Below are 60,948 nucleotides of genomic sequence, written 5' to 3'. Positions count from 1 at the left end.
AGTGTAAAAAAATCAAAATATTGAGAAAATTCCTTTTAAAGTTGTCTAAATGAAGTTCTTAGCAATGCATATTACTAATCAAAAATTAAGTTTACATAACTTTACATAACTTTACATATATCCTAATGATATATGTGGTCCAGGGTCACATTTGAATAATTTTCCCACATTTCTGTAACTCTTCACGCTCTGTTTTTCATTACAAGAGAGCATTCCTTCGTTTTTGAATGTGTTCATCAACATGCCATGATGATAGCAAAGACGGCAGCTTCCTTAAAGAGCAGTGTTGTGGATTTATTTTTGGTGCTTTATGTCTAGTCCTTTGCTTTTGCAGAGGCCACACAGTGCTCCAATGGTCTGATAAGAAGCTGTTTCCTGTTCATAATATGAGACTCTGAGCTTTGAGCAACAGGAGGGATGGATTGAGTTAAAATACAGACTGACGTTCTGTCATAGAGCTGTTATGGGAGAGAGTGAGAAGGAGAGTGTGGTGTCGTCTGTTTGTCTCTGATTACTCATGTCCACATTTCTATCTCTGTCCTCTGGCTGTTGCTCCTCCCTCAGCAGGCCTTGAAAGCTCTGACCGTTACAGCGTGGATGGGGTCAGATAAGACTCTCCCGCTCACATCACGGCCCTGCCTGCTCCGAGGGGCCTGCTCCCTTCAGATTTCACCAGCTCTTGTTATGTTCCTCCTCTCCCGCTTTATTTCCATGCCTCCCCCCCTTTTTTTTTTCGTTTGCTCACTTCGTTTGTTTTTTTCTTTCTGTCGCCTCATCTTGCAGGCCATGCTGTTGATCATTGTTGTGTCTGAGTCAGTTTTGCTCTTGGCTGGTTACCAAAGTTGGTTCAAACCCAACCTGCCTTCATGTCTGGTATCTGTCAATCACTCGGTATCACTAGTTTGCCATTGCTGCACGTGACTCGACGCACGTTTCCTGCGTCCACAGTAAGACAGATCTACTCCCTTTAATCTTGTGAGGGAACTTTAGTATTGAGCCGTGTGTTGTAACCTCACTGAGTTAAAAATAAAAAACAACAGCAGATTTTAATGTGCAAATGTAGTGATTTATGGGTTAATGTTGTGATACTTTTTTTCTTCATATCGTTTCTTCATTCATTTATGCAGAAATACATAAATGCAATTCATACATACAAGGATTTAAAAATATTTAAATACTTTTAAAATTGTTTTAGGATGATTTATTATTGTTTCACTGTATAATTTATTTAAATTAAATCTAATGTTGTTTTGTAATTTTATTAATATTGTATTGTATTCAAATTGTGGGATGATTCCCCCGAAAAATAAGAATTCTTATTAGTATGTTTAAATATATATGTATATATAATTTATTATTAATGTATTAAATGAATATAGGCTATTTTGTGCTTTTTATGATGAGGGAAGGCTAGTTCACGTTGTAAAATGTTATGTGGTGCAACTCCCCAATTAATTAAATGTATAAATAAAATGTATTTAAAAAAATATATTTATTTATTTATTATATAAATTAGTAAGTTTTTATATACAAAAAAACCCAACATAAATATACATGTGTTCATTATTTTAATTTTAGATATATATATAATATATATAAAATTAATATTTTTTGCCTGACTGGCATGAATCCCCTGAAAATAATATTTATAAATTAGCAGGTTTTTATATATGACAAAATAAATAAATAATCAATAAATGTTTTTTATTTGTAACCAAAAAAAAATATATATATATATATATATATATATATATATATATATATATATATATGTATGTGTGTGTGTGTAAATTTTTTTAAATTAAATAAATAAGTACAAGTTTTATTTGTAATAATAATAATAATAATAATAATACAAGTATAATTTTATATATACAATTTATTTATTATATACATTTTATTTTTATTATGGTTTTTTTATATAATATATACATATATATATATATATATATATGTGTGTGTGTGTGTATGTATATTTAATATATTTATGATAAATGAATAATAATAATAATAATACAAGTATAATTTTCTAAATTAAATCTATTATATACATTTTATATTTTTTTACAGAATTTATATATATATATATATATATATATATATATGATAAATAAATATTTGTTTTTATTTGTAATTTTTATCTTATATATATGTATGCTAAATAAATAAATAAATAATTTTTTTTTAATTGTAATAATAATAATACAATTACATTTAAAATGTTATATATACATTTATTATATACATTTTTTGTTATATTTTTTATTTTATATAAGTAATTGTTTTTTATTTGTAATAATAATAATAATAATAAATTACATTTATAATTTTATATAGAAAATGTACTATATACTTTTTTATTATATTTATTTTATTATATTTGTAATAATAATAGTAAAATTACATTTATAATTATATATTATATACTTTTTTTATTATATTTGTAATCATTTTAATAATTTATTAAACTGTAATTAACTGTAATCAACTTTTAGTTTATATTTTTTGAGTCATTAAACTGAAATGTCTTGGAAATTATATTAATACAAATTCCAAACCACATCAAACCAACATAAATATTTCCTTTCTAAAAATGTTTTTATTACATAACTCCTATTCTTTTTGTAATTATATCACTCCTATTCCTATTTCATGTATTTATTATACATGATTTTACAGCGCTGTTTCTGTCAAAAGCATCTGAGTTATGAAATGCAGCATTGCACAAGACTAATCTAACATCAGGACACTCTTGCAATAAAAGCATTCATTTGGTTTCCATATATCTTTAGTTTCTTCATACTGTGGGCATAATCCTCTGAGTGGATTTAAATAATGATTGCCCTTTATCTGGCGTCCCACTCTAATCAGTGTGGTTCGGGCCTTGCTGTGTCATCGCTCTGCTCTTGGCGTGACGTGCCAGCTGTCTATCTCCGTCTTCTCCTCATCTCCAAACCCATAAAACTCACTGACAGGCCCTTTGTTTGAGACACGCCAGTTGCACTCTTAAATATGTGGACCGAGGTCTCGTAAGAAATAAACCGTTCATGTTTTTAGTGCATGACTGCATACGCAAGCAAAAAAAAAAGTATCACTTGTAAATATACTCTAAGGCTCAAACGCATGATTTCCATATACTGAGAAACTTAAAATCAATATTATTTTTTGCTTCTGCAACAAGATGAGAGACTCAACCAAACATGTTTTAAAGTAAACACGCTTCTCTGCACGATTTGATTTCTGTGTTTGTTTTATGTTTTATACTTTTACAGTCTTCAGAAACCTATTGTAGGAGCTTTTATTGCTTTTGGAAACAGATGTGTTTTAAATAACGCACAGAAAAGCAGTGTATAAAAGTTCGTTCGAAAAATAACAAAGCGGGTTTTTCCAAAGCGCCATGTTTTTTGTCATGTCTCCATGCTCTGCTTCACCAATCAGACAGTTTAATAGAAAGCTCAAGTCTTTATTTTCATGATAATTTTCATTTTCGATAGTCCTTTCTGTGATAAGGTCTCTGCTTTGGCTCACACCGTCGCCTGCTACTTTGCCTCAGGCAAGCGCAGTCAGAGTGTTTTGCATATCTGCTCATTTGTTAAGCAAATCTTTCTCCTTCAAACTTTTTTCTTTATCCCTCCCTGTTTTTTCCCTTTCGCTCTACCACTCTGTTTTTGTAATCTTGAAAGATGTTCTGACCTCTTGTAATTTTCTTGTTCATATGATGTATCTGTGCTTGTGTGGTATTGGTGTTATGTTGTGCGGATGCATTGGTTCAAAGCGGATGTTTTACCATTGTTTATATGTCTGGACTGAGGTGCACTATAGGTCAAATTTCTCTTTTTGCCTGCGGGCTTCAACAGCTTTTGGCAGCAGACCCACTTAAGGTTTTTTTATGATAATGGCCTGTCCAAAATATCTGAAAGCTCATCTCTGTATTGTTCCTCTATATTAATTCTAAATCAACTGTTTTGACAAATACAAAACAGCTGCCGAAGCTAAGTAAATTTAACATATGGTGTGTATGATTCGTTGGAATATATTAAACGATTTAAATTAAACTTTAGACATGCTTAATTTATTTCTCATGATATTGTAAACAAGGCGATATATTGTGATATTTCTTATTTTATGAATAGGACATCATTTTAGGAAAGCTGTAATTAAAAACATCACCATATGCAAACCATTCAATGTTACTGAATCACTTTTTGTGCAGTATGAGTAAAGGGGGAAAATAAAGTGCTTGCAAGATTCTTTAGTTATTAAATGTGTAAAATGTAAGCTTTTATAAACAGACCATATATATTTTTAGACCCTGCTTTACAATTTAAGTTTACAATTGTAACCATGTCAGATCATTTTGATCTAAACTTAAGAATTACATATGTTTAATATCAATAAAAAATAAAGTGCTTACAGGATTCCTAAAGAAAACATCAGAATTGTAAAACAATAAAATAAATACAGATATTGGACATTCTAAGGGGCCGTTCACATATCGCGTCTTTTGCGCGCTCGAATTCGTTATTTCAAATGCAGCCGCGCGGCAGCCGCACTCATAACGGAAGTGACGCGACGAGCTCGTTTTTTTTACATTTTTTTGAGAATCAATACAGTATCGCCAAACAAAATATCGCGATACACACTTGTATCGATATTTTCTTACACCCCTAAAATGTTTACTGTAGGAGCTTCTTCGAAACGGATAGTTCTGGTCCTGACTTCTGATTGGCCAATAACTGCTATGCACAACACAATATCGTTTCAACAGCGGTGTGTTAAAAGCATCACATTTTATCCGGGTAGTGAATGTAAGTTTGCTGTCTGTTATGGAAGCCCATCAGAATTGCAAGATACAGTGTTTTGTATATCACAATGTTGACATTTTTTTCTTAGTTATATATCTCGCATTTCTTTTTTTTTTTCAGAATTGCATTATCTAAACTTGCAATTGCAAACTGTAAAGTCAAAATTGCGAGATGTAAACTCGAATTTCAGATTTGTTTCTGGCAAATGCAAGTTTGTATCTCACAATTTTGACTTTTTTTTTCAAAATTATTAGATACAAACATAATTGCAAATGACAAAAGTTAGAATTGCGACGTAAACTCAGTTTTCACTTTTTTTCTCGCAAATGCGAGTATGTATCTCACAATTTTGACTTTTTGCAATTGCAAAAGTTTATATCTTGGCGATTCTATTTTTCTTTAAATTGTGTAATATAAATTTGCAGTTGCGAAAATTCTTGCAGTTCTGACTTTATTTGCAAATGCAAGTTTGTATCTCACAATTTATTTTGACACTTTTTCTCGCAATAGAAAGTTATATCTCATAATTGCGAGTTATGAAGTCAAAATTGCGAGATATAAACTCGCAACTCTGACAGTTTTTACAGTTTATCTTGCAATTCGGATGTGTTTTTCTCAGAACTTTTTTTCTCGCTAATGCGAGTTTGTACCTAACGATTTTGACTTTTTTCTCGCAAATGCAAGTTACATCTCGTAATTCTGACATTTTTCTCAGAATTGCATGATATAAACTCACAATTGTAAGTTGTAAACTCAGATTTGCAAGATATAAACTTGCCATTCTGACTTTTTTTCTCGCAAATGCGAGTTTGGATCACAATTTTTACTTTTTCATTAAAATTGCAAGTTTATATCTCACAATACTGATGTTTTTTTCACAGAATTGCATGATAGAAACTCACAGTTGGGAGTCATAAAGTCAGAATTGCAAGATATAAACTCGCAACTCTGACTTTTCTTCTCGCAGTTTTTCTTGCAATAACGATTTATAAAGTCCAGTTTCGCAGAGGAAAAAAGACTGATATGTTCTCAGAAGTATGAGTTATATTTCTAAATTGACTTAGTAACTTGCAGTTGCGATTTTATATCATGCAATTCTGAGAAAAAAGTCAAAATATTACACAATTCTGTTCATTTCTCAGAATTGCAAATGATGTGTCAATTCCAAGAAAAGAAAGTTGTAATTGTGAGATAAAAAGTTGCAATTACCTTTGTATTTTTTATTCAGTGGCAGAAATGGGCTTCCATAGTCTGTAACCTTAATCTTATTTGATCAAATCAAAAGACATTATATCGCAAAATAATATCAAGAAACCATGTCTTTCTAGCAAGTTGTCATCATGTGTAAAAACAAACATACTGTGAGACTGCTAACAGCCGGTTTAATTTAGTGAATCGTTCAAATGACTCACCAAAGAATCTTTTGCTGTCAGAGTGGTTACTGACTCATTTGATTGACTGACTTTACTGAACTGCTAAATGAGTGATATCCATCTTCAAATCATTTTTTTTTCAATGGCTCTGCTTCAAACTGTTTAACTATGTTAAGTCACTTATATAATATCACTGTAATTCATATGACAGTTTGGTTAACAATACACAATATTTCGTGTTTTACACAACATTAAAAATGAGTACATGTATTCAGTAAGGCTGCATTAAAGTGATCAAAAGTGGCAGTAAAGGCATTTATAATTTATAATGTTGCATTTATAAAGAATTCAGGGTAAAAAAATAAAAACTGTTTCTAACACTGATCATAAAAAAGCACAAAATCAAAATGAGTTATGACGGATCACTAAAGACTGGAGTAATGATGCTGAAAATTCAGCTTTTCCATCTCAGGAATAAATTACATTTTAAAGTATATTGAATGAGAAGTAAGTTATTTTAAATTGTAATAATATTTCACAATATTACTGAATTTATTGTATTTTTCAGCCTTGGTTACAGTCTCCCATGTTGAAATAATGAGTAGGTGTGTCTCCATATGCAGTTACGTAAGGCATAACTGGAGCAGTAGGTACTAAAACCAGTTTAAATTTTCATAATCAGAAATTACTGTTAGTGCACTGTTGCGTGAATGATGGACAAACAGTTTTCTGATTTACAAAATCATACAAAATCAACACGTGCGACAGAAAAAGAGGAAGTGGAACTCAGGTGAGCACTTGCCCCTTCATTTCCCCTTTCTCCCTTCAAGGCTACATGTCACCCCACCCTCTCCTCTTAGTCCTAAAATCCTGTTTGCTCATGCATTGTCTGTCATCCAAATCTGACAGCGATTGGCTCCCTGAGCAAGATTGTGATTTGCTGTTGGATTTACTGCCTAGTTCCAGGATGCGGCTGTAACTGTCCTCGGTGTGACTCAGACCCTGTAGCTGAGGTAACAAAAAGAATCATTTGCATGGGCACCACAGATTTGTTTACCAACTGTTACTAGAGATGCACTGTCTGTTTCCACCTCGATATGGACACTGATTTCTGTTCCTAACTTTTATGGCAGGTGAGCAGGTGTGCAGGGTGCAAATGGGGAACAGGTCGGCAGTGGAAGTGATGAGATTTCTGACCAACTTTCTTCATCTTTTTTCCCAGTAAGTTCCTCTTTGCAGAATAACCGCACTCGACAGTGTTTTGTGATTAGGCACGGCCCAGGCTTCGGCGTTCTGAGGGAACCACATGCGAGGTGTGTGATGTGTGGTTTGTGATACAGCACAGTGCAGACTGATTGGATTTTCCTAACTGTCTGTTTTGTTTGAGAGGGGCGGTGTGCGCAAAGCTGTGTCAGTAGGAATTTGTTTGGCAAAGCAGCTTGAACTCCGCTGATGGGAGTGACCTGAGAAGCAGACGTCAGTAAATCTCTGAGTTTTCTTAGGCAAAATGTTTGCACAACTAAGACTAAGGAGTCCCAGTTGGTCAAAGTTTAATATAAATAAAAATTTCTTTGTTTCACCACATTGCCTTTCCCCGCCAAACTCAGGCCCAGAAGGTCCGTTCATTGAGTCGTGTGAAGTTTACAAACCTGCCAGGCGGGAGATTTGCATGTAGAGTTCCAGGTACCTATTTGAATGAAGCTTTATCTCCAGTCACACCAGAGATTTCACACAGCCTCTGGCAGTGTGCAGAACCATCGGCAGGGCCAACGGAACTGTGTATCCGGATCCTCGACAGGGCGGAGACACAAGAAGACAAACACAGCAAAGCCTTGTTTGCTGACTCTTCTCATTTTTCACTGTACCAAGACTGATTTTTTACACATTTACAGTAATGCGCACACCTCCCCCTTCTCTTTATCTGGCAGCTAGATTTAAACTCCACTTTTATGAATTATTGATCAGGCACTCATTTCAAACAGGATTATTTATTCTGAGACGAGTTTCTATAAATAACACAAGACAAAAAAAATCGAAAAATCTAAAAAAACAATCTTTTCACTGCATTTAAAAAGCAAGTTTAGAAATAAAGAAATATGGCTGGACTCCTTCATGGGGCACTAGCTGACATGTGGTTATGATTTAATAGTTAAAACGGACATTTGCTGGACTTCTTATGTGTCAGATTACAGTTTCAGTGAATTACTAGATACAATAAAGAAAGTATTTTGAAGTCAATTAAAAGGTCTTAAAAGGAAAATCATTTACTCACCTCAAGTTGTTTCTTCTGATATTTTAAAAATCTCTGTGTCATTTGAGACCTCTTTGACTTTCATTGTATTTTATATTATTTGTTTTATATTATATAGCATTTTCTATTTTATGATGTGCTTATATATGTATGTCATATATATATATATATATATATATATATATATATATATATATATTTCTAGAAATATTTTACTTTTGAACAGTAAGATTTATGTTTTTAAAGAAGTCTCTTTTGCTCACCAAGTTTGCATTTATTTGATCCAAAGTACAGCAAAAACAGTAAAATTCGGAAATATTTTTACTATTTAAAATAACAAATAACTATTTGAATAAATTTTAAAATGTAATTTATTCCTGCGATCAAGTCAAAAAAAAAATTCAGCATCATTATTCCAGTTTTTGATGCACCATCCTTCGGAAATCATTCTAATATGCTGATTTCTTGTTCAAGAAATATTATTATAATTTTTTTTTTTCAGGATTTGATGAATGGAAAGATCCAAAGATCAGCATTTATCTGAAATAAAAAGCAACTTTTGTAACATTATACACTATACTATTCAAAAGCTTGGAGCCAGTATGATGTTTTTTGTTTTTTTTTTGGAAAAAAATGATTTTATTTACTTCTATTTAGCAAGGATTCTTTAAATTGATCAAAAATGATGATGAAGACATTTATAATTTTACTAAAGATTTCTATGCTTTAAATACTGTTCTTCCGAATTGTCTCTTCATCAAAGAAACCTGAAAAAATTCTGTTTTCAACATAATAATAATAATAATAATAATAATAATAATAATAATAATAAATGTTTTTTTGAACAGCAAATTAGAATATTAAAATTATTTCTGAAGGATCTTGTGACTGGAGTAATGATGCTAAAAATTCAGTTTTAAAATCACAACATTTTAAAATATATTTAAATAGAGAACAGTTATTTTAAATAGTAAAAATATTTCAAAATTGTGTTTTTGCTGTACTTTGGATCAAATAAGTGCAGGCTTGGTGAGCAGAAGAAAAATCTTACTGTTCAAAAACTTTTGACTGATTCTGCATAGCTTTAATTTAATTTAATTTTAGTACTTCAAATGACTTAATTTATGTATTTCTCTGTATTTTTTTAAAAGCTTTTCATCTAATATTTAATTATTTGATTCCAGATTTGTTTCAATTACCAAACATTATTTTTAATAATACGCTTAGTTTTAATTTAACAATAACAAAATTGTTTGGAACAACGTGAGGGTGAGTAAATGATGATAGAATATTATTTCTGGTTAAACACAAGTCTACTTAGAGAAACACATTCCTCTGAAGCAACAGTCTCTTTTCCAGTCTTCATTTCCAGTCTTCATTTCCTCCACGCTGTCTGATGCCAACCTCCGTTATTTAAGGCTGTGCTGGCTCTCGTGGTGTCTGCGAAGATCTACCTTCCTCTGGAAGCCTTTGGAACAGATCTCGCAGCCGAACGGCTTGAATCCGGTGTGTTTGCGGCTGTGTGTGATGAGGTTGGAGCTCTGGCTGAAGGCCTTGCCACACACCTGGCATTTGTGAGGTTTTTCACCTGTAAACAAACATAGCATTTCAAAAAAAAGGTCAATTGAAACCCATTTTAATCTTTATATAAACACTGGCGAATCTTTCTTGGATTTGCGTGCCACCCAGATTTGTTCTGTTTTCCAACACAGGAGTGGCTGTCTGCTACATGCAAAGTTAAATTTCCAAGAGGTACAGGAAAGCAGGAAGACCAGCTATGCAAATCAAGACAGTATTTGTTTAATCTTCTTTTCTTGATTTATCTGTAGCTGTGCCGCTCTTGGAAACACACCCTCGAAAGCCAACTTCAGCATCTGTAGTGTTCAGCAAATTCAGTTGTAATGATTTACATGGAAAGAGTGTATAAAGATAACATGTATTTCCAAATAACATGGGAAGAGTTTTGGGGAAACTGTTATTGAGGTGGCATTAACTGCATGTGTTCTTTATCACGGCCACAGATCTCTTTTCAACACTCAGTCACACACCGTGGCGTCTCACCTGTATGGATGTAGGTGTGTTTCTTCATATCGGATTTCTGATGGAATCTTTTCCCACAGTACTGGCAGGGGTACGGCCGTGTGTCCGAGTGGATCAGCAGGTGAGTGGATAACGTTGAGGAGCGTTTGAAGGTCTTTCCGCACATCTTGCACTCAAAACTTCGTTCCTTTAAACACAACGGCAAAATGTTTTTTTTTGATAGTCATTATCTAAATGGCAGCTATGATGATCGTGAATGCTAAAGCAGTATAGCTAACTGGATCAGTATGGTTTGTTCTTACCTGAGAGTGGACGTTCATGTGTTGCTCTAAGCTAACAGCGTGGCCAAAGCTCTTTCTGCAGATGCTGCATCCAAAGGGACGTGTGCCACTGTGAGAGCGCCTGACGTGAACCTCCAGCCCATGAGGGGTGGAAAACACCTGGAGAAGAGGACAGAAAACAGCGATGAATTTGAGATATTTATTTTTTTATTTATTGTTACTTATATATGTTTTGTTAATTTAGATTTTTTTTAATTACAGAATCTACTTTTATCATTATAGTTTATTAATAAATAAATTATATTTTTTATAAATAAAATAAAAATATATTTATATATAATATTTATATATAAATCTATATTTTTTTATATATATATATATATATATTACAGTAATGTATAATTTATTTGAACCTGAGACAATATTTATGTATCAGTATTTATTTATATATAAAATTATATTTTATTGTATTATATTTTTTTCTTATAAATTTAATTTTAAAAAATCACATTTTATCATTATAAATGATAACTCATAACACACACTAAATCATAACACACACACATAATTATATATATATATATATATAAAGAATTATATTTATATTCTTTTTATTTATAAAAAAAATTATAAACAAATAAATTATTATTTGGAAACAAAAAAAGCTATAACATTTATATTAATTGAATAATTAGGTTTTTTTAGTCCCTCATATATATTTTTCTTATAATTGTAATTTAGAAAAATCTAATTGTATAATTTTGATTATAAATATATATGTTATTTTATATATAATATTACAGTATATGTAAAATATATATTTTTTGTCACACACCTTGCATATATATTTAAATAAAATATAACATTTATATTAGATTTTTTTAAATTACAAAACTAATTAATTATTTAATTATTTATAAATAAATAAAAAAATATATATATATAGCTTTTTTTGTTTCTATATATATATATATATATATATATATTTACATTTATATGTGCGTGTGTGTATATATATATATAAGATTTATTAATTACAATTAATTTTTTTATTATATATAATATATTATATATATATATATATATTAATTTAATGTAATATATATTGTTAATTTAGATTTTTTAATTACAAAATCTAATTGTATTATTTATATTTTATTTATAAATAAATTAAAAATATAATTTTTTAAAAAGAATATTAAGAATCACACATGGAATGAAAATGATATATATGTGTGTGTGTATAATTTATTTGAAGCTGAGACAATATTTATGTTACTATTTATAGAAAAATATATTACATATTATATTTTGTATTGTATTGTGTATTATATTTTTTCTTAGAATTTTAATTTAAAAAAATCTAATTTTATAATTTTTATATATTATAAATAAATGCATTGTATGTATGTAAAGAATTGTATTCTTTTTAAAATCATGAACAAATAGATAATTTATTTGGAAACAAAAAAAAAACTATAAAATTGAATAATAATATAATCAAAATAATAATAATATAGGCTTAATCATTAAAAAAATACAAAATAAAAAATATGCATAAAAATAAATGTGTTTTTGATCTATAATTAAATATATTTAACCTTATCACAGGTAATGCAGTGGTAGGTGTTAGACGTGGGTGAGTAGTGTGTGCTGCAATCCAGCGGTTGTGACGGCTCAGAGCTCTGCTTCAGATGAGCTCCGTACAGGCTGCTGGCGTGCTGCAGGAGTGATGGAGAGAAGCCCATCTGCCTGAAGTCATATGTTGCAGGAACATGATCCCAGGTATAAGAGCTCTTGTAGTAGGGAGGGAACTCTGCCAGCTGAGGCTCTGTTAGAGGTAGAGCGGAAACATTAAGATTGCTATTGTTATTGTGTCTAAATCTGCCTTAGAGATATCACATCATACTTTACATAACAAGATGTTCAGATATTACTCTATTTTTACATAACAGACATGTTCAGATATTTATACCAGTGCTCAGACTCTCACCCGATATGTAAAACGGTCGTCTGGTTGTAACAGGCAGCTCAGGTAGAGATGGTATTGGGCAGTCGGGCTCTCGCTCACACTTGATGAAGTCATACGGGTCTCTGTGGGACGGCCGAGTGACCGAATCTACCTGGGGCCGCTCTGGGGAATCACATTCCTTTGGTTCCAAAGGGACCAGCGCTGGGACTAAAAAAAAAGAAAAAATACATCACAAAAATGCATGTTGTATGATGTTGCAGCACAACAATAATTAAAATTAAATTAATAATAATAATAAAAAAAAATTCTTTTAGACATAACATTCCAAAAAAGGCTTTCATGGAACAGAAATCAAAGAAGTTCTTAAAAGAACATTTTAAAAATCTATAAAGAACCTTTTGTGCAGTGCAAAGGTTCTATGGATGTTAAAGTTTCTTTCATTTAAGCTTCAAATGTAAGCTTGTGCTGTTTTCAAAAAGAAATCCCACTGTTTTATATTTTGTTTTCTAATGCAATGATGTGATGCAAACACATTAATATATTTTTAACACTCGGTTAACTATCCAAATAATTTTTTATGATCACTTTAAAAAGACTATTTATGCAGTTAAATGGAGGTGTTTAAATGAACAGCGTTGACAGCATTAAACAGACAGATCTGAGATTGTTCCTCACACTTAATTACATGATTACATTTTCTCCAAATGAAGCCTATAGAGAGCAGTTATGATCCAGTGACAGGACTGCTCTCTTGTTTGAATAGGGCTAGTTTGCATATTTGTAACATCCAGCCTAACTGCTCAACTGCTTACGGACTTCCATGGAATACAACCTATTGAGCTACCTTCGTAAACAGCACGAGGCTCAAAATGCTGTCTTAAGTAAGCAGCTGTCAAGGTTTTAGACACAGCCCTAGAATCAAATAACAGTCAGCCTGAGGCTGAGGCACCATCAGCAAACAGCAATCTGACAGGTGCTCAGCACATCCACTCACAACTCACTCCAGACAAATCATTTATTTACCCCACAGAGGAGAATTAGAGATTCATAATTATGTAAATCCACATAAAGCATACAAAGACCAAGAAGATTTTAATTATACATCATTACTGTGGATTGTTCATCTCATGAACACCATATGTCAGACAGGTGAATTTGGAGGTAAAGGAAAAATGCAATAGCTTAAACTATAATAAAAATAAAAACTATCGAGCATTTAAGTATAAATTCAGTAATGCTAAAATAATGGCACTTACTTGTTTTGGGTGTTGGGTCCGGGAGTTTCTGTTCAGTTTGCTCGGTGTCGATGGGTCGGTGCACATTGTGCGACTTTTTACTTTTCACCAAAAACGATCGTGGCATGATGATTCTGTAAAATTGAGATTTGTTTACTGATACTTTCATTTTCATATCTGTTATGGTCAACATGTCTGTGAGCTTTTACAAACTTATAGAATAACGAAACTTTAAAATGATTCAACTACGTAATTACAATAACAGTAGTCATTTCTATATCACATTAAAAACAACAACGAAACTCAAAGGGCTTGACATTAGAGTATTTTCCTTTCTATACTAAAAAATGAAATGACCAAATAAAATGAAAATCTTAGACAGTTATTGCATGCTGCAATATTTGGTGTTGCTGTTGTTTTGAAAATTTCAGTCAAACTTTGTTTCAAAACAAATTTTGTAACATATGTTATGCTAATTTAAATATAGGCCACCAAATAACTGTTCAGTATTAAATCTAAATAGAAAAGCAATGCTAATAATAAAACTTTTAAATAACTGGCTTTAATTGAAAATGCATTATATATAAAAACAGCTTACCTGAAAAACCCCCTAAAAAACTTGGTGTTTAAAGTCCTTTGATTGTTTGAGTGGCAAACTTGGTGTCGGAAAGTGCCGGGAAATCCGTTGTGATGTTTAGAAACTTAAGCACTGCATCGCTGTGAGTTGGTTGCGTTGAGTTTTTTCAGCTCCCCTCCCTGATTTTCAATCCGATAATTCTGCGGTGGAATCTGACTGAGCTTTCGACCAATTACAGACAGAGCAGGTGCGACATTTGCCTACTAAACGCAAACTTAAACATCCTGGTCTCGGCGCTCTTCTCCAGAATGATTTAACAACATATTTAACATATTTTGACAATTACTACGCCCTAGTTATTACCTATAAATGATAGATGCAATATTCGTTTGCATTTTTATGTATTTTTACATCTATTTATTATTATTATTATTATTAGCACACATCTCTACTGCTGAGACATTTAAACTGTTAACTGTTCAACCGAGCAATGCATTAAAAGTTAGAGATATTTTGCAAAACATTTTTGATATTTTTGTTCAAATGATCTGCTGTCACTTTAGTAGTTCATCATCACTGTTATGGTTGACCTGTTGATTTATCCGCTGTAGAACAGCTAGCGGGCTTAAAACATAAAACCAGTAAACCAGCAACAAACTTTGCTTGAACGTACCCCTCAAAATACACACCAAACCTGTAATGTTGGTATCTTCGAATGTTTGCCTACTTTTATTTGCACAGTTGTGTTTTGGTCGCAGCCTTAGGCGTTTTTTTATGAGATCTTTGATTATTAAAAACACAACTAAGCAATTAACGCATTGTTTGTAAAACGAAGCGCTGGAGGAGTTTTAGATATTTATTTACTGAGGGTCTGTAATCCAAGTGCGTTTTGCTCCATTCAGCATTTATTTAAAGATTACCTGAGGTCAGTTTTATTGCACTGTGCGCGTATTATGCAGTCGGGTAATGTATTTAATGTGCGCCCTCGTGTGGATTGGTGGTGAATTGCGGCGCATCTTTAGGTGACCGTTCAAAATATAATTACATTTTGTGCTGCATTCTTTCTTTTCTTCATCTTTTGTGAATGTAGGATACAGAACTTTTACTGAAAGCCCTAACTTGCGTCAAGTAGATTTAAGGTCATTAGTAAACATTCGCTATTTTGACAGGCTGGTTCACGCAAACCGCACATTCTGTGATAGTAGGTACTATATTTTCGCTGTCGTAAAGAAGTCAATATAGAGTCTTTTACCATGTTTTGCCGTCGAGCAGAGTGGCGCAGCGGAAGCGTGCTGGGCCCATAACCCAGAGGTCGATGGATCGAAACCATCCTCTGCTAGACTCTTTTCTTTCGCAATGTGTCATGATTTAAACTGACAGCTTGTAATCTCAAATTTAATATAGCCATTGCAACCGGGTCATTATTCTTAGCTAAGACTAAAACCGTGACAACACTGGTTTTGTGAACTAAAATAATTATAAAAGAGCTGAATAACTAAAAATATCATTTTATTTCAGCTTCTTGCTACAGAAACACGTTTAATTTTAATTTAGTTTAATAAAAAATAACAAAACTACAGTTCCAGACATCTCTTCTGCTCACCAAGCCTGCATTTATATGATCCAAAGTATGGCAAAAACTGTAATATTGTGAAATATTTTTACTATTTAATATAACTGCTTTCTATTTGAATATATTTTAAAATATAATTTATTCCTGTGATCAAAGCTAAATTTTGAGCTTCATTAGGGCAGTCTTCGGTGTCACATGATCCTTCAGAAATCATCCTCTAATAGATCCAAAGATCAGCATTTATCAGAAATAAAAAGCACATTATACGCTATACCATTCAAAAGCTTTAAGTCAGTATATATATATATATATATATATATATATATATATACACTACCGTTCAAAAGTTTGGGGTCAGTACATTTTTATTGTTTTTTTTTTTTTTTTTTTTTTTTTTTAAGAAATTAATACTTTTATTCACCAAGGATGTATTAAGTTAATAATTAAAAGTTTATTAAAAGTTAATAATAAAAAATTTACATTGTTATAAAAAATTTATATTTTGAATAAACACTGTACTTTTTAAACTTGTTATTCATGAAAGAATCCTGAAAAAAAAAATCACAGTTTCCAAAAAATATTTGGCAGCACAGCTGTTGATATTATCCAACATTGATCATTCTAATAATAAATCCGCATATTAGAATGATTTATGAAGGATCATGTGACACTTAAGACTGGAGTAACAGCTGATAAAAATTCAGCTTTTCATCACAGGAATAAATTCTATTTTAAAGTATGTTAAAATAAAAAAACATTATTTTATATTGTAAAAACATTTTGCAATATTACTGTTTTTTTTCTATATTTTTAATCAAATAAATGCAGCCTTGATGAGCATAAGAGACTTCTTTAAAGACTATTACAAGTCTTACTGACCCCAAACTTTTGAACGGTAGTGTGTATATATATATATATATATATATATGAAGAGTTCAGATGCAAAACCAGCTAAATCCATCTGACGTCTTTCTTTAAAAAATGCATTTTTATCAGGCTCAGATGTATAGGTTTCTATGTAAGGACTGGTACTTCTGATTGGGTTGAGGCTGGTATTTTAGCGAGTTTGAAGAAAAGTATTTGATGGACATAAAATATGTGTCGAGAGCATTCACTCATTGTCATTATCTCATCTTTTGACCGAGATGGCTTTTAGCTGGTTTTGCATTTGAACTCTTCATATATATATATTATTTTTTTGGAAAGAAATTATAGAAATTAACACTTTTATTTCACGAGGATGCTTTAAATTGTTCAGAAACAATGATAATGACATTTATAATGTTACAAAAGATAGTTATTTCAGGTAAATGCTGTTCTTCTGAACTTTCTGTCCATTTGAAACCTGAAAAATTTTACTCAGCTGTTTTCAACATTATAATAATAATACATTTTTTAAAATTAATTAATTAATTAATTTTATTTTATTGCAAAAAATTATAATGATTTCTGAATGATCATGTGACTGGAGTAATGATGCTAAAAATTCAGCTTTGAAATAACAGGAATAAATTGCATTTTAAAAATATTAAAATAGAACAAAGTTAGTTTAAATAGTAAAATATTTCAAAAATTTGACTGTTTTTGCTGTCCTTTATATCAAATAAATGCAGGCTTGGTGAGCAGAAGAGACTTCTTTTAAAAAAACATTAAAAATCTTACTGTTCATAAACTTTTGACTGGTAGCGTATATAGACATTCAATAAAAAAATAAAAACTACAATAACAAAACCACACCACAACATTACTAAAACTAAAATAACTAAGAATGAACTAAAATGTAATATAAAAAAACAATCCAAAATAAGAAAACTACTATTTCAATAGTACTAAAATAATACTGTACACAACTGAGACTTATAAACTTCCATCCAAAATATTTATCAATTTGGTCAATCAGATATGAGCAAAAATGCATGGAAAACACCAATATGAGTGTTGCAAACACTTAAGGATTAAAGCCAGTTATACCAGTTTTTACAATTGTGAGGTAAGAAATCGCTTGTGTATTTAAATAGAGGTCAATGACCATGATTAACCACTAGAGGGACATCTCCACTAAAAAACAGTCTCATCCATTCATTTAAACCACTGCGTGCATTTATTATAGGTCAGTTCCGCAGAAATTATTTTGCACTTCTTATATTCATGCTCTTTTTGATAAGCGGAGGCAGATATCAGCCTACATTACTGGAAGATGAGATAAATAATAAAAGATATGAGATAAATAATGTTAGGAAGTGATGAATAAGTCTGTGAATTATTGTTAGTGCAAGAGTTTTCATCTGTGTGAAACTTCCCATGTGATTACATGATGAAATACATGATGACATTATTGTAATTTTGAGCAAACTGCCGCTTTAACGAATTTTTAAAATCCGAAATGTATTTTTTACAAGTACTTTATAACATTAAATAGTTCATTATTTGGATTTTAATCCAGTTTAGTATCTTCTTTATCACGCGTACTTGCTTATTTACATTTATGCATGCATGAATGTGTATATGTACGTTTATGAAAAATGACTTTTTAAATGAAAATTGTTTATTAGCGTCCGTGGCTGCTCAGATTCAGCGTCTGCGCTCACCACCTGAGTCACGCGAAAACCGCATTACAGAGAGCTGCATCCCTCCACCCTTCAGAAAAACAACTCAGGGCCTAACTGCAGGATTCTCTAAAACTTTCATACGTGAGTATTTCTCCTGTCACAATTCACTTTATTTATAAAGTATGACTGCTAGTCATTTCTGAAAACATTCACGTCATAACCCAACGCTCTGCGTCCAGATACAGACGTGTTTTTGAGCGCTCTGGGATTATTTCTCTTGCACAGTTGCGGATGGTGACTGCGCAGGGAGGGGTTGTGAGGTGTTCAAGATGGCTGCGCCCTGTGGAGTGCAGTTGCTCTAACAGGTAAACAGGTTTATTAAACGATGTTTTTTGTGGTGATATTTTTACAGCATACGCAGTGACAGTCGGAATGTTAGATTTGCTCGCTTCTTGGTATTTTACGTGCATTATGGAATCTCTCCGGCGTTATTTCTGATTTGCACTAAGCTTGTCGATAATAAGGCTCTCTTGCCTGGGACTGTCACTGGCAGTGAAATAATAGTCCTCAGTGATTATTACAGTTTCGAATTGAATCTTAACAAATCTCCGCGTGCATATGCACGAGTTTAAGGGGGAAGTTGAAATGCACGGACGGATGTTTCATTTTGTTCGCGCATTTTTTGGAGACAGTCCCGCAGATTCTGGCCATTGTTCTCGCTCGCTGTTTACGCCAGTGGTCATTTCAACACAGAGCTGCTGTCAGTACATGCAGCCGAAACCACAACAGCTAAATGCACATGTGTGCAGTGTTATTTTGCAGCATGCAGAGGTTAAAAACAGACATATGTTGTGGGATTTGCTGGCTTTTGCACGCAAGTGCACGTCTTTTTAAACAGAAATTCTTCTGCAGGCAAATCATGCAGTGCAGTCTCTAGCATTGCCTTATTGCCTTATTTTTATTTTGACATTATTTGGACTATGAATATTTTCTTAAGAACGTACTATTATTGTATATTTACATATATGTGACCCTGGGCCACAAAATCAGCCAAAAGTGTAATTTTTATTTTTATTTTTTTAATTCAGATTTGTACTTTTTTTTTTTGAAAGCTTAATAAATAAGCTTTCCATTAATGTATGATGTATTGTTAGGATAGAACAATATTTGGTTGAGATCCAACTATTTGAAAATCTAAAATTTGAGAGTGCAAAAAAAATAAAATAAAAAAAAATAAATAAAAAGTTATGAAAATCACATTTAAAATGGTCCAAATAAAGTTCTTAGCAATGCATATTGCTACTCAAAAGTTTTGATATATTTGCAGTATATATTTTCCTGGAACATGGTCTTTATTGATATCCTAATGAATTTTGGCATAAAAGAAAAAAAACGTATTTTTGGCTATTGCTACCAATATACCTGTGCTACTTAAGACTTAAGGTTTTGTGGTCCAGGGTCACATATTTAAATGAAACTGTGCACATTCCTCTCCCTCTGTATGGATTTGACAAAATAAAGTGAAAGATTTGTGACTCAAAACTCAGTTAAGCTCTGAAAAGCAAGAGGAAGACATGACAACTTATACACAGCCTCTTTAGGGAATTTGTTTGCGTGTTCCTGAATGTTGGACATAAAGCTTCTTTGTGCTGTAATCTGGCCTGTTTTCTAGTTGGCAGGCACAGTCGCAGTTCGTGTTGAGGTCGTCCAGAACTTCGTCTTATTAGTGTTTCCCCCCCCCCCCCCCCGAATGTGATGCATCCTTTTAGTTTGTGGGCTACGATCATGAAGTTAATCAGCGAATTTCTTTGTATCTGTTGTGCGGAGAGATTTCCATTGAGAGGTCAGCTTGCCATCACCCTTCCCTAGATGGTTCTCGTCTTGCACAAAGTTATGCTTAGAGCAGTGCTTTGTGTTTTGTAACAGCTGTTTGTTTGGTTGAGAACTGGAATCCCCAGCAAAGAGACAACATCCTTTTAGCAGTTGTTCATGTTTCATGTCTGACTGTCAGCTTGAGGTGTTAGTGACTCGTGATACTGTCAAGATTAAGCTGGTTAGGATGTTACTAGCTGACGCACATGTTGCATTTACTGCATTTTGTGTTTCTTGGTCACATACATGTTTTATTTTGTTAGCCTTGCTGATTATTCACTCATTTTTGTAATCATTCAGTCATTAATGATTATTTGTATTTTTGTGAATTATTATATCTTGTGACCCTGGACCACAAAACCAGTCATAAGTAGCACGGGTATATTTGTAGCAATAGCCAAAAATACAAGGTATGGGTCAAAATGATCAATTTTTCTTTTATGCCAAAAATTATTAGGATATTAAGTAAAAATCATGTTCCATGAAGGTATTTTGTAAATTTCCTACTGTAAGTATATCAAAACTTAATTTTTGATTAGTAATATATATTGCTAAGGACAACTTTAAAGGCAATTTTCTCAATATTTAGATTTTAGATTTTCAAATAGTTGTATCTCGGCCAAATATTGTCCTTTCCTAACAATCATACATCATTGGAAAGCTTATTTAATCAGCTTTCAGATTATATATATTTTAATTAAAAAAAAAAAAAAATTTGACTGGTTTTGTGTTCCAGTGTCACATATAATTCTTGTAAAATGCTGATTTGCTTTTCAGCCAGGGTGCTTTAAGTTGATCAAAAGTGACAGTACAGACATTTGTAATGGTACGTAAGATTTCTATTTCAAATAAATACTTTTCTTATGAACTTTATATTAATCAAAGAATCCTGAAAACAAGTGTATGATGGTTTTCCACTGTTTTTTAACATTAGTAATACAAAGAAAAATTTCCTAAACACCAAATTTGATGGATAACGTTTACAATTTTACTGTTTTAGCCCTTAAAGTGCTACTTTATCAGTCCATTCATAGTGAAAATTCACTGCTTAAAGGGATAGTTCACTTAAAAATGAAATGACCCCATGATTTACTTACCCTCAAGCCATCGTCTTTCAGACGAATACAATTGGAGTTATTTTAAAAAATGTCCTGGCTCTTCCAAGCTTTATAATGTTAGTGAATGGGTGTTGAGATTTTGAAGACCAATAAAGTGCATCCATTCATCATAAAAAGTACTCCACACAGCTCCGGGGGTTAATAAAGGCCTTCTGAAGTGCATTGATGTGTTTGTGTAAGAATAACTGTTGTAGAGGTGTTCCAGCAGATGTAGGCAAACACAGTGATGAATGTAGAAGTGACGAACGTGGAAGCACAGAGGAGAGAGCAAAACAAAACACCAGTCATGAATTAGAAGTACAAAATGGGGATTTGTAAAGAAAAATGTCAGAGGATTTCGATATAAGCCAAGAGGGGACTGGTTTTTCTTTGCTGTAAACAAAACTTGGTTCTTGCGAGACTAGCAAACTCTCATCTGAGCTTATACTGCGCAAACACCACTCTCTTGTGAGCGTGCGCACAACAGTTATCGGAAGCTAGATATTTTAAATATGGATATTTTCTTACACAGATGCATTTATTTACTTCAGAAGGTCTTTATTAACCACTTTGAGCTGTGTGGAGTACATTTTATGATGGGTGGATGCACTTTATTGGACTTTAAAATCTCAACACCCATTCACTGCCATTATAAAGCTTGGAAGAGCCAGGACATTTCTTAAAATATCTCTGATTTGAAAGAAGAAAGTCATATACACTTTGGATGGCCTGAGGGTGAGTAAATCATTGGGTAATTTTCATTTCTGGGGTGACTATCTCTTTAACTTCACATGAAGTGTGCTTAACATGATACACTGTTCTTGTAGTGTTTTCTAATCAAGCCAGCTCAACTGGAAACATGTCACGTTTCTCTGGTCTCCTTATGAATTTTCTTTGACTTTATCTATGCATTGACCTGATGTTGTCAGGCTGGTGTGACAGCTGCTTTTGCACGACTTTTGTCATGTCTGTGCAAGAACAGGTCACAACATGTGAATCTTGTATGCTTCAGAGTGTGTTGGGTTTGTTGTTTACTTGCCTGTAACGGCCAACCCACATCACCACAGCTGATGTTAGTGATATGAAGTATGCTTTATCATAATTCTGTAGGAACTTCACTTTCCTGCACATCTTGTACTGTTTTACTCACTCTCAACTGGAAAATGTACTTAAAGCCAGAAACTGCAAGGTGTTGTCATGAATAGTTTATTGAGGCAGGTGTTTCTTGACAAGTGATGTAAGTCCTCAAATTTGTCTTGCAGTGGTGCCTGGAGACTGTATCGACGGGCGGCCCAGGGACCCCTCCAGGCTGGACAGGACACGGGACGGCGTGAGAGTGACGTCTGAGAGTCCTTCCCCTCTCCCTAGACTGTTTCAGAGACACCCGCCTCCGAACCCTCAACACCACCATGTCCAGGGAACAGCTCAATGTGGGGGACCTGCTTCCTCTGCTGGAGACCTCTGACCTCCGCCAGCTGGATGAGATCAAGGGCCTTATCAATGAACACCTCAACACAGGTCCAGTCAAATACTGTTGTGTTAAAGTTATAAACCTCTCGATGTTTGCTACAGGATCCGTTATAATTCCTGGCAGCGTTTTATTGCATGACTGACAGTCCAGTTCGACTTGTGTTTTGCAGATCGAGGGTCTGTGCTGCTGAACGGCTTGGTGGATTATTTCCTGGAGACCAACTCCGCCCAGGCAGTGCACATCCTGTCCTCAGTGAGGGAGCCACATGATAAGGTGACTGACGGCCCACTGATTTTTCTGTTTTGTTTCTAACAGTCTAAACTTGCTACACAGAAGAGCATGTTTTCAGTCTTTTTTCTGGATATTTTCAGTGTTTCACACTTGATCTAATTTCTTTGAGGTTTTCTGGCAAATTAAAAGTGTGACCTTTGTAATGTGTAACCTGTGTAACCTTTGAAAATTAATATTAGTATTGTAATTTACAATTGCACAGTAAATTTTGAAATATTTTTACTATTTAAAATAACTGTTTTCCATTTGAATATTTTTTAAAATGTAATTTATTCTTGTGATTTCAAAGCTGAATTTTTACCATCATTACTCCAGTCACATGATCCTTCAGTAATCATTCTAATATTCTAATTTGCTGTTCAAAAAACATTAATTATTATTATTATTATTATTATTGCTATTATTACTGTTGAGAACAGTTTATTAATAATAATAATAAATGTTTCTTGAACAGCAAATCAGCATATTAGAATGATTTCTGAAGGATCATGTGACACTGACGACTAGAGTAATGATGCTGAAAATTCAGCTTTTATGAAAGGAATAATTTACATTTTAAAATGTATTTAAATAGAAGGCAGTTATATCATAAATAGTAGTTTTTAATTCTAGAATTACTAATGGTTTCCAAATAGAACTATTCAAATAATCTGATGAAAACCCCTCTATTTTATTTATATCACAATACATATCTCAGTATAATTTTTTTTTCCCAAAATTTTGCAGTCCAAATTCGTTCCTACTGTTAATGCACATATTACACACTTCACTTTTAAAAAGTGACCACTGAAGCTCATACTGTAGGTGTGCATAGTATGTGACAGGACCACATTATTAGGATAAAAAACACCTGGGAATTATGATCAAATGCAAGAGCATATCAGAGCACATCAGAGTCTCTTTAAAAAGTATTTTATTTCATTAATATTTAATAACAGTAATAAACATCTAGAGCAGAGAATACATTATCAACCAATATGAGTCTTGTCTACAATATGACTTGTCTGTGTTGTCTATTTCTCAGCACCTTTTTGATAAAATGAATGAATGCATGGCTAAAGCCCCCTGTCGCCTGCCCACTCTCACTCTACTGGGTCACGTTGTCCGTAAACAGCCGTCTTGGATCCACAAGATCGCTCGCTATCCGCTGCTGCTATCTCTCCTTAAATGCCTCAAGGTAAGCTGATAACGTGAAAGATCTCACAGATATGCCGGTTGTTATTTTATCTTGTAACCTACAGCATACATATGATGCTTTGTGTGTTACAGACAGACACAGATGTTGTGGTTCTCATAACTGGAGTCCTGGTGCTCATCACACTATTACCCATGATCCCCCAAGCTGGCAAGCAGCATCTCTATGAATTTTTTGATATCTTTGGTCGCCTGGCTTCTTGGAACCTGAGAAACCCAGGTAAGAGTTACTACGCATTCAAATACTGTGTGACTCAGTTACGTGATATTTTTATCCCTGAGGCGTGTATTGAAAGCCACTGGATGGTTTTAGTCCCTGACAGAATCCAGAAATGATTTGATTCTTAATAAGATGCCTCATAATGTTTTTGGATGGTTAATTAGCTGTTTGATCAATCTCTGTTGACAGGACACGTCCCGGAGGTTTATCTCATCCACCTGCACGCGAGCGTCTACTCGCTCTTTCACCGGCTGTATGGGATGTATCCCTGCAATTTTGTGTCTTACTTGCGCTCCCATTACAGCATGAAGGAGAACATGGACACTTTTGAGGAGGTGGTCAAGGTGAGCAGTGTCTTCAACAAATTGGATAAGAAAAAAATTAATAGTCCAAAAATAAAACAATGTAGATATTACAAAATATGAGACAAAAAATGTAGAAATCACTTGTTTTTCTAAAGAAACACTGTCCAACAGCGACAACAGCAGGTAAAGTTACAGCAGAAGTCCACGTCTTTCTTGACCTTGATTAGCTGCTTCAGGTGTGTTTGATTAGGGTTGGAGCTAAACTCTGCAGGGACACCGGCCCTCTGGGTCTGGTGACCCCTGGTCTAAAGCATGCTTGAGTTGAGTGTGGGGTAATTGAGAATGAATCGGGAAAAGTCATGTGAGAGGAGGCAATGCCTCCATTTTGATATGATTGAATATGGCTGGTTATGATTATTGTTTATGTTGTATTTATGTCTGTGTTTCAGCCCATGCTTGAGCATGTCAGAATACATCCCGAATTAGTGACTGGAACCAAGGACCATGAACTAGATCCCAGCCGGTGAGTGAATACTGACATGTCATTTAAATAGATAAACCTTGACTATTACAGTCCTTCATTTGGTCTGTTTTCTCTCTACAGGTGGAAGAAATTTGAAATCCACGATATCGTTATTGAGTGTGCCAAAGTCTCTCTGGACCCGAAGGAAGCGTCCTGTGAAGAGGGCTATGCCAGCATGCCTGAGCATTTCTGTGCTCATCTACAACAACGTCCGGCTGATTGCACTGCCAGCCCCTACGGTGACTTCCACAGTAGCTATGGTAAGACTCTCATCCTGTCTGAATTACTTATTCAAACTTAGCATACAGCGAAATTGTACTTAAAGGAAAAGTTGACTTCCAGAATGAAAATTTCCTTATAAATTTACTAGGGCCGTGTTCGACGTGGAAGATTTTTTTTGTTGAATTAGTAGTGGTTCATTTTAAGCAGTAGTCGACTATTAGTTGCATGTTTGTTAATAAACCATATATTTAAAATCATAATGAGTCTTTAATTGCCTAATAAGCACTCAAGCACACGCAAAAAAGCTTGCTACAGCGCACTGGCATAAGTAATGATTATGAATGTGTCAGGGAAAAACAGCAAAGAGACTGCATTAACATTTTACTAGTTGATTGATAAACTAGCGCTTTCCTTAATTTCGGTTTAAGAGTTGAAGTCGGTGACACTGACTCGTCGTCTCCTCACTATGTTTCACGTGGAGTATATATGTTTTCTATTTAAGTTGGTTTATTTAAAAGTAGACATTTCACTCTCTATAGATATATTTTTCATGTCTGTAAGGCAAGTATACACAGAGTTTTTAAATTTCGCGCTCAAGTACACAGAGATCGAGACGGCAGAATTATTTTACAAAAGCGCAACGTTTTGTTGTTATTGTAAGTGCAAATAAAAAAACACAGAGTCTTTACAGATTCAAAAGATGTATTACTTTATCTGTATGACCAGAGTATTTTAAGAGCAAGCGACCACACTGGTGCCTTCTGTTCAGTTTTCACATTTCGCACAGACACTTGAATAGCTCACATTTTTCTAGGTTAACATGAGATCAAGCTGCCATGTAAAGTTGCTACTACATACATTTTTCAGATGAAAAGCCATATTTGAGGGCAATAAATGATTGATAGGTGAGTGTTTGGTTGTCCTGCCCAATGTACAGTATTACTACAGAGACCAGCCGTTAACAATCTGTCTCTCATGGACTGCATGACTTTGCCACTTCCTGTGGATTTTTTTTTCTGCGACTAAGCGACTAGTAAAATTTTGTTTGACCAAGCCTCTTCTCGTCGACTATTAGGGGGCAGCACTATAATTTACTCACACCCATGTCATCCAAGATGTCCATGTCCTTCTGTCTTCGTTTGCAAAGAAATTAAAGGTTTTTGAGGAAAACATTGTCTTTTTTTTCTCTATATAGTGGACTTCAATGGTGGCCAACAGGTTGAAGGTCCATATTGCAGTTTCAGTGCAGCTTCAAAAGGCCTCTACAGAATCTAAGCCGAGGAATACGGGTCTAGCGAAACGATCTGTCCTTTTCTAAAAAGAAAAAAAAATATATATGCTTTTTAACCACAAATGCTCTTCTTCCACAAGTTCTGTGATGCACATGCACGTCTTCACGCATTGTGTAGTCACATTGGAAAAGTCGTGTGCGGTTAGTTCTTCGTCTGTGTACTTTGGTTAAAAAAGGTAGTGTAGGATGAAAAACTTCATCTCATTTTCTGCTCCAACTTCAAAATCATCCAACATTTATTGTTTTATCTTTTTTGTAAAGGGTGTGACTTTCTTTACATGTTTGCTTTGTAAACACCGGGTTGGTATTTTCGCCGAAGTCACATGTGCGTGATTACGTAATGTGTGAGGTTGAGCTAGTGCAAGATCATTTGTGGTTATGACCAATAGTTTTTCTAGATAAGACCCTTATTCTTCAGCTAGAGCCCTTTGAATCTGCATTGAAACTGCAGTTTAGACCTTCAACCCGTTGGCTCCCGTAAAAGTTCACTATATGGAGAAAAATCTTGGAAAAATCTTCATTTTTTTTTTTCCACTGATGACAGAAAGACATGAACATTTTAGATGACAAAAGGAAATGTTCATTCTGGAAGTGAACTTCTCCTTTAGTGTTTTTCTGTCCTAGAGATGGTAAGGCTACTATATAAATAGATTTATTATTTTGCTGCTAGCAACTGGAAGGTCATGAGTTTAGTTGAATAAAACTGAATAAAAGCATCTGCCAAATGCATAAAATGAAAAAGGGAATGGAGCTAGGAAAGATAAAAACTAGCATGCTAATTCGGTCGCAGTCTATTTTCAGGCAAACTGTTTTTGTAGCAGTGGCAGGATGTTTTTTTTGCGGACATAATTTTTCTGTCCCTTTCCAGGAAGTTCTTCCTCAACTCATTTCTCCACCCCTCGTCAGCCCGTCGTCCCTCCCTTGGCCCTGTCCTCTTTCTCAGGGACTCAGCCCCCGTATCGCAGCCCCACTGGAACCCGTCGGCAGGTGAGAGTCCATCAAACTCCACAATCCAGTTTTTAGTTTGCAGTTTCTAATTTGTTGGATTTAGCAGCCTGGTTGCAATATTGGAGTGTAAGTTTGGTGTTGAACTACCTGTTTGAATCCAGTGAATCATATTAACAGATCCAGGTTGGCACAGTAGTCCGTGCAACAGCACCAGTGCGGGAATCAGCGTCTGCTTCCCTCCTCCCTCTTGTTGTTTGTCAGTTTGTCAGCTTGTCAGCTGTTGTCCATAAATCACCCATCCCTGAACCCCTCCCTTCCTGCTGCACACCAGAGCTCCCCCCTCCTTCTCCCACCATGAATCATCTCCTTGTTCTCCAGGCAGGCTGAGGAGCCGAGAGGAAAGGAGGGGAGAGGTGTTGAGTCATTCCGGTGGGTGTGCAGGGCTTTAAAAAGAAAAAAAACATGCCATCTCTTAGCTGACGCAGAAACGGTTGTCTTGGCAATGTGAATGACGCCGGAGCGCTTTCTCCTGGCCTGTTACCTCCCACGGTCAAGACCTTTATTCTGCTGAACGCTCAGCAGACTGAAAACAAACAGTGTTTGCGTTTTAATGAGGCTCACAGTCGTCGATAATAGATCAAATGTTCATATTTTCTCACAATTCAATATTATGTGCTCACAGTTTTGTGATTTAGTAAATACTTACTATTAGAGGTGCATTGATCTGGAAATTAGAGGTTGGTGCAGATAACAGTTATTGTATAACTGTGATAGCGATCTGATTGCCAAGGCTTCTCAGATAGAGTATGTCTCTAAAAGGGAATGTGCTTTTCACATTCCCCTATCAAGATCTAGTGCTTTTATAGAGTTAAACTTGAAGTTAGTACTAGATGATCATTTCAATCTTAAAATAAGTAGAAACATTTAAATATTGGTAGATGAAAAAATATGCAGCTTTGGGCGATATATTTAGCTTTACAGTTTTTCCTATCCCACATGCTGCTGCAAAATGTGCTACACTGCTGACAAATGTAACATTTGTGACCCTGGACCACAAAACCAATAATAAGGGTTTATACATCATCTGAAAGCTAAATAAATAAGCTTTCCATTGATGTTAGGATAGGACAATATTTGGATGAGATACAACTATTTGCAAATCTGGATTCTGAGGGTGCAAAAAAAAAAAAAAAAAAACAAATATTGAGAAATCACCTTTAAAGTTGTCTAAATGAAGTTCTTAGCAATGCATATTACTAAACAAAAATTAAGTTTTGATATATTTACAGTAGAAAATTTACAAAATATCTTCATTGAACGTGGTCTTTACTTAATATCCTAATGTTTTTTGGCATAAAAGAAAAATTGATCGTTTTTACCCATACAGTGTATTTTTAAATATTCCTACAAATATACCCGTGCTACTTAAGACTGCATAAAAAATGAAAGCATAAATCTATTAAGTGCCATCACTGTAGTCTGCATGAGCACTCAAGGGACTTATTTTGTGTGTGTGCTTGTGTTTATTTATAGAACTCCAGCTGTGAATTTAATGCCACATATGGCTTTAAGGATTCCCTCTGGAGCCCCTCCTCCCAGTGTGGCATGGCCACGCCCCCTTCCTCCCGCGGGATGTCACCGAATCCGGAACTCTCCCAGAGTGCCTCTCACCTACCGAGCCGCCTCTACAGCACACCTGGTGACTATACTGTCTATGCTTGTTCACAGACAATATTTACATTTAGCATGTTGGCACAGGTAGGTACATCTGGGCCTCTGTTTCCTAGTATGATTTTGGTTTTGTCATCTTCCCTGTAGCAGGTGGTAAAGGCACCCCGTCCTCTAGCACCCCTGCGGCCGCCTCACCTCCCCCCGGCCTCTCCGATGAGTTTCCCCCTCTGTCTCTGCCTCGCAGTACCGCCAGCCCGCCATGCAAGGTATTTGTATGGAGGATGACCTTTTGTGTGGATCTGTGGTATTCCCTTAAAGGGATAGTTCACCCAAAAATGAAAATTCTGTTAGATTTCGCTCCCCCCGGCACATGGTAAAGGGACCTACTTATAATATATTATTACCGCCCCTTAATCTGCACGTTTCCACCCGCAGCACCATTATTTTGTTTTCACAAGTGACAATGGTGTACCAGTTATAATGCCATGGCAAAAGTTTGAGCAAAACATGCTGACTACTCTGTCATTTTCTGCGCAGACGAAGGCAGAATCACTGTTTATAGTCCCAGCCTCAAAGGAGACAAGATAGCATTGAATTTATTGATTTATTTACTGTATATTATGCTGCTGCCACATAGATCTAATATAAACATGCAGTTTCTTTACCAGCTGTTTACCTTCACAGACATAACTGACTATTTGTGTAGCTCATGCGTTTTTAACATGGTGTGTATATAATAGTTTAAGTGCAATAAGACATTAAAGAGAACTTAGTTTAGTACTTGCATGCCATGTGACAGCTGCTTTCTGTGCGCATGCTTCAGATGTGTGCTGAAAACCGTATATCAAAAGTTTAAACTGATATGGCTTTAAAACACATGATTTCAGTGTGATAGATTTTATAATCAAAACCAAACAGATGTTTTTTTGGCAAAGTATCTGAGCTACCAGCTGTAAGGCACAGCCCTATTCTCATAAAGGGGGCGGGGAGCAGCATCTCATTTGCATTTAAAGAGCCATGCATGAAAACAACGTGTTTCTGCTTCCACTCAAAATGGGCATTTGCAAAATGATATAATAAATGATCTGTGATGTATTTTGAGCTGAAACTTCACAGACACATTTCTGGGGACACCTGAGACTTATTGTACATGTTGTAAAAAGGGGCATTATAGGTTTCCTTAAAAAAAAAATGTAAAATTGTAAAATGAAAGGCAGTGTGGTTTTGACATTTATTGTGCAAAAATAGTTAAAACATTCTTTATTGACAGAATTGTCATTTTTGAGTGAACTATCCCTTTAAGCCTTCTTTAACTTTCTCTTGTATACTTTTTTTTTTAAAAACAAGTTTGAGGTAATTTTGCTTGTAAACCATTTTATCTGTGATGTGCTCTTTAGGATGGTAGACCTTTAGACCTCACCAAACCCGTCTTGGTCAGACAGGAGCCCGTCAGACAGGAGCCAGACAGAGACCTAGAGAAAACTGGACCTGAAACGATCCATCACAGAGGTATGTTACAAGTAAGAATCACTTAAAACAGAAGAATTGTGTTTTGACATAACCAACACAACAGCCTGACATTAAACTAAAGGTTTAATTCTAAAAAAATGTTACACCAAGGTAACACCATGAGTGTAATAAGTACACAGAGCAATATCATTGGAATCACTTTCTCTTCTTTTTCCAGTTGATGAATAATACAAACATTAACAGCCAATCAGAACTTTCAAAAATTTGAGCATTTAAAGCAGCAAATCACACAATTGCAGCATGTTTACTCATAGTAAACACAATTATAAGTGCATTAAATTATTAAAGGAGTCCACTTCCAGAACAAAAATGTACAGATAATTCACTCACCCCCTTGTCATCCAAGATGTTCATGCCTTTCTTTCTTCAGTCGAAATTATGTTTGTTGAGGAAAACATTTCAGGATTTCTCTCCATATAGTGGACTTCTATGGTGCCCCCAAGTTTGAACTTCCAAAATGTAGTTTAAATGCAACTTCAAAGGGCTCTAAACAACCCCAGCCGAGGAAGAAGTCTTATTTAATTATTTTCTAAAAAAAAAAAAAAAAAAATTACAATTTATATACTTTTTAATGCTATACAATATACTGTAGGAGCCTATTTCTACCAAGGAATTAAAAAAATGTAAATGTGTTTTATTTTTCAATTCAGAGTTTTTCAGAATAGAAATGAAAGTTGAATTGAACAATTATAAAATTATATCTTGCAATTCTAATATATTTATCCCTCAAAATTCTGAGTTCACATCTTGCAAGTGTGTTTTTTTTAAATGTAATTGTGACTTTTGATCTTGTATATTTTTTTTCTTGCAATTATGAGTTCATATCTCACAATTCTGACTTTCCTTCTCAGAACTGCGAGTGTATATCTTGCAGTTGTGAGTTTATATCTCATCTACAGTTTTGACTTCTTTTTGCAATTCTGAATATATATCTTGCAATTCTAAAAAAAATTCTCAGAATTATGAGATAAAAAGTTAATTTTAAAATTATTATTATAAAGAATTACCTTTTTATTTTATTTTTTTTCCCCAAAAAAATGTATTTATATTAAGCTTCCATAATATAGTTATTTTTTGTTGTAAATGGGCCTCTAGATGTGTCTTTTTTTAAGAATTAGTCTTTTACCTTACCCAGATGGCAGAGGTGAGAACATGCCCATGACCCTGACCGAGCTCTCTGTGTACATGAAGGAGCAAGAACAACTGAGGATCGAGAAAGAGAGGGAGGACGGTAAGAACTACCACTTTTTTTTCACGTCCAGTGGCTGTTTGTGGCCTTTGCTGTATTTTGAGTCCACCCTTACCAGTTTCTTTCCATGTCAGACTAAATAAGCCATTAAAGCTCTGGAAATACCCTTATATAATTTTCTATCTTCCATCCTCTCAGCTGCCATCACAGAGGAGCTTTTGAAGTTAACTGAGGAAAAGCGGGATTTAGCTGGCCTTCGTGGCTTTGACTCTCCATTCTTCAGCACCACAGAGACCCTGACCGGAGCACGAGAGAAACCCCTGCCCTCTTCTATCCTGGGCAGCTCAATTAGAGACCCTCACAACGCCATCTCCACACCTGACAAGACCGAGATCATGCCCGGTGACAGAGGCAGAGTCAGCAGAGGCCCATCCCAGGAGCATCCCTGGTCCTTCCAGCCAGTGTTCATGCCCATCGAGCACCCAACGCACAGCCAACTCCATCGGAGCCCCTCCGCGCCGGAGGATGAGGCCCTTAAATATGGCTTGTGCTCTCCGAGCCCATGCAAACCACCACCTCTGCCATACGAGGCACTGTTTGACCTGGCCCTGCCTCGGGCAGCCTCTCTCTTTGTGGGGAGGAAGACCTCAGAGATTGTGCAGCGAGTAGCCTTGGAGAGAATCCAGAGAGGTGACGTGGGCAAGCAAGGAGAGGAGGCGGGTGTTGAGGGGGTTGTGTCTGCCTCTCCCCTGGAGGTGCTGGATCGCCTCGTGCAGCAAGGCGGTGACGCCCATGACAAAGTGTTAAAGAGGTAAGCCATTTGCTTTCACTGCTAACTCTTGTTATTGCTTTTGGTCATGTGGCTTGATGAATAAAGATCTAAGCTGATAATCAAAAGGTTGTAAGTTTAAACCCTGCAAGGCATTAAAATGAGTTGCGTCTGTTGTGTCCTTGAATAAGGCACTTAAAGGGATAGTTCACCCAAAAACTCTGTCATCCTTGGTTATATGTAATTAAAAGCCTAAATTAAAGGATTTGTTCACTCCTGAAGTAAAAATTCCTGATAGTTTACTCACCCACAAGTCATCCAAGATCATCTTTTATCAGTTAAAAAGAAATTGTTTTTTGAGGAAAACATTCCAGGATTTTTCTCCATATAGTGGACTTCAATGGAAAGTGAAAATCCGAATTGTAGTTTCAATGCAGCTTCAAAGTGCTCTACACGATCCCAGCCGAGGAATGAGAGTCTTAGCTAGCAAAACGATCTGCCATTTTCTAAAGAAAAAAAAAGTATATACACTTCACGCATGATGTAATCATGTTGGAGAGGTCACGCGTGGTTAGTTCTTCATCTGTGTAAAGTGACTCAGTCAAGAGCAGTGAGTTATTTTCTGTCCTTCTTTTGTTGCTTAACATCAGTGACTCAGAAAATAGCAACTAAATTAGGCTGCTGTCCCTTTAAACCAAATGCAAGGATACAGTGTACTTATACACGTCCAAAATTCTCCACACTGTTTATGTTCACTTATAACGTAATCAACTGTGTTTACGTGAATACTTGTCAAAACGGACAATTTAATATAATTTTGTGTGTATTTCTCCATTCATGCAACACAAAAGAGTATTCGTGTGCTGTGTGAGAGGCGCTACTTCGGTGTCTGCGCTCAGAAACCCAGACCAAATTGACTCTTCTTTTGCGTCGTCTCTTTTGTTCTTCTCTTACTCCCAGATATTGACAGTTTTTAATGTTTTATGATGCAGCAAGTGTATGTTAGCATATGTCCCGCCGGTTGAAGCAATAGGCTATGATACAGTTCAGATGTACGCGTCTAATGTAGCAAATTCGTTCTGAATAAATCTCTTCCCAATTCCTCCCTCCCTAACCTTTTTGTATCCACATTTTTATTCATTGACACACATGAGTAAATTTTCGTTATAATTTTTTTTTTAGTCATTCAAAACAAGTTTTATTTCATTATCATCTGGTTTTCATCTGTGAAAAAAAATGTGTTGACGAAAATTAACACAGGTAAGCTGTGGTTCAAAAAGTCGTGGATGCAGAGCTAGTGCAAGACAAGCATTTGTGGTTAAAAAGTATAGAAATGTTTATTTTTTTTTTTAGAAAATGACTGATCAGTTCGCTAGGTAAGACGCTTATTCCTTGGCTAGGATCATGTAGAGACCTTTGAAGCTGTACTATAACTGCAATTTGGACATTCAACCTGTCAATCCACTATATGGAGAAAAATCCTAAAATGTTTTCCTCAAAAGCCTTTCTTTTTGACTGAAGAAAGAACAACGTGAACACTTGGATGACATGAGGGTGAGTAAATTATCAGGAAGTTTTAATTTCGAAGTGAACAAATCCTTTAAATCTCCTCATCATATAAAGCGATCTTATCTCTTTACAACACCTGTATTAAACTGCTAGGATTGAAATGCCTTCATAACCTTTTTGAATCTTTTATATTTTGTTTACTTCAATGGAGGAACAGAAACCTCTTGGGTTTCATTAAATAAAAAAAAAAATATGCTTTTATATTATTATGCTTTTTCACTTTTTGAACTTTATTCAGTGTGTGGTATGTATGTTTGGGCATAAAAAAGATCTACAAAGTTACAAATCTCAAAGTCCACTCCACAGGGAGATACTTTGTTTTTTAAAAATCCCTTTCCAAGAACTACAACGAATGGCAGCGTGGCGGGTATAAACGTAAGCATTGACTAGAGTGGGCACGTCGGAGCCGTAACGCGCTGCAGACGTGTGTGGTAAGAGATTTATTCATCATACAGTGTAGATACCTTCACTTATAACACAACTGTTTTTTAAAATGCATAAACTTGCACTAGACTAGGCTAGGCTAATCAGTGTTCTTTGATAATGTTAGGCTGCTTTTAGCCTTATGCTGAAGTTGGTTTCGGGCAATGATACTGTAATACTGTAGTGTATTACATACTCACCCTCCATGTGTCCTAGGTGTATATAACTTTCAGATGAATGCAATCAGAGTTATATTAAAGATTATCCTGGTACTCCCAAGCTTTAGAACGGCATAGACGGGTGTTTCTCTTTATCAGTCCAAATAAAGTCCAATAAAGTGCATCCATCCATAATAAAGAGTGCCTCACTTTAATCTAGTTTGCGCTAACAGTTGTAAACAGAACTTGCTTCTTTGACAAGGGGCGTGGCAGTACTAAAACACCATCTAAGCTGTTCGCCAATCGCAACACAGTGGGAGAGCTAACCAATCACAACACAATTCGATTTTTGGAAGGCGGGCCTTCATTAAACCCGGAACTAATCGAGCCATTTGTGCCAGGCTGGGAGAAAAGTATTGTGAAAATGTAAATTATGTGAAAAATAACGTGTTTTTCGAACCACCAAGCATGAAAGCATGTTCTAGTGCACCCCCTAAGACCTAGAACCCCTATATATTTCAGAAGAGTAACCAAAGTCTTATGGGTTTGGAATGACATGAAGTGTAAATGATGACAGAATTGTCAATTTTGGTTGAACTATCACTTTAACTGCAGATTGCAAACCCTAATCAGACAATCAAGAATCAAGAAATACTTGGTTAGTAATGTGAGGAGAGGGAATTATGTTTCTGTTTATTTACTCAGTCATGTGCTCAGATGTCATAATTATATTTCTGACTCCACACAACAGGTGCATTAGCAAAATGTTTGTTAACAATCATCCAGATCCAGATCCACCACATAGCGAGATGTTATCAACCATCTAAAACATATTAATAGACTAACAACCACCTGAAAACACCTTAGCAATCATCCGGAACGGCCACATAGCTACATGCTAACGACTAACTGGAATATCTTAGCAATCAAGTAACAACTTGCTAACAAGCTCTAAGAGTCCCTTTCTCGTGATGAGAAAGTTTACACACAACAAGAATAACTTGTTTTCTTTAGAAAATGTAAACAATCTAGTTTACTTTACAGTGTCCACATTAGAAGACTTGCTGAAGGGCTGCTGGTGTTGCTCTGAGGCTGTTTCTTTTAAGAACTGGATCAGACTAGTTTCAGATTTGCCTACTAACTCTCTATCACATTGAAACAACTGTCTGCATTGTCCTGTGTTACATCCACTGCCACGCAAATCAGTCCACAGTGCAACAGCAGAGCCTGTGTTAACAGAACACAATCAGAGCTCTTTCTCGCTCCTCCTGCCCTGCACAGGCCTTACTAGAAGACACATAATTGAGTTGGGTGACTGGGCTCACACAAATTGAGGTGTTCTGGCTGTGGTCAGAGAGGGTTCTGTGTGGAAAAGCTTCTGCTGCCAGAAAAGCAGTGTGTCTGAAATTACTGTCACATTGGCACTGACCTTGTTGCTCCTGTGTTTTCTCCTTTCCTTTTTTTTTCCCAACATTTCCGCAATCGCTCTCAGATTGCCCCTGCCAAGCAAGTCAGCTGACTGGACACACTTTGGAGGTAAACAACATTGCATGAGCACGCATTCGCTACTTGTGGAAAAGTAGTTCTTTTAGAGTACAGAGAAACAATGCTGTGTTTTCAACAAGGGGATAAACATTTAAAGGATTATTAAAGGAATAGGGCACCAAAAAATGAGCATTCTGCCATCATTTTCCCACCTACATGAGTTTCTTTTTCCTGAAAAGTATGAAAGAAGATCCAACTATTTTGGACCCCATTGACAAAATTTTTAAAATACCTTCTTTTATGTTCCACAAAGAAAGCAAGACACGAGGTTGACTAAATGATGACAGAATGTTCATTTTTGTGTGAATTTTATGCAATTGTTTCCATCTCCTCAAGGCAGACACCCTTATGTTGGTGGTCATGATGTGATATTAACACACACCCCTATTATCTGACATGTTTGGATGCGCTTATGAATACGTTAATCATAGATGACAAATATACAGTTGAGGTCAAAAGTTTGCATACACCTTGCAGAATGAATCTGCAAAATGTTAATTTTTTTACCAAAATAAGAGGGATCATACAAAATGCATGTTACTTTTTGTTTAGTGCTGACCTGAAGAAGATATTTCACATAAAAGACTTTTACATATAGTCCACAAGAGAAAATAATAGTTGAATTTATAATATTGACCCTGTTCAAAAGTTTACATATGCTGGATTCTTAATACTGTGTTGTTACCTGAATGATCCACAGCTGTTTTTTTTGTTTTGTTTTGTTTTTTCCAACAATGACTGTATTATTTTGACATCCACACTGAGGACAACTGAGGGACTCATATGCAACTATTACAGAAGGTTCAAACACTCACTGATGCTCAAGAAGGAAAAATTATGCATTAAGAGCAAGGGGTGTAAACTTTTGAACAGAATAAAAATTCTGCGAGGTGTTTGTAAACTTTTGACCTCAACCTATAGCTCTTTATACAATACAGATTGTTTCTAAGTAGCTTCATATTAATTAACAGAATCAATTATTCATATGTTAGCAAATATAATAATATAATATACATAAAAAAAATTCTAATTCTACTATAAAGAAGCTCTAAGAAAAACATCGTCATTATTCAGCTCATGTTGATTCTGTGATAGTGTTAGTACCTGAAAACCTGTGTAAGGGACCTGCAAAAAGTTGAGTAAACATGGTAAAACATCTACTTTAAATGAAATATTTTAGATTTTATATTTTGCTTGAAAACGGCTACTTTTGAATGGCAAATGAAGATGCACTTTGCTGGCAGAGTGATTTAAAAAATGGAGGACAAAAAATCCAATACAATTAATTTAATGCTTAAAGTGGCCATTCACTCAAAAATTAAAGTTCTGTCATTAATTATTTACCCTCATTTTCCAAATGTTCCAAACCCATAAGACCTTCATTCATCTTCGGAACACAAATTAAGATGTTTTTGATTAATCCAAAAGCTTTCTGACCCTGCATGTACAGCAATCTACCACATTCAAGGCCCAAAAAGGTAGTAAGGTCATCAATAAAATAGTCCATGTGACGTCAGTGGTTCAACTTTAATTTTATGAAGCTAGGAGAATGCTTTTTGTGTGCAAAGAAAACAAAAATAACGACTTTATTCAACAATCAACAAAGTGTCCTGGGGCTCTCATGTACGCATGACAGAGACTGAAAGGAAAGAGAAGAAATTGTTGAATAAAGATGTCATTTTTCTTTTCTTTGCACACAAAAAGTATTCTCATAGCTTCATAAATTAAGGTTTAACCACTGATGTCACATGGACTATTTTAACAATGTCCTCACTACCTTTTATGGCCTTGAATGTGTCAGTTGCATTGCTGTCTATGCAGGGTCAGAAAGCTCTCAGATTTCATCAAAAATATCTTATTTTGTATTCCAAAGAAACGAAGGTCTTCCAGGTTTGGAACGACATTAGAGTGAGTAATTAATGACAGAATTTTCATTTTTGGGTAAACTATACCTTTAAGATTGAAAAAGCTCTTACTATTTGTATAATTTGTGAGTTATATATAAATATTTCTTTTATTTTCTAATGCACAGGTTCTGCTCCTCTGGACGAGCTGCACACACTGCGCAGTCAACTGCTTCTGCTACACAACCAGCTCCTGTACGAGCGCTACAAGCGAGAGCAGCACGCCGTGCGCAACCGACGCCTGCTTCGGCGCATTATTAATGCCACCGCACTTGAAGAACAGAATAATGCCATGGTAAAGTCATTTGTCATGATTCATGATCTGCGGGACAGCATTAAGTTTGAGTCTTTTGTTACTAGATATAAAATGGTGCACTGTCAAAAGTGTTGTTTTTGGGTTGGTGGTACCTAATATTCATCTTGACCACTAGAGGGAGGCAGAAACCAATGTAGTTGAATGTACGTATGCGTCTGTTTCTACAGAAGGACCAGCTGAACCTGCAGAGTGTGGATATCATGTCTTTGAGAGAGAGCCTGCAGGTAGAGCAGCAGAGATACCGGCAGCTCTGGGACGACCGAGAGACTGTAGTTACACGCCTGCACAGCCAGATACGCCAACTGCAACAGGCCAGAGATGACTACTACACCAAAAACCAGGAGTTACAGGTGCTAATCAGTTTCTTAGTTTTGTAATTTTTTAACTTGAAGATGTAATGTTTGTCATTTAATCATAGTAAATGAGATGGCCACAACATTGCAGTTTAGATTCAGTGTGATGATTTGTTATGCACCTGTGATCTTCCAATCAGAGTAAACTACAAGAATGCCAGAAGCGAATAGGTGAGATGGAGGCGGAGCTTCAGAAGGCAAACAACAAAGTGTGCCACACAGGACACCTACTGAACCAGCTCACTGCCAAGGTAAAAATAATCACCTTCTGTCTTATGAGCTCCAGAAAGAGCCAGTCCCATATCTTTTAGTCTATTTGGGTCTGTTTTCTGAAGTAAATGATCATTTGTAAGTTCTGAGTCCCTTTAAAGATTTTATGATTATTTGTGACCTTGGACCACAAAACCAGTCATAAGGGTCAAATTACAATAAGATTTCTAATGATGTGTGGTTTGTTAGGATAGGACAATATTTGACCGATGCATATTACTAATCAAAAGTTAAGTTTTGATGCATTTATGGTAGGATATTTACAAAAAATATCTTTTTGGAACATGATCTTTGCTTAATATCCTAATGATTTTTGGCATAAAAGAAATATTGATCATTTTGACCCATACAGTGTATTGTTGGATATTGCTACAAATAAATCTGTGCTACTTACAACTGGTTTTGTGGTCCAGGGATACATGATAATCCTTCCCTAATTTGTTCTTTCTTTAGTTGTCATCGAGTGAAAGTATCCAGCAGCAGTTGAGTTTCCTAAATAAGCAGCTACTTCTGTTAGGAGAAGCCCATAAACTGTGTGTTCAGGAGCTGCATCAGGCTGGACCAGATACTGGCAAGGTACAAATCAAAGGAACAAGAAGCCTAGTGTCTTTTTTTTTTTTTTTTTAAATCTTTGTCGTAATTACAAATTATGTCATATTCCTCTCTGTCTTTGTCCACTTCTCTCTTGTAGGAGGTGCAGATGCTGCAGACATCCTGGGGGAAGGAGACAGAGCGTCTAAAGCAGAATCTGTTACTTCAAAGCCAAAAGCTGGATGCTGCTCAACAGAGAGTGGCAGAGCTGGAGACTCAACTTGCTAAGAAAGAACACCTGATTGCAGAACAAAAGAAGTTTCTAGAAGATGTCAAGGCTCAGGCTAAGTATGATCTGTTTTTGGCATACAAACAGCTTGTATTTGCATTTATTGACTTCTTGAAGCACAAAGCTTCCTGTCAGTTTTCTGTATAATATGCTTTCTCGTTTAATTCCATTGTTTCACAAAGTCTCACAGTCTTTATTATCTCCCCGTTTCTCAGAGGGGAACTGCAGGCCTCTGAGAGCAGATATCAGGCACAGAGGCGGGTAACTCTGGCTCTGCAGACTGAGCTTCTGCAGCTCTACAGCAGGCTGGAAACAGAAGAGTCCTCGGCCACTGCTTCAGCCTTACCAGCAGAGGGCACCACTGAACCCCGCAGTTCCACAGAGCCCAGGTACATCTGATAACCATAGTGTCATTCAAATATAACATTTGAAACAAAGATACCCCAAGTTCGGCATGCTACTACTTCTGTGTTTGTATTGTTTCATGATATGCAGTTTGTGCTGCTGGGACTTTCTTTTTTCTTTCCTTTTGGTTTAATTTTCATATATATACTGTATATACTGTGTGTGTGTATATATATCATATATATATATATATATATATACATTACACAAACATACACTGTTGTTCAAAAATTTAGGATTAAGATTTTTAATGTTTTTTTAAGAAGTTTCTTATGCTCAAAGTTCCATTTATTTGATAAAAAATACAGAAAAATGGTAATATTATGAAATATTATTGCAGTTTAAAATAAGTTTTCTAATTTAATACATTTTAAAATTTAATTTATTTCTGTAATGCAAAGCTGAATTTTTATCAGCCATTACTGCAGTCTTTACTGTCACATGATCCTTCAGAAATCATTCTAATATGCTAATTTATTAATGCTAATTTATGTTTTTTTTGGTCAAAGAATCCTGAAAGAAGTATCAAGGGTTCCCAATAAAAAATATAAGCAGGACAACTGTTTCCAACACTGATAATAAATCAGCATATTAGAATGATTTCTGAAGGATCATTTGACACTGAAGACTGGCGTAATGCGGCTGAAAATTCAGCTTTATATCACAGGAATAAATTCTATTTTAAAGTATTTTAAAATAGAAAACTGTCATTTTAAATTGCAATAATATTTCACAATATTACTGTTATTTTCAATCATTTTTTAATCAGATAAATGCAGCCCTGATGAGCTGAAAAGACTTCTTTAAAAAAACATTACAAATTTTACTAATCTCAAGCTTTTGAACAGCACTGTATATGAAGTGTTTATTTACAAAAAATGTTTTGTTTTATTGTTAGTTAGCTGTACTTTTTAGTTATTTTTACTTTATTTAAAAAAACCCAACTGCAGTTTGACTGAGATTAACTGGAATGCACAAAGAAAATACATTATTTTAAAAAAAATTTAAAAACAGTGTTATCTGTTTTTGCAAGTGAATTCATCATATATATTTATAATAGAACACCAATTTATTCCTTTTTTGTGGCTTGTTATAAATGGGTCTGCTTGTGGGTTACAGAATTATTACTCTTTTAAGCATAAAGTTCTTATGCTTATGATTTTCTTATCTTGTTATTTCTATTGTCACAGTGTCATAGTGGTGGATGGCGCTGTAAAAACAGCCACCAAAGAAGACGGCAAGTCACCTCAGTCTCCGCGTGGCAATGGCAGCACTTTATCACCAGGGCAGCCGAAGACCAGCTCTTCCCCGGCCAACTCTGTAAACGGCAATCGAGACACTCCCCCACCTGTCCTAGTGGAACCACCCCCTCACCGTCCTCATTCCCCGCTAGGACCCCCAGGACCTCTGGTCCCATCTGACACCCCACTCACAGTAGGCTCCTACCCCAGCGCCAAAAGCTTTCTGGGTATGCGTGCGAGAGAGCTATTCCGCAACAAAAGCGAGAGCCAGTGCGATGAGGACGAAGCTCCGCCTCCACGTCTCACCGGCCTATCGCAAGGCCTGAAAACTGAGCTCTGCGTGGAGCCCACAGCAAAGAGTACATCCAGCTCCACCGCTGCGCAAAGCTTCACGCTCATCACATCTGCTAAAGAAACCCAACCAGATGCTCAAAGAGCCAAGAATCGAGACACATTCGGCTCGAGATGCCCAGAGCGGCCCAGGCAGCAACCGTTAAGGATCATGGACTATAACGAAAGTCATCAGGAGCACAGCTAAAGTTACGGAAAAATGGTGAAAGAGAGCGAGGTAGAAGATGGAGATGTGCGAATTTAGATTTATTAGAGCGTAAGGCAAGACTCTTTCAATTTTCAGTGTTATCTGTCCCATTTCCACAAGCCGACAACAGGATTTTGGAGCTAGTAAATCAGTAAAACCCTCACTAAGATGGAACAAGCGGAAAGTGTAGACTAAAACAACATGTATAGAAGTGGTCACAAATGTCTTTTAGTATCCCCACTGCGTTGTTCACCAGAAATGTTGTCGTTTATTTGGTATTTTTTACTAATTTATCCACTCCCTTTAACCAAGTAACTGTTACAGCATGTGGAAGCTTTGCATTTAGGCTGTTAGAAGCAATATAAGTTGATTCATTTGTAGTAATGGTACAATGCTTACACCCTCACAGCTCACCTGCACAGAGCTGAAGTGTGTGCTTGGATGCCAAGAGGCGGATGGTCATTTGGAAGGTTGTCTTGTGCCAAGCAGGAGTCATTGTTTCTTTAAAAACATCAGGTTTGACCTTTTAGACACGTCAAGTGCATTTTTACATGCTTAAATCATGTTTATCTCTGTTTCTGTGCGTGTGTGTAAAATGTAAGTCTGTGTGTGTTGAAAGTGATGGCCTGTATCTCAGACTCAATTCTGAGTAAATTGCACTGTTACTGATTACGGAAAAAGTCCGTTACAGTCTTGGACTAGACTAAATCTGGATCTGAGAAGCGATACAGCCACAACGAGAGGAAGGTTCGATATGTTTTTATATTTTTTTAATTATTTATTTTTGGTCCTCTTCTCCGTTTAAGATTTTTAAGTATTACCAGTGCTTTCAAAAGTTATGGAGCAACGTCAACAAACAGCGGCCATAGATTCGTGATTATTATCCACGAATAGTCAAACCGATGAAATCTAGATGATCTAGTGGCCATTTTTAAGCCTTATCTTAATAAGTCAGACAAGTAATTCACGTTGACGATACTAACCTTCAGTCTCAAGCTCAGTCATCATATCTAGTAGGTAACTGATAATAGTATGAATGATCTACCGTTTACCCTCTCACTTAAGCGCACTGCTGATGTTCAAGTATATTACTACTAAGTTTGCTTTCTGAGTGCCAAATACTCAATAAGACAATGACAGTATTCTGCTTAAATGTACTGGTTTTTGTTCTATTTTTCAAGCACATCTATATTACCACATATCAGTTTGAGGGGGTAAATGTAAGACTCGAGGTCTGTAAGTTGAGGACTGTAGTGATGAGAGCTATGATGCTATGATGCCAAGTAGACCGTGTGAAATATCTCTGAATTTCCACTAAATGAATTGCGGATGTGGTGGTCATACTCAAATTGTTCCCAAATCCTGTTGTCCCCTTGAAGTCTCTGCTGTTCCTTCTGCCTTGCTATCTAGAGCATGTACAACAATCCTCTTTTAATGCCAACAACAGGAACTATGACTTAACAAGATACAAGGTACAATCAGCGTGGAAGGAAAGGAACGTTTGAATTCGAGCTCCTTTGCAGGAGATGAAAGTTCTAGGGTTTGTTCGGGGAGGGAAGGCGGGGTCGGTCAGTAAAGGTTCTTAAAGCAGTTGCTTGTGTTAACTGTGAATGACAAAAATAAAATCGTCTTCAATGTTTTGCACTACAAATTTGGGGTCGTCTTGATTATTTACCTCCTTGATTTTGCTTTGATGTCAGGAATGGAAACGAAACAGGTTGAGGCCTACAAGCTACGCTGGCAAGAAAACATCACTTCCTTGGCTGCTGGATGTAGTTATTTAAAGCTAATTTAAATGGGTAATACCTGTTGACAAACTAAGCCTATGATTGAGACTTCCGGTTCATTAGCCGCTATCCACCTTATTTTTCAGTGTTTTTTGGTAATGTGTCGAAGTGCAGTAACCGGTAAAACAGTTTGCACTACAAACCAGTGTGTTCATAATTAAGATAATACATTAAAATAATATGGTAAGACACACCAATTTGCAATATCAAGCAGCAAAACGAGCTTTTTGTGCAGCTAAAAATAGCTGGAAGTAGTTGAGACCGGAAGCCAGACGCAAACAATTTACAAATGGCTGCACCCACTCTTAAGGGAAAAATAAGGTGGACAGAGTGTTTGTACTTAAGTCACCATTTGGTCATCCGGATGCGTGGCCATATTGGTGAAACACCACTAATTGCATGGTTAATGTCCTACTAAATACATTGTTCTGCTAATTTATGCTGTCTAAACCACGGAAAACCGTGTGGAAGCTGCTAAATCATATAGAGAAGAGCTTAGTAAGCAGGAAAGGGTGCAATAGTTTGACAAACTAAAGTTAATAGGTGGCAAAGATATTTACGAGCAGTATTAATTAAGATAATAGCCTAATATTTCGGAAGTGAATAGAACAAACACGAATGTTGTCAAGATTCATGCCCTGGAAATCCGGGTTCAGTCTGGCCAAGCACAAACGCCTTTTGTTCCTCAGTTTTTTGTACTCTTCTCCTTGATTTGTTATAACTTTTGGCAGTCTATAATATTCCACGTGTTTTTCCCGGTCCGACCGATTAGTACAGCCCAAAATTGACAATAATTGACCATTTTCAGCAGCAATAATCAGCAAAATGGCTTTCTTTACGTTCAGTGCCGCCAATATGACCGACTGATAACCCGTGGTAAAAATAACCCGAAGAACAACAACGTGCAGAAAACTGTTTGCACTATAAACCAGTGTGCTCATAATTAAGATAATACCTTAAAATATTATGGTAAGACACAACAATTTGCAATATCAAGCAGAAAAACGAGCTGTTTTGTACAGCTAAATATCTGGACGCCGATGACACCGGAAGCTACACCCATAAAATCGAAAAAAGTGGATAGCAATTTGAGTTTTTTAGATCTACATAAGAATCGCACTTAAAATGTATGAATTTTATCTAATTTCCGTTTTATTTAATTTTAAAGTTAAATTATAATTAAATGCATCATATTTAAATAGTATATATTATATATACAACTTAAGCAAAATGTATTTTTTTTCTCGCAGGATTTAGAAGACTTCATGGTGAGCCACTTTTGTGACACATATGGTGCTTTTGTGTGTGTGTCTTTAGATTTAACCACTTATTAACATTGTATGTTTATTTATTTATTTATTTATTTTATTTTTTTTTTTCAAATTTCTTAGCGTTTCACAGATAAAAGGTACCAACGAAACGACGCTAATTGAATTATTCATTTCTGAATGAATGAAAGTTAAAAGTACGAGTTAAGATCATCATTTTAACATTCTCTGTCCCACCTGAAGACATTTGAATTATTATTATTATTATTATTATTATTATTATTATTATTGAAAAAAAATAGCGATTCGACATTCTTTTTTAATAGCCTATAAAAGATATATCTTTTATAGGCTATTAAAAAAGAATCACATGATTGACCACTAGAGGGCACTGTTGCTCTTGATTATCAACCATCAATCAACAGGTGCAGTCGAATCGCTATTGACTTTCGCGTGCGTTATGGCTCCAACATGTCTCCAGATTAGCATGAGCGTTCATTTGAGGTCAAACGATAGATTGGATTCAAGTTTTTGCTCTTCCCAGTGAAAAACCTACAATTCTGTACGATTCAGTAGATGTCCTAATTGACGGGAAAAAAACAGTTTACACTAGATTGCTGGTCTCCCCTTTTGGTCATTTTTTTTATTGTTAAAGTGCTTTGTTTACATTACAGCACTAGCTGATACTAATCAATCTTTGCTTTTTAGACTAGCACATGAGGTTCGTTTTTTTTTTTTTTTTTTTTTTTTTTTTTTTCTGTCGCTAGCTTTTTTTATTTTAATTATTTATCTACAACATAAGTAATTTTCATGTACTAAGCTGGATGTCAAAACGTTGTACAGGCTATCGGTAAAGTCTGTGAACGGAACGGAGCTCAAACCGCTTATATTTTATGTAGATAGTGACCTAAACATATGGCACATATGGTGCAATTATTCCCTGTCTGCGCGTCTTGTTGAGATTCAGTGGCAGAGCGAAACACGACGAGAGCTGCTACAACTGAGAAAGTAAGATTAGTTTATCAAACGTGTGCATATGTAGGACTATTTCATGACTGAGTCAAAAAAAAAAATCTTATGTTTAATTTAGCAGTACTCTGAGGGGTCAGGGAAACTGATGCAGAATAATTGGACGCAGAGGGAATCCATACCAATTTGTGATTTCAGAATCTACTTGAGAAATTAGATGTCAGTGCAAATATGAAATTGCCCTCAATGTTTTCAAAGATTGTATGAAATTTTAAGTATAAATCTTAAGTATTCACAGCAAAGGGATTTCTCTCTTCTCTCTTTGCCAACTTGAAATGCAACCCAGTGAAATTGTCAGGACACAGGAGGAGGCAAGCCGTGGAGTTAAAGCAGTGCCATGCAGTCATGATTGGGCTATAAAGAGTCTTATTTTTATTTCATTATTTCTCCGTTTTCTCTTGAAAGTGCTGTAGATTCCTGGTATCAAGGGCTCGTCTTTATTTTTTCATGCATTTGAAAATTATAATTAAAGGATAACTGTATCCAACTGTGAAAATGTGTGAAATACTTTCAGTATTGTAGTATCTAGGTCTTGGGTGTAATTAGAAGCCCAGTTAAGGCAAAACTAATTACAATTAACACGATTAGTTATTATTTTTGCAGCATGGCAACGTGTTTTTCCCTTACATCTTTCCAAGAACTTAAGTGTCTCAGTGTGATATTAAAAAAAAAAAAACTTAATATATTATTTTAATGCTGTAGCATGCTCATTTTCCAGCATCCTAAAATGCCGGTTATATTTAAGTGTTTGTGTTTATTCCACACGGACACACGCTGAAGCAGAAATGCAAAACAAGATCATTTTGGTAAGCATATTTCATACTGACACTCCTAAAAACGACTTCATTTGTCCTCATTAATAGCTTAAAAGTCCATGAATAAATAATCGTTAAAGAGGATACTTTTTGCTTTATGTTTAGCTAAACGCAAAGTGCACAGAAATTGAATGAATATGAGCGTTTATCCCTGAGCCCACCCCTGCAATCACATTTAGACAGCTGACACACACACACCTCTACATCCGGTTTCACAGGAGGGGGGGAAAAAGCTTGCGTAGTTGGACCTTTGAGATAGGAGTAAATTCAATTAACCGAGGGTGGTTTGTGTTTTCCTCACTTCTGAATCTGTTAGCCAAGTAGACTCAAACTTTAAAAGGGAGAAGAAAGGAAAAGAGAGCAAAAGGGGAGAGAGAGAGAGAGAACAAGGGATGCGCGCGAAATCCCAGTGGTTTAATTATTTTAATTATCATCCTCTTTCGGCTTTTCTAAAAAAAGGGGCCATTAAAGGATGCCCATTTGGGTTAATCTGATTAAAAAAAGCAAGATGGAGGGAGAGATAAAAGGCTGCGGATGTCAGAACTAATCAGGAGAGTTAAAACTGCTATTTATGATCTGGGACTGGTGTGGAAAATCTTTTCAAAATACCTTTCTCCTGTTTCAAACGCACCAGCAATTCGCCAGACTTTTTTTGCAGATATATTTAAATATGGACAGCATTCTAGCATACCTTTTATATTTTAATTACGTTGTACAATATGTGCGATTTTTGTTAAGGCGCTGTTTGTCCAATTTTCACGGCGACAATCATTTAAATCCGCGACTGGAAATTTAGCGCGGGGGCGAAAGATTTCCTGGTGCAGATTTTGCAGCTGGTTCAAATTGGTCACGTGGGTTCGCCTTATATAGAAATCTGCTTGGTTTGAGCGGGACTCCTGTGGGAGTTGTGCTTTTACACATCCCAACGGTTTTCTGGTCAGTTGCTAATTTAGCGGTAATTTTCCCATAGTTAGGCGGTATATTGTAGCAGTGTTGCCAAGTCCGCGGTTTTCCCGCAGAATTGGGCTACTTTAACACCGTGTCTACACCGGATGCGAGCGGCATGGTGCGGCCCAATACGACAAATGCCTGACAGTAAACTGATGTTATTTATGACACAAAGTTCAGATGATTTTTAATGGTCGCTTTGTCGTGTCAAGTGTAGACAGTCTTTATCTGTTGCGGAGCGGCACGACACGACAACTGTCGCATAGACACGTGACACTGTTGCTGCGGATTGTTTTTCACGTCTGCGGGTTGAAGCCACGCCAATGACATGATATTTAGACCCTGGAATGCAATTTTATTTTTTTTTTTACCATTTTTATGTTTGTTCTGAAAACCTGGCAATCTTGTTTCACACATCTCAACACTTTCTGGCTGGAATACTCCATTACGATTGGTCGGTTGTGTTATTTAGCGGTAATAGGCGGTATATTGCAGCAGTGTTGCCAGTGGATTTGTGCTACTTAAATATTGTTGTCGCTGGTGGTTTTTTAATGTCAGTAATGTGATATTTATCCCTTGGAATGAGAATTTTGCATTTTATCCCCAGAACACGATTTTTACAGGAGGACCATCTCCGAAACTTGATTGGGCTTGTGTTGGGCTAGTTTTGAGTAGCAATTGGGTGGGTTTTGTTGTGAAACCCTGGCAACCTTGTTTCACACATCCCAACTGCTTTCTGGAATACTCGATTATGATTGGTCAGTCGCTGTAATAGACCTTTATTGCAGCAGTGTTGGAACTCCTGGAATGCGGTTTTTGCCGGAATGTGATTTTTTTTATTCTATTTTATTAGTAGTTTTTTTTTTTTTTTTTACCAGGGGACCACCTTTTAAACCCGCTTGGGCTAGTTTTGATTAGCAATTGGGTGGGTTTTGTTGTGAAAACCTGGCAACCCTGTATCGTAGGCTCCTCTAGGTAACTAAAACTGACTACTTTCTTGTACATCAATGACCCAGTATAGTAGTGAATTACCTCAGGCAACTAGAATTAATATTGCTACATACTATAATATTGTAGCAGTGTTCTGTTTTTTTTTTTGCGGGACTTAGCGGAAGCTTTAAGGTAATATCCAGGTAAGAATATTAAAGTAAGTAATATTAATTACAGGTAAGTAATTTCAACTCAAATTATCATTTGATGTCTGGATGTTTATTTATTTGATGAGAAGCTGCATAGTAAGGATGATCTCTCACACACAGCAACATTTTTGAAGGATAGATATGTCATGGCTTGATCTGACTGCCCAGCCATCTTAATTGAATCCTTCAATTCACCATTAAAGCATCGTTGTTCAAACACCTGCTGTGATGGAAACATCACTCCCACTTTGACTAACTACTCTGTGATGGACACCTAATGTCTTTTCATCGAAAGTTACAGAGAACCTGACACACCACGCTTGAGTGCAGAAGCCCGGCTAAAACCTGCACAGGTGTTGAACCACAGCATGAAAAGGAGCAGAGAAAGATCCACTTTCTGAATAAATCAAGCAGAAGCAATATCCTGCATGTGTAGAGAGATGGACGGGAGCCCATGTAATATTAAAAGCGCCGTGTCTGGCAACGCAAGCGGTGCCACTCCTTTCATTGCTCCTGCTCCCTCCACTACCCGGCCACTGGCTCTTCTCTCAAGGTGACACTTCAAAGCACCAACGCAGACGTGGAAGGCCTGGCTGCCAGCATGGAGCCAACCCAACCCTCCTCCACCCCCTTCCTCAAACAGGCGCTTGCTACCCCCGCTGGGCCAGGTCAACGCCAAGAATCCACACCGCTTGCCACTCGGGAACCCTTGTCAAAATCTGCTTCGTATCCTTAATTAATAACACTACTTTCCTATTGCAAACACGAGGGGGGAGAGAGTGCCCGTCTGGAGTCCACTGGCACTGTTAAAACTAGTCTCTCAATTCTGACAAAGAGATATGCTGGAAATGAAGACGGTGTTATCTGTTACACCAATATCTTTTAGAATTTATTGCATTTGTGGCCCTGTAATTCCAGTGTTTTTCCTCACCTTTATGTTTTTGTTTGTACTCAGTACGCCCCTCATTGAGACTCCCCAAGGGGTCATTTGTGAAGGTTCATGAGGGTACATTCAACATTGACTCTCTGAGAGATGAAAAATGCAGCATAGGAAGGTAGGAAGACATCAAGACACGTCCAAATCCAGTGTTCTTATAACATGCCTTCAGCTGCAATAGTATCATGCTCCATAATATATATTCCAGAGTCCTATGCGTACGGTTAGGTGGTTGGTGGAAGGAATGAAAATCTAGACTCCAAGATTTTGAGCATAGCCTGTTTTTGGTCTGCTGAAAAGTCTTTAAAAATGTTAAAATGGCTGTGTATTTCACTTGTAAGTGATCTTTTATACTAGTTGAGCTTCTATGATAATCAAATTCCATCATATGTATATATTTCACCCCAAAATTGGAAAATTCTGTCTTCACTTAAGTCCCAATTATACAAAAAACAATAACTATGTAGCGTCCACACCAATACATGATAAAGTTCTGTTTAGACAACAATCAAATTCTGATTGGGTGTCAGTGTTTTTATCACCCTTCAGCTGTAAAAAGAAGTTATTAAAGTTATTCCAATTATTTGTCGGATTTGATTTGATTGATTATTAAAATTTCAGTTGTCATCCTCAGACTAAATCAATATTGGCACCATACTTGACTCACATTGTATAGGATTTTCATTGTATTTGAATTTTCTCTGCAGGTTTTGTGCATTATAGGCGTTATATGTAAACAAACTCCTCTTATAGATTTAAACAGATCAACACCAAAGCTGGTCAGTGTAATCTAAAGCCATTTGTGATGTTAAATTGTGAAGATCTTGAGTTTTTGTTGAAGGTTGTAATCATAGCGCCACCTGCTGGCAACAGGAAATGACTTGTTTCACACTAACTTAAGCATGCAATGTCCAATCTGCACCATGCTTCACATGTTTGGTAAGGGTCCTGGCCTGAAGACATCTAAAGGGTAATATTCAGGTATAATCATAGCGCCACCTTTTGGCAACAGGATATGTCATGCCTGCTGACAACAGGACATGACTTGTTTCACACTAATGCAAACATACCATGTTCAATCTGCACCAAACTTCATATGTTTTATAAAAGTGCTTGCCTGAAGATCTTCATCTCAATATCCAGTTATAGTCATAGCGCCACCACCTGGTAGCAGGAAGTTTGGCGCATATAAATGACTTTGACATTCTTTGTATATTTACCACTTTAAATGCATATTGCCCACCGTTCGCAGTTTTTCTAAAGCCACTATGTGGTGGTGAGCCCAAGAGCGAGGGCCCTTTTAACGCTACTTGCCGCTTTATTATTTTTGTTTTCTTTGTGCACAAAAAGTATTTTCGTAGCTTCATAAAATTACCAATAAACCACTGATATCACATGGACTATTTTATCAATGTCCTTACTATCTTTCTAGGCCTTGAACGTGTCAGTTGTGTTGCTGTCTATGCAGAGTCAGAAAGCTTTTGGATTTTGGAAATATCTTTTTGTTTTGTGTTTTAAAGGGGATTATGTGTTTGGAACGACATGAGGGTGAGTAATTAATGACAGAATTTTCCTTTTTGGGTGAACTATTCATTTAATTGTGTTCTGTGGAAGACAGAAACTCATGCAGGTTTGGAAAGAAATAAAAGTAAGACTAAATGATGGCATAATTTTCATTTTCAAATGAACTATTTCTTTAAAAGGAACACATTTTAGTGTTTTGTGTTCATGAAGACGTACTTGATCCCTACTGATGTGACTGCATAAGACAAAAAAACCTCACTGGTTTAAAGGGTAAGAGCAGATCTCAAACGAAGAGATTGCTATGTTTGGATTGTTAGTTTGATCACAATCACCCACCACACACAAACACACACACACTCAACCAGACAGTCACACAGCAGCATCAGCTGGGTCCAACCATAATCACCTCTCAAATCTGAAGGGAGAGTTTTACGAACACTGCCATGATCGATATTTGCCAATCCATCCTCCACTATCAGCCCAAATAAAAGGCACGGGCGTCAGACGGGGCTGCCGAAACAGGTCGCAGGGAGGTCCTCTGTGCCTGTTTGATGTTTGTGCAGCGCTCATCAGTGTGTTGAGGCTGGTTCACCTCTGCTGTTGTGGAATCAGCAGGTCATCGCTGTCTCAACCCCGCGCGGTGCACCGCTGATTGCCTAGCAGTTGCTGCGAGATTGCTTTTCCACGGTTAGGGGATGCGCGTCCTGGCAGTGAGCTGGGCTCTGTTTTAATAGGGCCTCAACTCCAAACTCAAAGGTCGCTGTACTCCTTGCTGCTCGCACAGGATTGTTTATGGACTTAGTTCACTGCAGTTTTCTGCCCATTAGCAGTGCAATGTGTAGCATGCCTGTTGCTGTAGTCTCATGGAAGATGTGTTGCTCGGCTGTTTTCTCACAGTTACATGATAAAGTTTTAATATCAAACCATATCTAAACAAGTGTCTCTGCAAACTGTGATCAATGATCAATGCAAAGTTTTTTTTTTTAAAAAAAGCATAATTCTCTATTACAGTCAGGCTTTTACAATGAAAGTAAACCAGGCTTATTTTTTTCAGACTGATAAATGGGTTGCAATTATTTTCTATGGTAATTAAGTCACAAATGCTGTCAATAAAGATGAACTAATATTGTACTTGGATCATTCCTTGGATTTTCACCTCTCGTAGTGATTACTAAGATAAGTTAATTTCTTAGCAGGTGTATCTGTCAAACAGAACCAGTGGCTTAAGGGTTCTTAAAGGGCAGAAAATATTTAGCAGAGCTAACGCGCAGAGGGAACATTAGTGACCTACTTCCATCAGCTGCCAATGAGGCCAGTCCTCTACAGTCCCTGATGAGCTTTTGCTTTTGTTAAACTGAATGCCTGTGTTTGCCAGTGCAGACTAATATAGGAGGTTATAGTCTCACGTGTCTGTATTTAAAGGGTGTAGTGCAGAGCTGCCATTGGTTGAACAGAAAACGGTGGTTTCTGATCTATTTTTTTCTCAAGACAAATTAAGCTTTTAGTCCAAAGTAATGCATATATGCACTACTTTTTTAGGTCATGCCTTTTTGCAGTACAGATAAAATGATCATGAAGTCATCTAAAAAATTATGTATGGATAATCAAGTACACCTAAGTTGTTTTAGTTCAGTGAGTGTTCAACTTGAAATAAATGGCAACTATTGCTCAATGCCATGAGAATAGACTTTATTTCATTTAGTCAAATGTCTAGCCATGCAAGACTGGGCCTGCACAATCATAAATCAATATTAGATTCACATTATATACTTTTTGCATGAATCCAGCATCTGAGATTTTGCCTGCATTTTTAGCAGACAAAGAGATCCCATCTTTGTGGAGACGGCTAGGACGTGAGGTGGGTTGATTGATTCATGGCCTGCCGTTGATCAGAGGGAAGCCATAGATTTATTAGTAGGCTTGACGACAAAGGGAGGAAGAGAGTCTGCATATGTTAATCCGCTGGCTGAACGATGATCAAAGCTGAAACATGCTGGGCCCAACTGAACGCCCCAGGGCAAACTATGCTCTCCAGCAGTCTACTCAAAAGTGCAGGAGAGGAGTAAACAGATTAGAAAAATCAATACGCCGTGTTTGGGGTTTGGCTAGATGTATGGCTCAAGGGGAGCTGCCCTTTAAATGCATACTAGAAAATTGTATCAGGAAAGTCAAGTTCAAGCACTGATAACCAGTCTAAGACTGTCAATAATTGCAAAATAGGTATAGAACGCTGTTTGTTGACTTTGCGTTGGATGGCACAGCAGGTTTCATTACAGTGTTATTTAGTGTTGCTTTTTTTGAAGGAAATTAATCCTTATATTCAGCACCGACACATCAAATGGATCATAAGTGACAGTAAAGACATTTATAATGTTACAAAAGTTTTCTATTTTAAACAAATGCTGTTCTTTGAACTTTCAATTCATCAAAGTACACTCTAAAAAAATGCTGGGTTATTTGGCAACCCAGCGCTGGGTAAATATTGGGCAAAACACATGCTGGGTTATTTTAACCCAGCTTGTTGGGTTCTATACATTAACCTATTTACTGGGTTGTTGACAGTGCTGGGTCAGTCAACGTATTATAGGTTTTTTCATTTTAAATAATAAAAATGCACTATAAAATCTGTTTTATATAGACAAGAACAGTATACAGTATACAATATTTTTTATTCAATGTCAAGTCAGCCTTTTACAGTCATAAAATACTATAAGATTCAGTAGCTAAACGTTTTAGGACGTGACAGGACCAAGAGCAGCCAGTGGGAATCTGTGGGAAGAAAACTGCTATCAGTAAGCTGTTCCAGTTCATTAAATTACTTATATTCATGACATATTTTATATTCATGTTAATAAAATTTTGCCTCATGCTATCTCGTCTATCAGACATTTAAGTTTCAGTCCATCAATGGGTATATGTCGAACGCCACCTGACCAAACCCGGAAAACAGGTCTCATTGCTTCCGCTTGTCAGAGACCAATAGCCATATTAAGTAATGACGATATCCATGGACTTAAAGGTAATCAATTAAACTAGCTAGCTGTTTTATTTGGTTTTTATATATAAATATTAGTGAAAAGAATAAAAATAAAAAGCTTTTATATATCAATCTACATATGTGATGGACACATATGTCTACTTTATGTCTACTTTAAAGGCATCTTGTAGTGGAGTGACGTACAGTGACGCGATTCCAAGATGGCAACGGCCAACTCCCGCCCATTAAGAGCTTCAAAAATGCTCTTCAGAAACCTATAGGGTGACCTCATGGACAATACGTCTGTATTTTTTACAGTCTATGGTTAATGCTAGCGTTCTAAGCAGACGTTAGCTGTGACATACATGTAAACAAAAAGAAAAAAGGTAAGACTACAGACGTTTTCCTGTTTATACAGTAATAGTTTGACAGGAATACAGTGCAATACAAACCTTAATTTCATTTAGGAAGTGTCATGACAGTCAAGTTTTCTCTCGGAACAGAACACAAAATGACCGTTGACGAATGTAACCAGTTTTAATCAGTTTGGCACAGACTGCCCAACACTGGGTTACACTGACCAAGCACTGGGTAGGTATGTGAGGGGGTTCATCATTTTATTAAATTACAAAACAGTTATTTTATATTTTAATAATATTTAAAGACTCCAAACTATTGTATGGTAGCGTGTCGCACTCAAAATCCATGTTTGCTTCACATGATGCCACTGATGGAAGCAGGTTGGACATCAGTACTGAGCGTCAGGAGCTCTCTTGTAGTAGCTGTGCTCATGACTGCGCAGTAAAATCGTCTCCAGTTTCATTCTTGGCGTGTGAAGCGTATCTTTGATAGCAACTGGTCTGGATTTCAAAGCACAAGTGAACGATGTGTCTACTCGCACTGTCAGACCCTGAATCCATTATATGTTCTTCAGCACCAGTACGCTTCAACCCAGTTGTGTGCGCACACCTGTATTCTCCATGGCCCTCGCTCTCCGGAGTTATGGCTCCCAGAGGATCAGCTGTCACTTTCAGCTTCTACCTGCTCACCGCACTTAAACTCCCTCTTTGTCGTGCTCACAGGGACTTCTTACAGCTCTGTTGTCTGAGACCATTCGTGCCATAAATGTGTAATTAATTACTCTCAATTAAGGGTGTTCTGCAGATTATCAAAGGTGGTTAGCGTCTCTCTTAAGTGTCACTTCCTTTGAAAAAAAAAAAATTAGCTGCAGCTGAATAATGAAAATGTTGATTTTCTTTTCTCTTTTTTGAAAAATTCTGTCAATTGTTTTGAAAGGATATATGAAATGACTCTTCCCCCCTTAGCTTGGCGTCTTTTAACTTCCTGCTTTTTAAGATGAGTGACTTGCAGTTATTATTTTTGTTTAATCTGCTAATAGATGTTTATCCCCTCAGGCTAATGTCTGAAAGTAGCTATCAGTTTTACTTATTTATTATGCACTTAATCTACATAAACGGCATGGAACTCCACCAGGACGTTCATGTGTGCTCTTTCTGTTTCTTTTCCAGCTGTGGGTTTGAAGCAAAGCAGGTCCATATTTTAAGAAAGCGGTTTTGCAAGCACCTGTCATGAACTCAGCATCGCGTGATTGGCAGCTAAAAGGATGTGATGCGTTCCTGCAGGATGATTGGCAGATCGCTTCAGAGCTACTGAGTGGAGACGATGTTTAATTAGAGGGCTATTAGTATGCTGTTGAATCACAGTGTGGAAGATATTTCTGAAGATCCTCTCTACAATTTCGTGAGACTACAGGTTTGTACTGCTTTATCTGTCATCATCTTTTCTTTAAAGGGATAGTTTAACTGAAAAAATGATGAAAATTCTGCCATATCTTACTCACCCTCATGTTGTTCTCAACCTGTATGATTTTCTTTCTTCTGCAAATCACAAAAAGAGAGATTTTTTTTGTCCACACAATGAAAGTCAGTGGGGTCCAGTGTTGTTTTGAATCCCATTGACTTTCATTTTATGGACAAAATCATCTTGTTTTTATGGAAGCCCGTTTCTGCCACTGAATAAAAAATAAAAAAAAAGGTATTAGCGACTTATCTCACAATTCAGACTTTTTTTTCTCAGAATTGCATGACACAAACTCGAAAAAAGAAAAAAGACTGATATGTTCACAGAACTGCGAGTTTATATCACGCAATTCTGACTTTTTTAAAGTCTTAAAGTCAGAATTGAATGATATGAACTCGCAATTGCCAGTTATTAAGTCAGAATTGTGATATAAACTCGCAATTCTGTAAACATATCAGTCTTTTTTTTCTCCTCAGAACTGGACTTGCAATTGTGAATTTGAATCTCATAATTCGGAGAAAAAAATGAGAATTGTGAGATACAAACTCGCAACTGCAAGAAATAAAGTCAGAATTGCAAGCTACAAAGTCGCAATTGTGCAAAAAAAACTATATTTCTCGCAATTGTGAGTTTATATTCTGCAATTCTGACTTCATATCTAGGAATTACGACTTTATAACTCGCAATTGTGCACAGTTCTGAAAAAAAAAGTCAGAATTGCGAGTTTATATGACAATTCTGAGAAAAAAGTCAGACTTGTGAGATGTAAACTTGAAATTGTGAGAAAAAAGTCATAATTGTGTGATTAAAAAGTCGCAGTTACCTTTTTTATTTTTTATTCAGTGGCAGAAACGGGCTACCACATCTTTTGCATTCTACATAAGTTAAAAAAAAGTAATTCAAGTTGGGAATGACAAGGGTGAGTGAATGATGACAGAATATATATTTTGTGTGAACTATCCCTTTTAATGACACACGAAACTTAAAAAATATTTTATTTATAGCAGTTTTTATATCCCAGTATCCAATGACACAGGTGTTACACAAGTAACCCTAACCATAAAATCACAGTTTTTCATAAGATTTTAGTTATCCATCTTATATTGAATAACCGAGGAGTTTCACTTGCATTACTCAGTGTTAAAAGGGTAGAAATTGATGAGAAATATCAACAGAAATGAGTAATTCCAGCTGATAAAAAATGAATGGGGTTGCTGGGATTGCCATTACTGTGGTGGAGTTATCCCTCATTACCGGCCTGTGATAAAAGTGCTATTGCATTTGTACGCCTGTACCACTGGTACCCACAATGCTTTGATGTAGTGAAGGCCTGTTACCCCTCAGTGATACTCCTGACTCCATTTATTTATTTATATGTTTCTGGGAAAGAAGAGGCGTAGAGACATTTCAGCTGCCAAGCTCAACTTCAGCTTCAAGCAGTAAACTGGAAGGGCCCATCACAGCTGAAAATAGCTAAAACCACGCTTATGCTGAGCGTTAGTATTCAAATCTCTTCTAAACATCCTGACTGAATAGTCAACAGCGTAATATGTTATCTGTTGCTTGGCTATTGAGGTTATAATAAGAATATTTTACCCGCTACAAAGCCCCGGTGGTATCCTTTCTCCTTTTCCCGATGTTGCCTGGCTTTTCTACCCCATCTATCTCTCTCCCTCTTTTCCCCTTCATGTCAGAACAAATGCTTATTTATACTGCCAGGGAAAACAGCTGTTTGGAGGCACCAGTCGACTGGGTGACAAAAACAGTCTGAATGTGTAATGAGAAGAACACGGCAGCTTGTCTCCACGCTCTGCGGGACGCCTCACTCTGCAAAACAAATAAAGGCAACAAAACGAACGGAAACGATGTTGGAAAGTGCTGTGGCAAAGTTTAATGTGCTCTCTAATTACATTTAGCCACAGCAGCAGATAGAGTACATGGACGCAGAGCGAAAGGGTTGGGGGTGAATCAGCGGTTGTTCGGCTGTCGCCACATTCGGCGGTGGAGGTCAGCGAAAGGTATTTGTTTCCAATCGAGGCCCATTGCAGCAGAAGATATCCGACAACAGCATGAGGAATCAGTGTAGTCGAGCGTATGCTGCGCTTGATTGTTCTACGCAGGCTTTGCCGTATTCGCTGGTAATTGGGAGTGCAACCGGTCCGCTGCTGTAATTAGTGCGAGCGCTGCCTGATTACACTGCGCGGATCACATTAGGACCACTCTGATTTCAGAGGATCTGTCAGTTAGTTTCCTTTTTCTAATGTCATCCTTGTTTAATTTGCTTTTTTAAAACTTTGAACACTTTCAAAAAAGAAAGCATTTTATGTATTGTTAAAGAATTAGTTCACTCCAGAATTAAACTTTCTTGACAATTTCCTAATAACTCACCCCATGTCATCCAAGATGTTCATGTCTTTCTTTAGTCAAAAAGAAATTAAGGTTTTTGAGAAAAACAGTCCAGGATTTTTCCCCATATAGTGGACTTTAATGGGGATCGGTGGGTTGAAGGTGCAAATTGCAGCTTTAAAGGGCTCTACACGATCCCAGCCAAGAAATAAGGGTACTTTGTAACTACAAATGCTCCTCTTGCGATGCTTGTCTACGACTCCTCTCATTACGTAATCACAGTGGAAAGGTCAGAGCTTGTAAAGTATAAAGTATATGTAGTAAAAGTATATATACCGTTATTCCTCAGCTGGAATTGTGTAGAGCCTAATGAAGCGGTATTGAATCTGTGATTTGGACCTTCAATGCGTTAAATCCACATTAAATTTCACTGTATGGAGAAAAATCTATTTATTGACAACAGGCTCTACCATAGCACCAGGCATCGAAGTGTGGTCACATTACCGAAATTTTGGTGAAATTTCATGGACAAAAATAGGTCACTTAAGTCGCTGTAAAACCTAGAAGCTTTCTGTTGGTCAGGACAGCAAATTCATTTGACCAACATGAACACAAGCGGAAACTATACTGTCCTGTATATACTCTGTATCTTGCTGATTCCTGTTGAAATTACTTCAGTTCATCCATGAAATTGCTCTGAGCAATGGTAAATATGATTGCACATTTATAGGCAAAGCTTATTCAAATTATATAGTTAGTAGAGAAGAGTGGGGTAAGATGAGCCAGTGGGTAAGTTGACTCAACCCCTGTATCTTGGCAGCTGTACGCTTTAACCGTCATGTGAAAATATATTTTGAAACATTTCTGCCAGATTGTGAAAACAAAAAACATAGGAGGAGTGGAAGGTGCCCATTTACTTGTCAAAGTAAGATTTTAGCATAACAGATAACAGACATAATTTCTGTTACATCAAAGGAAATGTGTCAGGTCTAAAATGTTTAGAACGCATATAGATGATTTAACAATGTATAAAATCATGCAAACAATTTATGTAAATATTAGCCTGAATTAGTAAGCTAGCTAGTTTTTTCCTAAATGGCAGCTATAGGACAAATTGAGTCAGCGTTTTAACTAACAGTACCCCACCATAAGGCACTGAATTTAACAAAGTTAACTTTGTTTCAAAAATATTGAAATTTACACATTTTGTTGGTTTTATGTTGAGTTAGCTTTAAAAGAAATCTGACTGTTTGACAAAAGGAAAATTGATAATTGAAATGGTTTTTAAAAGAGGTAAATTATCTTTAAAGTCACATGGGTTTCAATCAAATTCCGTTAGAAGTTTAGTTTACACCCAGATGTTGCATCTTACCCACTGACTTGGATGAACAGCTGCAAGAACACTTTTGTTTTATATAAGAATCCATAATTTCAGAACCATTTGTCATTCCAATAATTTAAAATGATAGGAAACATCTTGAAATTATGTTAGAGACTTTCATTGTACTTCTACCTTTTTCCCTCATCTTGAGGACCGTATAAGTAAAAAATGTCTCATCTTACCCC

At 36.1% G+C, this 60,948-nt stretch overlaps 2 protein-coding genes and 1 non-coding gene across 5 annotated transcripts; 2 read left to right on the top strand and 1 right to left on the bottom strand.

Annotated features, from left to right (window-relative positions):
* Positions 1-8,595: 8,595 nt before the first annotated feature.
* Positions 8,596-14,814, bottom strand: gfi1b (growth factor independent 1B transcription repressor). The gene is made up of 7 exons (XM_051093432.1): positions 14,556-14,814; positions 13,979-14,091; positions 12,744-12,929; positions 12,352-12,581; positions 10,772-10,909; positions 10,491-10,656; positions 8,596-10,017 (listed from the first exon to the last, which is right to left on the bottom strand). Exons 2-7 carry the CDS (start codon positions 14,082-14,084, stop codon positions 9,839-9,841), a joined length of 1,005 nt encoding a protein of 334 aa, XP_050949389.1. The 5' UTR covers positions 14,085-14,091; positions 14,556-14,814; the 3' UTR covers positions 8,596-9,838.
* A 987-nt stretch (positions 14,815-15,801) lies between these two features.
* Positions 15,802-15,873, top strand: trnam-cau (transfer RNA methionine (anticodon CAU)). Its single transcript has one exon. It is a non-coding gene; the product is annotated as a tRNA-Met (tRNA).
* Positions 15,874-18,926: 3,053 nt separating this feature from the next.
* tsc1b (TSC complex subunit 1b) lies at positions 18,927-44,289 on the top strand. 3 transcript variants are annotated; one of them, XM_051093274.1, is made up of 22 exons: positions 18,927-19,021; positions 22,888-23,143; positions 23,266-23,369; positions 24,412-24,564; positions 24,657-24,801; positions 24,991-25,145; positions 25,556-25,629; positions 25,711-25,889; positions 28,011-28,129; positions 29,624-29,789; positions 29,912-30,027; positions 31,159-31,270; positions 32,427-32,522; positions 32,679-33,291; positions 36,892-36,935; positions 38,977-39,143; positions 39,332-39,514; positions 39,658-39,768; positions 40,241-40,363; positions 40,479-40,666; positions 40,823-40,996; positions 42,203-44,289. In XM_051093274.1, the coding sequence occupies exons 2-22, from the start codon at positions 23,035-23,037 to the stop codon at positions 42,789-42,791; spliced, it is 3,720 nt and encodes a 1,239-aa protein (XP_050949231.1). In that variant the 5' UTR covers positions 18,927-19,021; positions 22,888-23,034; the 3' UTR covers positions 42,792-44,289. The 3 variants fall into 3 exon arrangements, with proteins under 3 accessions (XP_050949231.1, XP_050949229.1, XP_050949230.1); XM_051093272.1 differs by having other exon boundaries at positions 29,909-30,027; XM_051093273.1 differs by lacking the exon at positions 18,927-19,021 and adding an exon at positions 21,315-21,354 and having other exon boundaries at positions 29,909-30,027.
* Positions 44,290-60,948: the final 16,659 nt, after the last annotated feature.

Source organism: Labeo rohita, chromosome 21, assembly GCF_022985175.1.
Source record: "Labeo rohita strain BAU-BD-2019 chromosome 21, IGBB_LRoh.1.0, whole genome shotgun sequence".
Taxonomy (NCBI): Eukaryota; Metazoa; Chordata; class Actinopteri; order Cypriniformes; family Cyprinidae; genus Labeo; species Labeo rohita.
This window is presented reverse-complemented; position numbering and strand designations above follow the sequence as displayed.

Coding starts and splice junctions, on each gene's coding strand:
- gfi1b (XM_051093432.1), bottom strand. CDS start 14,084: ATGCCACGATCGTTTTTGGTGAAAAGTAAAAAGTCGCACAATGTGCAC. Junction 10,910..12,351: donor ACTGCATTACCTGTGATAAG/GTTAAATATATT, acceptor CCTCTTCTCCAG/GTGTTTTCCACCCCTCATGG. Junction 10,018..10,490: donor ACACACCTACATCCATACAG/GTGAGACGCCAC, acceptor GTTTGTTTACAG/GTGAAAAACCTCACAAATGC.
- tsc1b (XM_051093272.1), top strand. CDS start 23,035: ATGTCCAGGGAACAGCTCAATGTGGGGGACCTGCTTCCTCTGCTGGAG. Junction 24,802..24,990: donor TTGGAACCTGAGAAACCCAG/GTAAGAGTTACT, acceptor CTCTGTTGACAG/GACACGTCCCGGAGGTTTAT. Junction 33,292..36,891: donor CATGACAAAGTGTTAAAGAG/GTAAGCCATTTG, acceptor AATCGCTCTCAG/ATTGCCCCTGCCAAGCAAGT.